The 72089-nt window shown below is 39.9% G+C and overlaps 1 protein-coding gene across 2 annotated transcripts; it reads left to right on the top strand.

Moving 5' to 3' along the window:
* Positions 1-21333: 21333 nt before the first annotated feature.
* On the top strand, positions 21334-31030 carry LOC149182672 (ras-related protein Rab7-like). Of its 2 annotated transcripts, XM_089416924.1 has the most exons (7): positions 21338-21612; positions 21705-21735; positions 23375-23470; positions 23787-23933; positions 29919-29999; positions 30137-30279; positions 30440-31030. In XM_089416924.1, the coding sequence occupies exons 1-7, from the start codon at positions 21560-21562 to the stop codon at positions 30504-30506; spliced, it is 618 nt and encodes a 205-aa protein (XP_089273050.1). In that variant the 5' UTR covers positions 21338-21559; the 3' UTR covers positions 30507-31030. The 2 variants fall into 2 exon arrangements, with proteins under 2 accessions (XP_089273051.1, XP_089273050.1); XM_089416925.1 differs by lacking the exon at positions 29919-29999 and having other exon boundaries at positions 21334-21612.
* Positions 31031-72089: the final 41059 nt, after the last annotated feature.

Here is a 72089-nt window from a genome sequence, read left to right as displayed (position 1 = left end):
GACAGATATTTTGCAGATGAATGGTTTATTTGCAGCGACCTCTTGAACACATAACGACACAACAGATGGCTTGGTGACATTTGACCCAAAGTTAATACCCGGCTGAAGACTTTCAATGTGGTTCAATCAACTATGAGGCAAAGGATTTCCCAACCCAGGTGAATGAAAAGTGTCGTGTTCAAGAGTGGTGATAAGGTTTCTTCTAAGACAAAGGATAACAAATAGGCTCATTTTTCTCTCTTTTCCCCCACCATTTCTGGCAAGTACCTCTTTATTTTTTACAAGCTTGAGGAGGATAACATATGCTTGATTATAAGCTCATCCTTCGGATGAGTCCAACTTAGTTTAGATTCAAACCCTAAGTAGGAGTGGTTCGTTCCTGTTTGTAATCGAACAGGTCCTTTACTGTGAAATTTTAACGAGTCCAGTATAGGAGAAACTCGGCGTTTTTCAATTTTAGAGAGTCTGAAAAACTTAAGAAGACTCCAGGGTTGAACTTTTTCGTAAGTTTGTGTCTCCCAAGCCCGAAAAAGTATAAAATAATACTTGAAAGAACCGCTTGATCTTTTACGACCAAGGAGTACTTTCATGATTAGTGTCTCTGACCTGAAAAGTAAAAAGCGATCAAGGACACGTCGTTTTATTTCCAGTATCGAATTTGAAACGACAAAAATCCGGCAATCTTTTCGTGTTTTTACGGTCAGAAAAGGGCTATAAGAGGACCGTCTTTTAATTCCATTTTAACGAGTGTAAAAGAAACGCTCGGCAATCTTTTCATGTTTTAGGAGTTTGAAAAGGGCTTAAAAGAGAACTCCAAGGTTTCATTTTTTCGTAAGTTTTAACGAGTTTGAAAAAAATGACAAAAATGTACTCATGGTTTTCACTTTTTCATAAGTTTTAATGAGTTCGAAAAAATGATAAAAATGTACTCATATGGCCAACTTTCAATTTAATTTACGAGCAGGAAAAGACGGAAAGAACTCGGCATTTTCATTTGTTTTACGAGAATGAAAGATAGCAAAATAATCTCGAGATTTTCATGAGTTTAACGAGTCTTGAAAATAACTGAAATTGACTCGAGATAGGTTTCATTTTTACAAAAGCTTGAAACAGAGAAAAACTATGCTTCAAAGTAGTTTCATTTTTTCACAAGCTTGAAACAGAGAGAAAACTGTGCTTGATGCCCCCTAAGCATAACTGCTAGAGCGCATGCCCCCCAGCTTCATTTCATTCAATCGGTTGGATGAAATGAAGGTTGAGTTACGAGATCATTTGAAAGACTCGACCTAAAACTGTAAGAAAATTATGCAAAAAACTGAAATAACTAACCTAAATATACAACTTAACATTTATGAGATCTAGTCAATCTCTCGACTCAATTAGGGGAGGATTTGTTTCATTTTTTAACGAGCTTGACACAGGAAAAGAACTATGCTCAGATTCGGTTTCATGTTTACGCAAGCTTGAAACGCAAAACGAGGCTTGTTACAGTTCACATGCCCCCAGCATAATGACGCAAAACGAGGCTTGTTACAGTTCACATGCCCCCAGCATAATGACGCAAAACGAGGTACATGCCCCCCAAGCTTCATTGCATTCAATGAGGTGGATGGAATGAAGCTTTACTTTCAAGATCTTGGAAAGACTTGTGGGAGTTGTTTCATTTTTTAGTGAGGTTGACACAGTAAAAGAACTATCCTCATGGTAGCCTGTTTCATTTTTTAATGAGGTTGATACAGGGAAAAACTATCCTCGTACACACTAATTCATTTTTTAACGAGGTTGACACAGTAAAAGGAACTTTCCTCAAACACACTGATTCATTTTTTAACGAGGTTGACACAGTAAAAGGAACTTTCCTCACACACACTGATTCATTTTTTAACGAGGTTGACACAGTAAAAGGAACTTTCCTCACGCTAGCCTGTTTCATTTTTTAACGAGGTTGATACAGGAAAAAACTATCCTCGTACACACTGATTCATTTTTTAACGAGGTTGACACAGTAAAAGGAACTTTCCTCAAACACACTGATTCATTTTTTAACGAGGTTGACATAGTAAAAGGAACTTTCCTCACACACACTGATTCATTTTTTAACGAGGTTGACACAGTAAAAGGAACTTTCCTCAAACACACTGATTCATTTTTTAATGAGGTTGACATAGTAAAAGGAACTTTCCTCACGCTCACTGATCATGGCTTCCAAATGGAAGAAAGACATGTCAATGGACACACCTTGATCATGGCTTCCAAGAGATCTTCATCAGAAGGAAGAATAGTTCTTTGGAAGGAACATATGTCAAGGGACTCAAAAGGGATAAGAACATCGTGTTCAAGTAATCCCATAGAGTTTTCCATGTCAATTACCGGATCTAAATCAATGGAAGATGAGCAAATAGTGAGAGGCTCACTTACATCGGTAACTGAAAACATGGGACCAGTTGCCACATAATTAACCCGTGGCAGGGTAGATACCACTTTAGAATCAGGAACATTTAGGGGTGTCATATTATTGGTAGTTGAAACAAGACTAGGGAACGAAAGCTGGTCTACAGTCACAATATTTCCATTGTGAGGGAAAGCCATCACGCGAAAGAGTGTCGATACGATAGCTTTCATTGCATAAACATAGTCTCGCCCAAGGAGTAAATTGAAATCCAAGGGACCTCGAACTACCATAAGATCAATACAGACAGTTTTACCTTCCAAGGTAAAGGAAAAATTAGGAAGGATCCCTAAAGGTTCACTAATGGTTCTGTTAAAAGCTTTCAGATTCTGCGTAATAGGCACAAGCTGAGGGGAACCCAAAGCTTTCCAAACAGTTGAGGATAAAATACTAACAGAAGCACCTTCATCTATCTGAGTACGATGTATGTCCCTACCACCAGCCTTGAAAATGATTTGGAAAGGGGTGAAGGAAGGAAGACGAGGTTCTGTCAGTCTATTCCAATCAAAGGAAAAGACCTCAGTACTTGGAGGGGGTTCCATAGAAACAGGTGAAATGCCCCCCGGCATAGAAGAATCTGATGTAACAAGAAGAACCTGAGCGGTATGAAGTTCACTCTCTAAAGGGAAAGTGGGATCGACCGAATGTGAAATTGAATCGACCACTTGATCAACTAATGGATCATCAACCTGAGTGACATGAGTTTCACTCTCCAATGGAAGAGTGTGATCGACTGTACTTGAAATTAGATCAATCACTCTGTCAGTTGACGGTAAGTTGGGAGAAAGTTTACGGTAACCAGTTGGAAATTCTTGCTGTGGAACAGTAAGGTTTTCCAACAATTTTGAGGCTTCATCCATGTGAGGGCAAATGTGAGTTTGATGACTCCCTTTGCATAACTTACAAGGAAACCTAACTTTACCCTTTTTTCCAGGAACCTGACTATCACTGGTTGATGGATCAATGGAAAGTTGATGAGATTTTTCTGACCATACTTCCAGGACCTTTGGAATACCAGGACAATTGATAAGGAAGTGGTCACCCTTACAAAGCCTGTAAGGGTATTTGGGTTTACGATGCATGTCGGAGTTTTCCTCAACACAACTAACACTTACAACCACGTTTGGTTGGTTGACTTCTTTCTTATCTTGCTTCTTCTTCTTCTTCTTCTTCTTCTTCCCTTTCTTCTTCTTCTTAGACACCTGGTTACTAGCATCAAGGCTTTTACCAAGCGAAGAGGAAGAAATGGAGGAAGAAAAATGAGGCGAAGAAGGTAAAGGGTCAACAGAAGGTTGGTGATGTTGAGATGGTGAACTCTGTTGAGGTGAAGCATTCGGTTGAGGTGGAACAATTGGAGTATTTTGGGCCAACGAAGTTGAAAATAACAATATCGGTAAACCTATTGTAAATCCAGGTAATGACAAAGTAGCCATATAAGGAGGACCAACATTTCCAAAGTAAGGAAAAGTACTAGGATTCTCGTTAGGAGGGGTTCCTAGGTTGGTAAATTCCGGAACATTTGCCATTATATCCAACTTCAGTGAATTTTATTAACAATTTAAAACTAAAATTAACAATTCACAATTCACACTTAACAATTAAAATCCACAATTCACACCTATGGTCTCTAAAAGTAAAAACAAACAAATTAACACGCGCTATCAAATCTAGGAGTCAAACCACACACAAACAGTAGCCTTCCGGACCGAAAACACTAGTTGGTGAAGAAATCCAACATTGCAGAATTTAGTACAGAAGTGGCGGGTGGAACAGTTACCCCGGCAACCTGCTTCATGAATAGACTGGACCAAGTTCCTCCACTTTAACCGTCTCGAGTGAAGTGAACCCCCCAGAAAATCCAAGTGAGTCTAGCCGACGTCTGCTCCAGGTACAGTGGGATCTTCCCTCCACCGTCACCTTGGGTAGAATCCTAAAGATTATGGTCACTAAGGTTACCAACAGCAACAAATATACCTGGGGGAACAGTCTACGACCCGATAGCACGCAAGGGCAGAGTAACAAGCTCAATCCCCTTGCCGGCTCCTTGACAATAATCCAAGGTTTACCGACAAGTGACCCTAGGTTCCTCGACAATAATCTGAGGTTTACCGTTTGTAGTACGTGCGTATCTAGCGTCTTTCCCAATGAAGGAGGATTGATCCCCTCACTGGTTCGGACACGGTCTCGTGCTTCTCCTTTAAGAGGAGCTTTCCCAGAGTAGAAATGAAACAGTTGGATTTATCCTACCACAAGATGAGCTACTTGTTTGGTTTTGCTGTCTTGGAGAGTTAATTACTCTCCTACTCCAAGACACTAGCCTGATCTATATTAGTGTTTCAGAGCCCTAGTAAATGTAAAAATTAATAGATGAATTTTAATTAAGCGCTGTGTTATTAAGGCTGTTATTACTCCAATGGGTAAATGGATATGAAACCAATGGTGTTATGACCCGACTCAACTGAATGCAATCGAATATGATAATGTGATCTTTTCAATTCGATGAATCCTAATTAAAGTAAGGAGAGAGTTTCCATTCACTTCCAACAATGCAAAAAATTGATCACTAAGAGAAAATATAACAAATTCTCTAATGCACTAATTTCATTAAGAAAAACTAATGCAAATCAATTCCAAAAGTTTTTTTTTATTTTTATTTTTGTGTAAATTCAAATCAAAGAAAGCTGATCTAAATCTACGATTGATTTTTCAGAATGTAAACTATGCAATTGTAATCTAAGCACAATTCACTTGAAAAGTATGCAAATGTAATATATGCACATTTTTCATTAATATTCTGAAAATGAGAATTCTAATTATGCAAATGTGATCTATGCAAGAGAATTCTCAAACACAAGATGATTCTAATGTAATCTAAGAACCAATCAAGTGCAAGTCGAGAAAATTGGGTGAGAGTTCCAAAGATCAAAAATAAAAACACTCAAAGGCGATTAACACTCATACACAATTTAGCCCCCCCAAAAACACAAGCAAAAAGATGCAAAAACACAAGCAAAAAGATGCAAAATTGTGAAAAGACTAAGAGAAACCTCCAAGTAATGACCAAAGGAAAACAAATCAAGAATTTCTCAAAAAAGAGACTCAAAACACCCAATTGATAAAAGCTGAGAGCAAGAATGCCAATGAAATTAGCCAAGATGAAAGCTTCTGACAGGTGAACAGTGGATCTGGGCAGCAAAAACAAATTATAAACAAAATCTAAGAGGCAAAAAGGAAAAAATTGAAATTTTCTCAACTTTGACAGGGTACGCAGGCAACCTGTTTGCACAGGTGCGTGTATGCTCTGTGTACAAAGCTGCAGTGTGTACAGGTACGCACTGTGCTTAACGCAGAGGCTGCGTACTTCTAGCAAAACCAAGAAAAACTAAAATCTAATTTAACCCTAAGCTAAGCCACCCAAATGCACAGTCAGACAACCAAAAACCAGAAAGAAAAAGACTTTTCTCAGATCAAAGTTTCAGACAAAGGAAAAATCATTCACATCAATGGAGTTCCCCAGTATGGTCGCCATTTTGTCATGCGGAAAGAGTCAATTTTGCGGACAAAACCAACCTCCCTAGAAGCTTAAGGCTTTCTAGTGACAAACAAGACAATTAAGAACAATCCTTCTCTAAATATGCATTTACCATATAAGAAACCAAGTGTTTAGATCCTACCTGTAGTCCAACGTTGTTGTAGTAGTCCAGCCTCGTCGATCCGGATGAGCTCCTCCTTCTCTTCGAAACCTGCATTCACTAACAATCAAACGATTAAATAGCACCTAAATATCTCATAAAATAAAACATATTTAACATACAAACCAAGGAGTATATGAAACAACTCATAAATAACAAATTGTTGAGAAGAATGGACTTATTTGTATTAATAGGAAACAAAAGAAACCATTACAACCTAAGCCTTGGTGTTGTGCAAGTTCCTCCCAGGGTCCAGCAAGAGTTTTCCTTTACTTTGACCAGCTCACCCACTTCCAAATGAAACAAGAAAGGATGACAATCTCTCCTCACAAGCTTCTACAAGGAAGTCCTAATCTCAGCAGCATCTACCCTTAGGAATGTTCAGCTTTCAACCTCCCCTCCCTCTGGCCCAATGCCCATATTTATAGTGCTTTGGAGGAAGTTAATCAGGTCCACCATGAATGGGATAAGCCCCTCTTTCAATGGGATAGCTCCCCTCTTCATGGGATAAGTTCCTCTTTCATTGGGATGCATGAACCATCTGGAGGCGCTCAATCCATGTCAAACCATCTTCTAGAATGCTCTAGAAATGACCACAAGTAACTTTTTTGAAGTGAAACTTGCGCCTTTTGACCTTTACAGGAGTACGCACCCACCCCTTTACAGACAGAGCGTACAAGTACGCAGGTATTGTGAACTTGGGGTGCGTACACGCAGGTGAGGCCAAGAGAAACTGCGTAACCAGATTTAATTGACTTTTTAAGGACTTTCTCTCTTTTTTGGAGTTTGACATGAGGAGCAGAGGTATAAGACTTGCCAAGGAGGATAGTATGACAGTTGATAGAGCCATACTGACTGTAGATAGTCATGGTGACAAATTTTAGTGTAAAAGTTGGCGGACGTCGTCACTCACCTTTGTTTATCTCGGTAGACATCGCTGAAGAAGTGTTTTATTTGCTGTGTGAATAGAACAATCTTTGGGTAACCTGTAAGAGGTAGGCCTCTCCTGATAGAACAAATGTTTTGTCTGCAAATTGAGGGGTAACTTTGAAACTCTATTTTATACCTGGGGGCATGCAAACCTTTTGGCATGCAAGCAAGGGGCGGCTATTTATTTTTTAAATTTTTAGGACCTCTAACCCTTTAAACTCATAGGATTAGTCGTCACCAAACTTGCATAAAGAAAGGATGTGGGGCAAAAATCTAAAAGTTGTCGTTTTTATATGAGACATTCTTATCATATGACTGGATTAATCGAGCAGTTTTAGCACATAGTTCAAGCTCGTTAAAAAATAAACATAAGACAGGAGCAAATGTTTCCACCCGCGTTTAAACTCGTTAAAAAATGAACTATCCCCCGGTAAATAACCACCGTGAATGAAGCATTTCAGCCATTAAAGCCTTGGTCATGTTCGCACCGTCACCTCCACTTTTCCATTGGCCGATCATTCACCTCCATTTGATTGTTTACCCATTTTGAGGAACAGTTGCGAAGAGTGATTTCACTAGCCATCCTTGTGACACTGCCGTGATTGGAAAATTCCAAACCTTACCTGGAATCAGCTGCTACCCATTTTATCACTCGTTCCTCAAAAGACGAGTCTTCTTTAAGCTCTTTTCAACTAACTTGTAAAATATGAAAAGATTGCCGAGTTTTGGCCTTCCAGCTCATTAAAGCGACCGGAAGTGCTATCCCTCCTCTAGATTTTATCTTTTTGGACCTGAGGGATTATTGCACAAAAAGATCGAGCTCTTGTTTTGTTCGGCTCATTAAAACGATCGAAAATCCATCCCTTCTGTATTGTTTTATACTTTTTCGGACTTAAGGGATTAGATGACGAAAAAGGAATTTCGGAGTTACCTTTACGTACCTTTTCAGAGTCTCTAAAAATGAAAAGGACCGAGTTATCTTTGTCGTTAGACTCATTAAAAAGATTAATAGCGACAAACTTGTCTTTAGATGAGAACAAGTTTCACTATCGCTAGGCTCGTTAAAACATAGCGATGGGTTTGCCCGAAGGGAAAATTATAGAACAAGCATATGTTATCCTCCTCAAGCTTGACAAAAATAAAGAGGTATTGGTCAGCAATGACTGGGGAAAAATTGGGAAGAAAACTCAAAGAAACTTTATTGGTAGCAAGTCGCTCTTGAACATGACACTTCCACTCCGTGCCTGAGTCGGGTTGGGTTGTTTCATTCACCGGTCACATCGCCATGGTCTCGCCATACCATCCACAGTTGGGGTAAATGCTACCAATCCATCACATAAGTGTCGCCGACATGTTCAAGAGAAGTCATCCAGAGAAGTCACCTGTGTCCCATCCACTACCATACATCATACTTCATTCTTTCATGACCGCCACCCTGAACCATATATCATTAGATCGTTTTCACCTCCATCAAAATCATTTGCTCCATTCCGTGTCATTGATGTGGGATTCATTAAGGCCCTCCTTTGACGGATCGCTTCTTGTCGACATCAGCTCATTATCCAAGAAGTTGATCTAGGAACACCCCATTCAGTACTTTGAAGCTTGCATGCCTCAATGGTAAGTTTCTCACTTCCGGCGACAGGTATACATCAATGACCTTCGACCGAAAGATTTTACGTGGTGTTCAATGCCAAGTCCTTTATTCACACCACATGAATTGTACTGCAGTACCTTGAGGGTCATTATCATTATCGGTGATTCCTCTTGCGCTTGTTAACAGTTCACATCATTGACTGGTAATCAAGCGATGTCTTTCCATGTTCGACTTCAAAACATTTCTCACATGGATCGACTTGTACTTCGAGTGAAGATCGGACGAGATTGAAGACCCTGGATCTAGTTTCATCCATCCGGGCTGCGATATATATTCAGGAAAATAAAGACATTGAAATGTACAGCATTGCAGCACAGATAATCATCCTACCAAAAGGATGATGGCTCGATCAGAATCATCAGTCTACCATCAGACGATTGTCTATCCTATGTACATGAAAATGAATTTATAAAGCTGAGCATGGGAATGCCCGCCTCAGCTAGATCATGAAAACAGTATGAAGATAATGTATTGTATTGTATCTTATTACAGGTCTCCTCCCAGCATTGAAAGAACTTCGGATCCTCCTAATAAAGCATTTCACCCGATAAACGGCCTCATACTTTAGGGGGCAACTGTTATAGACATTTTTGTGCCTTACAGCTCTAAGCATGAAATGTCCATATACTAAGGGCTCCTAAGTCCCTAAAAGTGTTGTTCTAACTCCTAAAGGAACAAGGTCAACAAATTACAGCTTCTCCCAGAAGTTCTCCACCAGAAACTGCTCAGAACTAGTCAAATCAGGATCATTTCAGCTGCTCCACTGGCTAGCTGCGTTGCATAGCACCCAAATACACTAGCTAGGTGCGTTGCAACGCACCTAAATGCACTACCAGGGTGCGTTGAGCGGGAAATGACAAGTGGCAGAGTCATTCCACGAGGTGGAGAGACAATGGAAGCTTCCAGAATCTTCTCCAATGACACTTGCCTCACTGAATTCGACCAGGGATGAGTAAGAGGCTCTCAGTCTCCAAGTGGAAGCAAGAACTGACAGAGAGAAGCCACTAATCAATTCATGAGCTGACTCATCCTCCTTGCATACATCTATATATGGATCCCTCATCCAAGAGATCCAGAGGCTGGAATATTGCACATTGCAAAGAATTGCTGTTGGTTTTGAGATAGATATCAGAGTATTGGGTGATTTATGCTTTGTTGGAGGTGAAGAGGGGCTTCTCTACTAGGAGGTTGATGCTAGATCAAGAATCATCGGTTGTAACTCCTCCTGGATCTTCTTGTTATATCAATGAAACTATTTGAGTTTCTCCTACATGCTTGTGTATTATTGATGCTTGTTACATTTGTATGTTTAGCTTAAATCTGATCCTAAGCTATTTATGAATATAAATCCATGTCTTTGTGTAGTTTTCTTCTTCTGTGATCTTACAGGAACTTGGTGAAGCTGGGCAAGTAAGGAAGCAGGTAGCTGGAAGTTGTCAAAGAAGAGAGAGATTAGATCAAAGGACTAGCGCAAGACATAGGTTGGTTCATCCTATTTCTCTTTGTTTATAGTTCATAAAGAAGAACACAAAAGTAGTTTTCTCTGTTTGTTTCTAAGGTAACTGTCACACCTTAATGGGATAGAGTCGTTCTGAATAGACACTTATCCCGATAACAGTTATGGCCACTCGTATTACCAAGCAATAGAGCATCATTCAGCAAGCTACTCGAGGCGCTCCCGATCTGTTGCTTCCAATAATGCTCCATCAGGTTCAGTCCCCAGGAGTGCTTCAGAAAATTTGAAATTCACTTCATGCACACTTTGGAGACGCCATTCACATGGATTGTAGATGACATTGGCATAAAGGTCAAGCTGAAATTCAATGGTGACAACACGATAGATCTCAACAAAGATTATTTTATTTATTCGATGGAATGTTTATTTTATTTTAATTGAATTAACAAAGATTAGTTATGGTCATCCAAGGAATTACGAGAAGGTGGAAAATTCTAAATGAGGATTTCACTTGTCAGGCAGTTAATGGATAGTTACTCCTCTCCCTAGAGATAAATATCTCAGTTGGGAAAAGAGAGCCAAGAGGGTAGAGAGGAACCCGAGGCAATCAAGAAAGAGGAGAAAATAACTCATTACCTCAGACATGACACTATTGAGGTAAGGCATGATGTTGCCATAGAGAAATTCTTGAGCTGGTTGGCAAGTGGAATTTCTGTAAATACCTATGAGTTTGTGAAAGTTCTGGGCAAGACCTAGTGAGGTCAGATAAGCCCTGGTAGACCTGACAGGGTCTCTATCCAAGAAATATTTTCTTGAAGGGAAGTTGGCACGGGGGGAGATCTGGTGGGATACCCTACTCGTTGGTTTGAAGGAGGATTCTCCCTTCCCTAGTGATTTCCTATGACAACCTAACTAACCTTGAATAAATATGTATTTTATGTGTATGTTGGTAGAAACTTTCTATAGATAATTTCTTTCTGTAAATTACTTATGGTAACTATTTCTATGAATTTTGTGGCTGGCTAGAAATAGGAACATCTAGGTATTATTGAAACATACTATCTCTGTTAGTTATTTTTTTAAGAATTGAAAGTTGTTGTTTGTTTAAAGGACTGATAACTTTGTTATGTGTCCAAATTTGAACTATGATTAAATTGCTCAAAAATGAAATCTGACTTATGTTAGAAGCATGTTGAAACCAATGTATCTATACGTAAAGTGTGTGTTATTGAATGGAACTGTAACATACCATGCAAAGAATCCAAAGAAATAATAATAATGGTGGTAGACAGATGTTAATAGTAAACGAGATTGGAACAACATCCTGAGAGGAAGTTTGGGTTAGTTCTTAGGCCAAGCCAGGATACCAACAACCTAGGAATAGTCCCTCAACTCCACAGAACTATGAAACTAACTCAAAAAGAAAAACTATGAACAATACTACTACTATAAACCGTATCTACATATATCAATTAAACAAAAAGGAGTACGATTCTTCTCAACAAATAAAAAGAAAGGAGTATCTCTAATGTTATGTGGAATTAAGTAACAAATTTTAAAGAGGAATTGCGAGTAATAAAATTCAAATGAAGAACATACAGTGCGAAGGGTAAACAATAGTTTATAATTTTTTTAAAAGGAACAAAAAGTAAACCATCGAACTAAATTCATTAATAATTCAAGACAACGACCATCCTCAAAACTGTAACTATGGAATATCATAAACTAATGTTGGCAATTATGATAAACTGAGAGTCCAATCAAGACAAAAGAATTCAAAATATATATATATATATATATATATATAGACACCAAACCTTCAATCATCAAACAATAGAACCATTTTATTGAAAGAAATATTAACAACCTGGGCGAGACCCAAAACATTTTAATTACTAGAAATATATTCTTACGATGTTTTGAATAGAAGCAATTTCCAAAATAATTTTATGAAGGGCATTGAACATATATATACAAACTCAGACTGGACAAATACAATAAAACTGTAAATGAAAAACCCAAAAATCGGGAAGACTATTTGTGGCCTAGAATCAATTATAAGTAATAAAAGAAAAACACAATTTCACATTAATAGACAAGGGTTCTTCCCTCAAGAGCGAATTAATAAATAACTATGCCAAAAATATTCAGAATTAAAATGGCCATGATGGCAATAACTGTTGGCTGACAATGTTCCTATGAAGCAACAAGGGTTTGGCCATGGCTCTTTTATATTTAAAAGACATATTGTATTTAGACAGTAATAATAATAATCTTGAAACACTAGCTCACTGTTGAGCCTTACTAAACATAATATCCTCAAAACTCCACAGCTAAGAAAACTCTAGTGGGGCATGCAACCACACTTGGAATTCGATAGAGAAATAATTTGTTAAAGGGGAACCTAAGAGAGGGAGCCATGAATCCACAAATGAGGTGTTGGAGGCATTATTGAAGCATTACATGCAAGAACTAAAGCTAGTAGATGAGACATTAATATAGTGCATCATTACATTAGAGTGAAATGGCAGAAAGACAACCATAAGGGAAAAAAAACCATAAGAGAGTTTACCTAAGCAGTTAATTGCTCTTCAAGGAGTTTCAATGATAACCATAAGAGGAAAACATTAACATTAGAAGACTAAGCTAGAAATGTCAGAGATGAATTTGAAAATAGTAGGATGTCGATTGTAAAATTTACTTGTGCAAGTACCCTTGTCGCAAGTAGACTCCAACAACACCTTTGCAAGCAATCAAGAACTGGAACAACTTTATTATGAGAAAATAAGAAAGAATTCAGTATAATTGCGAGCAAAGAAGAGAGGGTGTAGTTGGGACTCACAAGTAAAAGAACAAACTCAGACACTCCAACAATCCATTGAGTCTCACCAGTACTGCGGTAATTGGTACTAAAAAGGGTAACCTGCAATCCCAAGCATTAAGTTAGAGATCCCATTAGAAGTAGCAACCAAGGAGTTCGACGAAAAGTGATGACGCAAAAACAAAAACAAAACCATTGACATTCAGAGTCTAAGCAATACATGTAGCCAAGTGAACTGACATAGAGATGAATGTGTTAGCAAAAAATCAAAACCCTAGTTTCTCCAAGTTGAAGAGGTGATTACGGCAGGGGGAAAAAAGGAAAATGAGCGGCGTAAGGCGTTAGGGGAGGAGGGTGGTTACCCCCTAACCAACCCTCTTCGAATCCCATAATTGATTGAAACCCAACCATTATGAGCCGTAGATCTGTCCCAAATTCCTAGAGCAAAGACTGCCAGATAGCACACAACAGGACTGGGTTCCAGATAGATCAAAACCTAATGTCTTTCAAATACATCATATCACAGTCTGCCAGGTTAGCCCTTGACCATAAAACAAACAATTCCAAAAAAGATTTTGGGCAAGGGTTTCTAACCCTAGGCCTTTAGCCCTTGTAGCCAAGGAAGGATATACCGAGTTGGAACATGAAATAACCATAAAGGAGTAATAAGACCTAGTACAATGTGTTAGGGTCCAACCCTAACCCCCCTATTTAGGTAATAGGATTGAGTCATAGTTATAGTTAAGTAAAGAGTCAATAAAGCCCATATTAATAATTGTAAGTGGTTGAACTGCATTTAAAGAAGGGACCACAGTTAGTTGCAAATGGACCATGGTATTAGATAGATGGTATTAATAAGAACCATGGTATTGACCCATGGTATTGCATGTATGAATCCTATATAAAGGATAGAGACTCCCCTTGAGGAGCATCGTGTCTTATTTTGTAATTGAGCCCAGTGATATTGGAGGTTGCCCCCTCGAAGAGGCAAGTGAACATTGCTTTCCTTTCTGAATAATAAAATACTTGCTGTTATTTCTTATTGTTCTATGTTCTGGGTATATTTCTTCACATATTTGGTATTTTGGTATCTTCTTGCAGGTCAAGAGCATAACAAGTGGTATCAAAGCACTTTCCAGGGCCGGTGGGATCTCCATTTTTAGCAAAAAAAAAATTGGCTAGAGATGTGTTCCGACATCTTTAAACCACGAGATCTGTCGTTGAGCGCATAAACCTGTAGATTTGGGGAGGAATTCACGCATGAAATACAAGAGGTGGTCACGCTGGTTGGACTCCCTTGTAACCCCTATGGGTACCCCTTCGAGTAGTAGCGCATTAGACAGAAGCCCTCTGGGTATATCGGAAGCCCCCTAGGCTCTCTTGAAACCTCACCTTAGATAAACCGTTAGTCGTCTTGCTGCTACAGTACATCGAGAACAACACTAGGGGATATTACTCGCATACGATAGGGTAGTTGGGTTGTACGGCTAAGGGTACGGCTGATCCTCCTTGGTCAGTGCCTTGAAAGATTGGGTCGAGTACTACTGTCAAACCCTTATGTATATTGTGATCTATAGCACCTGACACTCCTTGAGACTATAGTTCCCAGGTCTCTCTCTAGATCACGCATCATCTTTGCCAAATCAGATCTAGCAGGTGGGGTTCTGTCACAGCCGCAACAATCAATTCTGCCATTCAAATTTATCAGATCCACCAATCAGATTTATCATATCCACCATTTAGATCTAGCAGCAGGGATTCGATCACTGCCACATTCCTACTCATACTCTACAGTTGAGGGAGCCGACAGATCATATTATTTGTGTGGGCCCCTATACTTGGGTGCGATTCTCGCATGACATTGGGCAGAATTGACTTTTATGGGATTCAGCTACTGCCGTATTCCTAAGCGAGGAGTAAAACTCCTTTCGAAGTAAAAAAAAGACCCTCCCAGGACGCTTATAGGAAACTTAGCCCATAAGAATCAGGTCGACGAGCTGAGTAAGGTGGTACCATTCACTTGTTAGTGTCAAAAAATTTCGGGCGGTCCCAAATTTTAAAGTGCACCGGATCGGTGCATGATACAAACTAGAGCTCAAGCTATGGCCAATGAGAAGATCGACACCCTTGAAACAAAGTTGGACGCAGTACCGTCATCGCTTAAGACCTTAGCTGATGCACTCACAAAGGGCAAGAAGGAGGAACACTCGGAGGCATATGCTTTCAATGAAAACATTGAGGGCGAGTCTAGCCATTCTCTTCACCTCTTTGGCAACCACCAACAGTCCCAAACACGACCACCCAAGCTGGACATGTATAAATTTGATGGCTCTCATCAGACCACATGGCTAGCACAAATGGAGCAATATTTCACATTGAATCACATTAGAGATGATGCAACTCAGCTTAGTGTGGATAGCATGTACTTGGACAATGAAACATGGCAATGGTGGCAGTGGCATCAACGTTGCTATGGAAGGCCCATGACTTGGCAGACATTCGCAAAAGCTCTTACGATCACTTTGACCATGAATCTAACCTTTCAGGTCGTCTCACTAAGCTCCGATAGACAGGAATAGTGAACAAATATATTACAGACTTTGAAGCCTTAGCCTTCCGCACAGGAGGTCTACACGATCAGTTCTACTTGGAATGTTTTGTCAGTGGTCTCAAAGAAGCCATACAAGCCCACGTCCGACTGCAACACCCAACCTCATGGCTGGATGCTTGTAAGATAGCTCATGAAGTAGAACGTGCGTTAGCGGCCCAGTCCAATCGCCCAAATTTCATAGCCAAGGGTCACCCCACCCAGGCTCAAAGCACTACCCAAATACTCAAGGTTCAAAAGGTGTCCCCAACGGAAATGGCAGAAAGAAGAAAGCAAGGATTGTGTTACTATTGTGATGAGAAATACTCCCCCGGGCATAAATGCAAGGAGCCCAAATTCTTTCAAATTGATGTTACTGATCACAGTTCATCAGAGGAAGCCCCACCACTTGAGGAACCAGAGGAGGAAGATGAGGACAACCAACTGGACAATGTACCTGAAGAACCAGTTATTTCACTTCATGCTTTGGCAGGGATTTCTTCTCCCCAAACTCTCAAAATCAGAGGTTTTATTAAGCATTGCCCTGTAGTAGTCTTGATTGATAGTGGCAGTACGCATAACTTTATCCATCAAAGAGTCGCAGAAGTAGTGCATTGTTTTGTCAGAGCAGTCTCTAAATTCCAAGTCCAAATTGCTAATGGGGGGACAATGAAATGTGAAGGCCAATGTGAAAATGTCAAACTTCAAATGGGGGATTATCAGTTAAAGACCCACATGTTTGCCATACACATGGGAGGGTGTGATATTGTCTTGGGTGTTGAATGGCTCCGCATACTCGACCCAATCACAATGGATTTCCAAGAGTTATATATGAGCTTTAAGTAGAACAACCACACACATACCCTCCGCGGACTCCAAGCGGGTGATCCCTCTATCATCAGCTCACATAGGATGGAAAAATTGTTAAAAAAGGGCCACCATGGAGTTATAGCCCAATTTAATGCCATCTAGGCCTTCAAACCCACTTCTCTTCATATTCATCCTAAGATGCAACAGATCTTAAACAATCATCTGCCAGTCTTTGACAAGCCTCATGAGCTTCCACCCTCAAGAGGGGAACATGATCATAGCATTACTTTGGTCCCAGGGGCCCAGCCACCAAATGTGCACCCATATAGATATCCATTCGCCCAAAAGAATGAAATTGAAAAAATCATCAAGGAACTCTTGGAAGCAGGCGTCATTTGTCTTAACATTAGTCCTTATTCATCGCCTGTGGTCATGGTGCTCAAGAAAGATGAGGAATGGCATATGTATCTAGACTTTAGGGCCCTCGGTCAAAGATAAATTTCCCATCCCGGTTGTCGATGATTTGTTGGATGAACTAAATGGGGCTCAATTCTTTACTAAGCTCGACCTTCGCTCAGGCTATCACCAAATTCGCATGAAAGAAGTAGACATTCCAAAGACTTCTTTCCGAACTCATGAAGGCCATTATGAGTTCCTGGTCATGCCATTTGGTCTTTGTAATGCCCCATCCACTTTTTAGAGCCTCATGAACCACCTACTCAAACCATATCTCGGAAAATTTGTCCTTGTTTTCTTTGATGACATCCTCATCTACAGCCGCACCTGGGCCACACATCTTCGGCATGTAGATCTGCTCTTGCAACTGCTACAGAAGCATAAATTATTTGTCAAGATGTTCGAGTGATCTTTTGGCATGGAAGAAGTTGAGTATTTGGGCCACATTGTGGGGCATGAAGGTGTCAGGGTGGACCCCAAAAAGATCCAGGCAATGCAGGATTGGCCTCAGCCAAAGACCTTGAAGAGTTTGAGAGGATTTTTGGGTCTCACAGGCTACTATCGCAAATTTGTCCGCAATTATGGTCGCATTGCTAGACCCCTCACTCACCTCCTCAAGAAAAATTCATTTCTCTGGGATGCTGAAGCACAACAAGCATTTATAGCTCTCAAACATGCCATGTGTTCCACTCCCGTATTAACAATACCCTACTTCACCAAATCTTTTGTGATTGAATGTGATGCTTCAAGTACAAGTATTGGGGCGGTCTTAATGCAGGAAGGTCGACCCTTGGCCTTCACTAGCCAACAACTAAGTGGGACAAATCTGGGACAATCTACCTATGAGAAGGAGACGATGGCCATCTTACATGCAATAGATACCTGACGACCATACTTATTGGGACGGTGTTTCCAAATCCGCACAGACCATCAAAGCCTTAAATATTTTTTGGAGCAACGCCTATCCTCGCCACAACAAAATAAATGGCTCGACAAAATGCTGGGATATGATTATGAGATAATTTACAAGAAAGGGCACAAAAATGTTGCAGCAGATGTGTTATCATGCCAATTTGAGGAGGAAAGCACCCTGCTCACAATCTCCCTTCCCATTCTAGAATGGATTGAAGAGGCTCGCAAGGAATGGTTTTTACATCCTTTGCTCTCCCAACTCATTAATAAATTGTAGGTGGATCCAAATTCCACAGCGGGCTACTCTTGGCAGGATGAGATTCTTCGCTACAAGGACAGAGTCGTGATATCACCAACATCCACTCTCAAAAGTCGCATTTTGGCGGAGTTACACTCATCTCCCACTGCATGCCATTCAGGCTTTCAGAAGACTTATGCTCGCACTCGACGTTCATTCTTTTGGACAGGCATGAAAAAGGACATTCTTACTTTTGTAGTTAAGTGCGACGTATGTTAGCGCAACAAAGGAGAAATAGTCAAATCCCCAGGCACATTACAGCCATTGCCCATCCCAGCCTCAATCTGGACGAAGGTTTCTATGGACTTCATTACGGGTCTTCCGAAGTCAGGCAACAAGTCAGTCATCATGGTGGTTATGGACAGACTTTCTAAGTATGCTCATTTTTGCGCCCTACCCCACCCTTTTACATTAGCTTTGGTAGCTCAATCTTTCATAGACCAGATCTTCAAATTGCATGGCATGCCCACTTCCATTGTGTCTGATCGTGACCCGATCTTCACCAGTAACTTTTAACAGGAACTCTTCAGGCTACAAGGTACAACTCAGTACTTCCTATCATCCCCAAACTGATTGTCAAACTGAAGCAGTCAACAAATGTCTGGAGACCTACCTTAGGTGTTTCACTTCAAAAAAGCAACATCTATGGGTACAATGCCAAATGGTTACCTCTAGCCGAATGGTGGTATAACACCAACTATCATGCCACCACCAAAATGACTCCATATGAAGTAGTTTATGGTCAACTCCCTCCTTCACCTACTTCTTATGGATCAACTCCTACAAAACTGCACAACCATGCTGGCCCACCTCAGAGAGAATCTCCATCAAGCTCAAAACTGCATGAAGCAATAGGCAGATCAACATCGTTCAGAATGCCAATTTCAAGAAGGGGATCAGGTATTTTTGAGGCTGCAACCATATAAGCAAACATCACTCAAAGGCAAGGGTTGTCAAAAATTATCTCTAAAATTCTACGGACCATATCAAGTACTTCAGCACATTGGAGAAGTCGCCTACAAGCTAGCTTTGCCACCCACTGCAAAAATCCATCCAGTCTTCCATGTCTCATGCCTCAAGAAAGTGATTGGGAACCATTGCCGAATTCAAACCAATCTACCTGAATTGGATGAAGAAGGGTCAATCTGGCTCCAACCTGAATAGGTTCTTGACACACGAGAACGACACCTACACAGCCGCACGATCAAGGAAGTCCTCGTCAAGTGGAAAGACACCTCTCCGGAAGATGCGACTTGGGAACCAGCCACTGTCCTTCAACAATTTCTGTAGCTTCAGCCTTGAGGACAAGGCTATTCTTATGGGGGTGGGTATGTTAGGGTCCAACCCTAACCCCCTTATTTAGGTAATAGGATCGAGTCATAGTTATGGTTAAGTAAAGAGTCAATAAAGCCCATATTAATAATTGTAAGTGGTTGACCCGCATTTAAAGAAGGGACCACAGTTAGTTGCAAATGGGCCGTGGTATTAGATAGATGGTATTAATAAGAACCATGGTATTGCATGTGTGAATCCTATATAAAGGATAGAGATTCCCCTCGAGGAGCATCGTGTCTTATTTTGTAATTGAGCCCAGCGTTATTGGAGGCTGCCCCCTCGAAGAGGCAAGTGAACGTTGCTTTCCTTTCTGAATAATAAAATACTTGCTCTTATTTCTTATTGTTCTGTGTTCTGGGTATATTTCTTCGCATATTTGGTATTCTGGTATCTTCTTGCAGGTCAAGGCATAACACAATGAATGAAGACTCTAACTTTCACATCGAACTCGTATTGCTACAAGAAGGCCAGAGGCATACATACGAAGAACAAAACCCCAGAAGGACTGGGTTAGCATAAATTCCAAATTAGGTGAGAATAAGTGTTAGGGTTTTACCTGGTAAGAAGGGTTGAATGCCATGATTCTAGAACCCTGCAAACCCCAAGTAAAATGTCATGTTAAATTGAATTCTTTCTGTTGCAAACCCTAAATATAAACAAAATACAAGGATATACTCCAAAATTATTCATAACGACTGAGGAATACTTGTGAGATGAGACTGAAACCCATCACTTCAGTGCCAAGCCCTAAAAGTGGAAAAATAACGTGCAAGCATCGTTAGATGTTGGGGTCATGGGTAAATACAACCTGTGAGCAAAACAACAGTGAGAAAATAACGACATAAATAATGGTTGTAACTAAGCAAGAGCACATAAATACATGTGCATTAAACTGTGCAAAACCCTATACTCGCCAGTGCGTATAGCTGTTACAGAGGTGGAAGGTCGAGATGCCTGGAAAACAGTGACGAAACACTTAAGCCAAAGCGAGGAAGGGTTACAAAGTTCGTTGGTGGCGAGAGAGACAATGCAAAACGAGCACAAATACAACCTGTGAGCAAAACAACAGTGAGAAAATAATGACATAAATTGTGGCTGTAACTAAGCAAGAGCGCATAAATACATGTACATTAAATTGTGCAAAACCCTCTACTTGCTAGTGTGTATACCTGTTACAGAGGTACAAGGATGAGATGGATGGAAAAGGTGACGAAATGCCTAAGCCAAAGCGATGAAGGGTTGCAGAGCTCGCTAGTGGTGAGAGAGACAATGCAAAATGAGCACCGATGGTCAGATGGGGGTAAGGTAGTTTCCATAAGGATGTGGGAAACCCTCGCCGCCGAGACACATAACAAGAATTGTAGTCATGCAACATGACATCTGCGCAAAGGCAAAACAAAAAGTGTTGAACGAGTCACAACCACCATGTGTCAGTGCAATTCAAATCAACGAGTGAGCATAATCCAATCATCTAACAAATGATCGAATGATACAGAGTGATGATAAAAAGGCAAGAGAGGAGTTCTTCTTAAAAAGAACACCTTACCACATAGCTATTAAAAAACCATATTACACTACTAAATAATCAAAATTAAAATAAAAAATTGTGAACATAAAAATGAGGAAAAAATAAAATAAATAAAATTACCCAAAAAAAATAAAAAAATGCCAAAATACTAAATTTATTCACTTAATATATCTATCCAATCCAAAAACATGAAAAATAAACTATCTTCTATATTTAAAACCCTGAGCGAAGCACAAACAAGTAAATCCTCTGCCTTTCACCGAAAGTTGATGAGCTTAGGGTCTCCTCTTTTTCAAAAGGTGTGGGGCCGCCAAGTGTGGCGATTAACTTTCCGTCAACACACGGAAAATAATGAGATTTTACAGTTGAATAATATGTCCGTTAGTGTCTCGAATCAGCAACCCACAAGCTGACGGAACCAGAAGAACATGATTCCCAAGATGTCCCGTCACTGCGCGTTTCCGTTTCTGAAACACTCCCACGAAATACTTCTGCCCGCCTGTCGAGTAACGGACGTGGGCGTCCATGGAAAGAGCAGAAGAAATAATGGCGATTCCGCTTTGATCAGAGAGGTCCCTATTGCTCAAATTTATCCCGCTGCGCCGACCCAATTCTTTGAAAATAAAAAATGTCGTTTCGAAAGCGCGCCCTGTTCAAGGTTATTGTTCTCGGTGACAGCGGGTAAGTTTTCTGTAACTACCAAAAAAAAGTACGTTTTTTTTTCATACCCATGTCTGATGCTCAATATTTATTATTTGCTTTTAGTTTTTCAGGGTTGGAAAAACTTCTTTGGTGACTCAGTATCCTCATTACATTATTTATCAAAATGTTATTGAAAATTGTTATCTTCTTCTGAGACTCTGTTCAGTGAGAGAAAATTGGTTTAGCTTGGATTTTAGGGTTTCGGATTTTGGGTACATTTTCTTGGATACCGAGTTGACTCTGCTGGACGTGAACTCGCGACCACACACCTTTAAAAGTCATTGTCCATAAAATTTAATAAAAATGTTCAACGTGTTGTTTTCAGAAGCTGTGACAAATCCCACAGAATTTTGTGTAGAATGAAGAAAATTCTGTTCATTTTGGACTTCTTAGTCTAGAAGGATACCAAAATAAATATGTAACAAATTTGGTCCGTGTTTGCCACCTTGATTATAAAATGTTCTATTTGTTTTTATTTTTATTGTGTGGTGGTGAAGCTGAGGAATTTAAATGAAAATCCATGTTTTTTATGCACCATACACGTTCTGACCATAGCTTGGGAGGTCTGAAGCAGTATGATATTATCGAAATCACAGTATATCTGTTTATAATTTTGCTTATAGTGGCCCATACGAATCCAATATCTTGGGACACTTTATAGCTTACCCTGCCCAAAAGGAGCCAACAATATTGTTCGGGAAAAGGGAGGTTGAATGTTAAAAACCCATTAGTTTGCCTTTGCATCCATATGACAAGATACATTCATAGTGCTCTGAGTGTTGTATGAATTATTCAGATTGGCCTTCACATAATTCATTTCGTCTGCTAGCTAATGCATTTTTCTTGGTAGCATCAATACGGCAGAAAGCTATTTGTCAAGTGGGGATTAGGCTCACTTGTTACAGGTTTTTTTTTTAGGTTATCTTTTCTGGCAGTTAAATCTATTTTGACTGGAGAGGGTTTGAAACTCATTGTCCAAGTGACTACAGTGACCTGGGGCGCTTATCCTACTCAAAATTATCCCACAATGCTACTTGGGGCTGGTGTAAGTTGAATGTTAAAAGTCCATTAATCTGCCTTTCTATACACAAGGTGAGATCAGGCTGTACTATTTTGAGTATTGTATGTATTCTTCAATGTCTTTGACACAAGTCGTTTTGTCTACCAACTAATGCATTCTGCTTGATAGCACCAATGCTGCATTAAACTATTTGTCAAGGAGACGTTAAGTTCATGTGTTATAGGTTGTTTATTGTTTCCTTTTTTTGGTAGTGAAGTCCATTTTGACCGGAGAGATTATAAAACTCTAACAAGATATGCTTTACAATCATGATGCCTTCAGCCACAAAGCTAAGCTGTGTCTGAGGGGTATATATTTAATCATAATCGCCAGGGACTTGCACCTGACCTAATTGACATACAAGCTTGCATTAGCATGGGAAATGCCTATAACAGAATCTCCCCATTATCAGAGAACCGGTGTTGCCATCTTAAGTCGACCCACACCTCGAAAGAATTTGTTTGACCATATTATCAGAAGGAGTGAACTTGCCGGGTGTTGAACCTTGGTCATCCTCAATGCAAGTGCTCCAATTTGTCACTAAACCACAGCCCGATGGGCAGCTCATTACAAGTTGCTGACAATGTTGACAACACATAGAAAATATTTATGAGTTTCACTGTGGATCAGCTTATTATGTTTTGCTTCTTGTCTTGTTTTACTTGACCACATTGCATATATGTACATAAGAGATTTATTAACCAGTACAAAGCGACTATTGGTGCGGACTTTATGTCAAAGGAACTTCAGGTTGATGACAGACTTGTAACATTGCAGGTATGTGGAACTTCTTGATGCATACAGAAACTGAAAAAATAATTAGCAGTTTGTTATATCATGGACACATTTCTATTCATATGCATTCTTGTAAGATGGAAGCATTTGCTGCCTCCCATTTTTTGTAACGGGTTAACTGTCCTGTTTTTTGTGTTTTCACTTTTAAAGTAACATATGCATAGCAATTTTTAATGCTCTTATTTTTTAATTTTTGTTTCTTAGCATTTTCCTCATGAAAAAAACAGCTTGAGATCTTCAATATTTGCCCCATTCAAAGTTTTTCTAATACCAAGTGTGAATTTGTCTATTGTGGAAGATATGGGACACTGCTGGACAGGAGAGATTCCAGAGCCTGGGTGTTGCTTTCTACAGAGGTGCGGACTGCTGTGTACTTGTGTATGATGTAAATGTGCTCAAGTCATTTGACAACCTGGAAAATTGGCACAAGGAGTTTCTGAATCAGGTATGCTGCTTTGAGGAATGTTGAACCGATTTGTTTATCAACATTATAGGTAGCCATCTTGATAAAATTGCTCACCCATGTGAAAATATTTGGGTTAAGAGATAATAAGTGATGTGCTGCAAGGATGCCCATCTCAAGGGTTGCTTTTCTCCATAACAGTGTCTCTTTATCACACCTAGATTGCTGGTTCCTCGGCTTAAAAAGGATATAGCTTAGGTAAATAAATGCACGTTGATTATTCAGCTCTGTGCAGATTTTGTATTTGTTAAGTTTTACTTTGTCTAGATGGGTCTTTTGCAAATGTTATGTAAGGTGCTTGCCTAAGGAATGAATGTAAGCTATATATTCCAATTCCTAATTTTCCTGGGCTTGTCTCTTGTTTTATTACATTTTTTGCATTAAGTTTTATTATTTCACATCATTCGGTATCTCAGAGCAGTTTGTTCCGGCTTCTGCAACTACCACAAGGGATCCTTTCCCTTCTTCCTTAGGCTTCAATGGCCATTCCAGGGATTCTCTCATTTTATTTTGCAGCAAATGTTTTTCTTCTTCTTTACCGCCCCATACAGCTCTATTCTCACGAATGCACAATCCCATTCTATTATTTCCTAGAGCTGGTTTTGTGGAGGCCCACCCTCCTGCCAACCTTGTTTTGTATTTTCACTCAGGGTAGTGCCCGCAGTGGACAGCTATCAAACTAGGACACACTTGTGTAGGCTTTTTGCCCTCTGACCTGCACTGCTCTGTCCTCCGAGAGATGCATTTCTCTTTTCTACACTCTCTCCTGCAGTTAGAGTGTCACTGCAAAAGCCACTGGAGCACTAAAAGTATTGATATTTTCTCACCACAGAACCCATTTTGATTCATTTTTTTTTATCAACATGCAGCCTCTGCTGTGCTCTTTGGAGACCCTTGATCTGGCATTGAAGCAGCAACTTAAATTGATTTTCTCCTTTCAAAATGAGGCAAAAATCTTGTTCTGCAGTTTCTACCAGATTTTGTAAGGAGCTAAATGGTTTTACTGAAACAAGGTTGACATTAAAGCAAGTTGTTGTCTCACAAGATTATATTCACACCTATGGCCACAACTTTGCCAGCACTTCAGAGTCCAGACCTCCACCACACCACTGAGGTAACCGAAGTATCAACATTGTCTTTAATGCTGCTCCATCACTCTCTCAGCCAACAACAAAGAACCGTTTTCCGTAGATTTTTTCACAGTTTTGTATTAAAAATTGCCTCAGCAACTTCTACAGTCAAGATCTCGCTTCAGACCTCTATTGCCATGACATAGACTCGCTTATATCTTCATCTCAGGGATCATTTTCAAGGCTACCTCAATGATTCTCTCAGCCGACAGCTCAAAACCGTCTGCTATAGCTTTTTTCACAATTTTGTATTAGAGATCGCCTCAGCAACTTCTATTATCTATAGTCAAGCTCTTGCTTCAGGCCTTTATTGCCACAGTGTAGATCTGCCTATATCTTGTTCCAGGAACTATCTTTTATTATTTCTGGGCAGCAACTTTATTATATTGCAATGAGTGACATGTCAATGTCAATTCTGATAGTGACCCTTAGCACTTTCGAGTTTCTCTTAGGGTATCAAATTACTTCTTGGATAGTGCATAGGTATTTGGTGGTAAGTTCAAGGCTTCCTAGGGTGTGGGCACATGCTAGCCTTAACTCTATTCATTCCTGGCTTTTGTAGCCATTTCAAGTTTCAAAGATTTGCTTCCTCACGAAAGTGTTTATTGGCAAGTGATTTAGTTCCTTTGGCCCAAGCCCACATGGATCTCACAATAGTTTCTTGTTCTGGGATTCTAGAATCTAGAGGTCTGCTCTCTCACTTTGTGCATACAATTCTTCCTCGCAGAGAGCCTACCTCCAAAAATGTTGATTTTTTTAAGGAGGAATTGCCCGGACGGTTAAAAGTGGCCGGAATCTGGGCAAAAGATTTCAAAAAATCTTGTAGATGCAGTATTTGAATCATGTTTTTGATGGTGGAAATGGATTCAGCACCATCAAAAACCTCTAGGGCACCTAAATTTATGAAGTTTGACAGCTTTTACTTGGATTTACAAAAATCACTGCCGGATTTTTCAAAATATGACTGGAATTTCCATAACTTTCAGGGCAAAAAAGCATAATCGTTAGACTAAGGCTTTTTTTAATACAACCCAATTTCAAGTTCTGGCACTTTCACTCACTGAAGCCCTATGAAGACAATCTAGGGCATCTACTTCAACACTGCAGCTCAACAGCCCCAGTACGCTACCCAAGTATGGTGGCTAGATGCAAGATGATGTCCTGGATGCTTGGATTCGTAGCTTGCATACCTATTTCAAGACTTGTACAGATATGTCTGATGAGCATAGGCTGTAAATCCCTGAGTATCAATCAGATGGTGTAGCCTTGGCCTAGTGGCAATTCGACGCTGAATCTCTAAAACACTTCATTAAATTCCACACATCAGAGGCAAGAGCTCCATTCTTGTCCATATTTATACCTAGGATGCATTTTATTGGACCCCGCGTAGGTTTTTTTACCCCCCTGAAACCTGCGGAATCTTTTGGGTCATTGGCTACACCTCCAGCAGGCTCCTGCTTAGATCATTCAACAATTTATTGAAGTCTTCACCTGGTTCTGGATTTAGCCTAAAATCTGCGATCTTTAAGAGGTACATATCATCAAAGTTTTTTCTGCGTTGTTACTGTTTTTTAGAAATGGGATGGCTTTGGTTGAGGATACCACTTTTGAACAAGCATTTCTTTGTGCCCTAGCTTTTGAAAGAAAAATTGATATCTGCTATCATTTCCTGCAATCTCATAGCTCTCAAGTGCATCCCACATCAAACCCACCCTCTCCATCCTCAGCTCTACCACTTAGTGCATTGTCCTCACCCCCTCATCCTGGTTGTTTGTGTTCCTATTACAGGACACTGACCTATTCTACTGCTGAGTGTAGAGCTCTCCAATACCAATGCATTGCTAAAATCCTCTTTACTGATAAGTAGCCTAGTCCTACTGTAGACTTCCTTAACTCTCCTCCACAAAATACTGTGCCAGAGGACATTTCGCTGGACAACCCCACTTCTGCGGATCCCTCACTACTACTCATGGCTAGGGATCCATCCTAATCCATTAATGACCACTTTTTGCATAATTGTTAGGTCAAAGATCAGTTGGCTACTCTCATTCTTGATAATAGAAGCCAGAATAACCTCATATTCCATGAGTTCGTCAAATGCCTGCAGCTACCCACCATTCCACAGCCATTCTCTTATCATCTGGGTTGGATCCAGATTCAGAAAGACTGCCCTCACATGCTGGTTCATGAGTGATAGGCTGTTACCTTTGCCATTGGTGCTCTCTCTGACATCAACCATTGTGATGTCTCTCAGGATTGTTTGGACTTATTATTGGACATTACCTAACAGCATGAATGCCAAGCCTTGTATGGTGCTGGGTGCAATACTGAAGTCACCTGCCCTTTTGCTGCCTCCTCTTATCTTTGGGAAGGATGTTGTCAGTCAGGCTGCTTACACAAATGTCTGTCCTTATGCATTATCCTCTACATTAAACCTGAAAATAATACACAGTCCTCTCCAACACTCACCCAACATTAGGGTCTTGTTGTCTCACACTTCCCTTCTGCCCTCTCTCTCCATTGCCACCTCCATATATGTACCCCCTCGTCGGCTTATCCAGCTGGCCTTTCCCCTGCTGGTCTCTCCGGTTGTCACCCTGCAACATTGTCCTCTCCCCCTCATCCTGGTTGTTTGTGTTCCTATTACAGGACACTGACCTATTCTACTGCTGAGTGTAGAGCTCTCCAATACTAATGCATTGCTAAAATCCTCTTTACTGATAAGTAGCCTAGTCCTACTGTAGACTTCCTTGACTCTCCTCCACAAAATACTGTGCCAGAGGACATTTCGCTGGACAATCCTACTTCTGCGGATCCCTCACTACTACTCATGGCTAGGGATCCATCCTAGTCCATTGATGACCTCCTCTTTTTGCATAATTGTTAGGTCAAAGATCAGTTGGCTACCCTCATTCTTGATAATAGAAGCCAGAATAACCTCATATTCCATGAGTTCGTCAAATGCCTGCAGCTACCCACCATTCCACAGCCATTCTCTTGTCATCTGGGTTGGGTCCAGATTCAGAAAGACTGCCCTCACATGCTGGTTCATGAGTGATAGGCTGATACCTTTGCCATTGGTGCTCTCTCTGACATCAACCATTGTGATGTCTCTCAAGATTGTTTGGACTTATTATTGGACATTCCCTAACAGCATGAATGCCAAGCCTTGTATGGTGCTGGCTGAAATACTGAAGTCACCTGCCCTTTTGCTGCCTCCTCTTATCTTTGGGAAGGATGTTGTCAGTCAGGCTGCTTACACAAATGTCTGTCCTTATGCATTATCCTCTCCATTAAACCTGAAAATAATACACAGTCCTCTCCAACACTCACCCAACACTAGGGTCTTGTTGTCTCACACTTCCCTTCTGCCCCCTCTCTTCATTGCCACCTCCATATATGTACCCCCTCGTCAGCTTATCCAGCTGGCCTTTTCCCCTGCTGGTCTCTCTGGTTGTCACCCTGCATTGCTTCCTGGGTCTCCTCTCTCTTCACTCCATCTGACCCTTATTATCTAGCTGCTCCAGCAGTGGTGCCCATGTGTTCAGCACATCACCAAAAATTAGCAGCATACCTCCCAACAACCTCAACATCAATTATCTGGTCAGACTTAGTCCATTTCTGCTGATTTTAGTACACCTCTAAGTCTGTTGGGGAGACTAGAAAATTATCAAGTCAAATCATACAACAGGTGTAGACTTTGCTAGATGTTTCAAAGGGATTGCATTTGTTCAATTCAATTCAGCCAGCACCCAAGCAGTTGCACAAGCGGTTTCACTATAGCACTCTGCACCATACCTCCAACAACCTCAACATCAATTATCTAGCCAGACTTGGTCCATTTCTGCTGACAAGCGGTTTCACTATACAACACTCTACACCTATCTTCAGAATCAGTCTCAAGGCTTTTCCAGCCATTGCACTGTTCCACTGTCTCTTCACATGTCCAGCGATTCTACAGTGAAGATGCCAAGCTGGCCAAAGTTTGCCATCCATGCACTTTTATGCTTGCCCGCATTTTCTTGTACCATGGTCCTTTTGCTCAACCCCACTCAACTGTTATGGATGCACAGGTACTCACTGTTCAGGGTACAACATATTATTTTTGTTTTCTGCTTTGTCCGTTTTGTGAATACTGCTGTTGCTAAACCAGGAGGAAAAAACAGCGATGCTTTCAAGTTAAACTGGGAGGATCTGATGTGCTGAGGATGCTCATCTCAACAGGCACACTTCTCCATAAGTTATAACAGCATCTCTTCATGACACTAGGATCGTTGGTTCGTAGGCTTATTAGATATATAGCATAAGTAAATAAATGCAACTCAATTGAGTTCTGTGCAGATTTTGTATTGGTTAAGTTTGACTTTAGTCCAGATGGATCTTTTATAAATGTTATATAAAGCACTTGCCTAAGGAGTGAAAGTAGGCTATCTATTCCAATTCCTATTGTTTCTGGGTTTCTCTTGTTATGTTACATTTTCTGCATGACGTTTCATTATTTCACATCAACAAGAGATTAACGAAACATCATCATTGAAATTGGAGTGCGTCTAATGAATATCTGAGAATAGTAAAAGGTTTTTATGATTTATCTACGATGTTTTCCTTGTAATATTCATTATATTTTTAAGGCACATTTTTGGGTTTGAAAGTGATTGCTTCTACAGTCCTCTGAAGGTCTTGTTGCAGATGGGGGATTTTTTATTTTCTGTTGTTTTGATTGTTGGACTTTCAATGCCAAGAAAAACCATAAACACGTGCCCTTTGGATAGATATTAGCAAATACTGGTGGTGGTGTTAATTCAATGACTGCTTGAATTGGTGTATCTTTCTGCAGGCCAGCCCAACAGAACCGGACACTTTTCCATTTATGTTGCTGGGCAACAAAATTGATGTTGATGGGGGAAACAGTAGAGTGGTAGTTATTGGAAATTACCATTGCATGTCATCTTGATTTGGCACTATTGCAAATAGTTACTGCTTGCAATGCATTTTAGGAGTTCTTGTTATATATCCAAAGTTTATTTATGCAATATTATTGCAATTGTGGTACAGGTTTCTGAGCTCAAAGCAACAACATGGTGTAAATCGAAAGGTATCCCCTATTTTGAAACATCAGCTAAAGATGATTACCGCATTGATGCAGCATTCTTATCCATAGCCAGATCTGCACTTAAGAATCAACCTGAACAGGACATGTAAGCTAGCGTGACAATTTCCTCCTATAACTTGAATCAGTGTCTTCTAGTTCTTTCAGGTCTATATCTGTCAGATGTTCTACTTGATGAATTTAGCTACATGCCTGAATGCAGTTTTCATTGGGTTTGGTTCTTGGTTGACATTCTTTTCGTTTTGCAGCTATTTTTTAGACCTTCCTGAGGCTCTTCCTGAATCAGAGCCATCACGCAGCTGTTGTCGATGCTAATGTCAGTGCAGGAGTATTGTCTTTTACATTGATAAACAATTTTATAGGCATCTTCTTCTTATTCCCAATGGGAAATTTTTGGGCATTAACGGGTTGGTAGATTGTGTCTCAGTGAATAAGACCACCAAAATCATGACAGGTGGTGATCCAAGGTATCTCGTCATGTCCTTAAGAGCTTGGTTTCTCGTTCTGTCCCAGTTTTTGTTCTTGGCCATTCGGTTTTACATGGCAAATGGCAATTACTAACATTAACACGATGAACTAAGATTTCTGTCTGTCTGTTGTAGTGAGTCAGGCCCAATTTTTAAGGGTCTTCCCACAACATTAGAAAAAAAATTGTGTTTCCAACTCCAGGCACTCCTAGATCTTGTAGCACAGGGTTCAATTTCCCCGTTCTCTTCAAACAAGGGATTGTCATACATAGTGGAGACCGAAGATTTAACTAAACACCTTCAAAAGGAGGATATTTGTTATATTGGAATTTACACATTCATTAATATGATTTTTACCAACGTTAAAGTTAAGAGTTGTTTACATTTGGTCTATTATTTTTCTCAGCGTTTGTTTATCAGGAATAGTTTCATCCTCGTATCTGATGTTTAATTTAGGATATATTGTGACCTGATTCTTTTCAGGGATTGGTTATATTATATACAATATACATTGTGGAAGCTGAAGAATTTAACTAAACAAACACCTTCAAAATGAGGATATTTCTTATATTGAAATTAATTTCTTGATATGAATTTTACAAACGTTAAAATCAGAGTTTTTTACATTTGGACTATTATTACTGTAAGATTCTGTTTGTCAAGGATACTTTCATCTCATATCTGATGGGGCTATGATTAACCTAGAATACATTGTGACCCGATTTTTTAACAAAAATAACAGGCAACAAGTCCATCACGGCCTTTAGTTTTTACAATTTTTTTGTCTTGACCCTTGCGTAGGAAATTTACTCTCGTATTAGGTAGTCACAATTTTATCTGTGACATCCACTTCAAGAATTTCCTAACACATTCTAAGGATATGAAAGAGGAATTTACATAATGTATGGTTAGGACAATGTTTCTGTCCATATTGGTTCACTGTATCGTTTGATATTCAAGAGTTATCCTATAGAGTCATCTATCTTTGCAATACTATTTTTTAACCCAATTTCTTTGCACCCAATCATTCATGAATGTACAAAATGGTGCAAAACGAAGAATCAATCTTTCTTCTTAATCACAGACTGCATCTTCATCTAGGTCAAATAATACTCTTAAGTGGAGCTTCTGGAATAGTGTCCAACTGAACTTGGTTCTATCTTTGCTCAGTTGCATCTCTTCCATTATCACAAGATGAATGCCAGAGAAATTTTGGACTCACTTGTAAATTCGTTTTAATTAGCTTAAGAGGAAGATAAGAAGTTCTTTCCGTTGAATGCTCACAAACTCCTTAGTATATTGGTGAGAGCTTCTATAGTGTTACTAAGTGTGTAGTAGTTGTTCAGGTAACTAAAACTTAAAGAGATGAAGAATATGCGATTAATGCAACGATGTTTTGGAATATAAACTCCTTAGTCTATTGGCGAGAGCTTCTATAGTATTACTAAGTGGGTAGTAGTTCAAGTAACGAAAAAAGATGAAGAATATGTGATTAATGCAACGATGTTTTGGAATATAAATGTAAGCATCCACATAGGTTTCAAAGATCAAATCATAAAGCTAGGTCCTCACGTTCAAACAAAAGACATTTTAGCTGTAATATCTCAATTTAGAACCTTCCCCAATGTTACTCTCATGCTAAGTGACTTATTTGGAGCCTGTGACTTATTTGGAGCCTATATGTGCAATATGATCAATTACAATGCAATTATGCGCGTTAAAAGATGTTGGTTATGGTTGTAAACATTAAAAAGTAAATTTATTTTATTAAGTGATAAATATATTTCTTTGATTATTTTATTAAGTGATAAATATATTTCTTTGATACATTATTACGGTTTAATATCGCAGGCTTGAAAAATTGGCAATTATGATGCAGATTATGTTGTATTATTAATGATGGAGAAAGTCTGTATTATACTATTGTTACTCTTTTGTAAAAATTCAAAATACAAGTTGATTTTATCCATAGTTTCTTGCATGGACATCTAGCTAGGACTTTGAAAGAAATTCCTACTAGTAAGTCTATTAAATTTATATTGTAGTCTATTAAATTTATATTGTAGTGTAGGGATTGTAAAACATGATAAAAATAAAATAAAGCAACAACAAAAAAACAGTCATATTTAGATGGGACCAAAAGATTTAAAACTATCAACAATCATGTCAATTCATATCCTCCATTGAAGTCTATGCATGTTGGGTAGTGGGTAGGATTTGCAGTACATGACAATTGTGCTTACAATGAAGCACTTGTAAGCATTTTTATCACATTGAGGGAGGGAAAGGAGGTCAATGTGCTAACAAATCACAAACAATTGGTGTATTTACAACCTCATAAAATTGAAAGAGATTCAACATCTAAAGTAGGTACCTTAGGTTAACCTATTCCAAACATAAGAAAATGGAGCATATAATCAAGTAGCTAATTTTTAATCATAACAATGATGAAGGCTTTAAGCACTTTAATTAATGTATGATTGATTGTCTTAAAAAGTTTAACAATCAACAAACATATCACTTTGAATTGTTTTTGTTCAAGTGGAACATGAAACACATATTTATCACTTCAAGAGGGTTATTATATAAGCTGAACACTCTCTATGTCCCACATTTTCTATAATGATAGTTTATGAGTGCAACTTCCAAAATAGATGGTTAAATTGAAATGAGAACAAAAGTAAATTTACAAAGGTGTATTACTAGTGTAAAATTAATCAATATATAACAAAGTACATTCAAGGATGTGTGCCATGCAACATATTGACTTTGTTTTGTGATTTATGATTGGGTTTTGGAATTTGATTTCAGTAGACTTTTTGGGGGCTTATCAACCACCTTGAAATAGAGAGATCATATGCTTTTCATAGTCGACAAGTTTAACAAATGATAAGTTTAATCACATGTAAGTGGAACATAAAAAGCACCATAGACATATCTGTTAAACATGTCTAGATTAAATTTTAGTGAACAACAATGATATATCATTTATGCAAAGTCAAATTCTAAATGGCCTATGATCTCTTTTATAATGCATTGCAATCACTCATGGATGACATCTTTAAGCAAAGCGCAGAATGCGATTTAAAAAATGCATTATGCCAAGTTTAAGAGAAGCATTGAATGCCACTCTATTGGAAAGGTAATTTGAAGTAGTTTATTGGGAATTGTAGTTATCGACCTCTGAAGTAATGACATGAGTGACTTCTCTATTTTTAGCATCGCTACAATTGAGCAACTACCCCATAGTTTTATTAGTAAAGCATAATCATAGGAAAAAAGGGATTTCCAACCCCACACATTTGACTAAAAAATTGACAAGAAAAATATTTTTTGGTAGGTTAATAGGTTCTTCAACCACATCCATTAAAGCAATGTGTCAAGAGTATAAGAAAATTACAAAATAGATTGAAGAAATGAAACAAGAATAGAGTCAACAACAAATTCAAAATCAAAGAGAAATTTAGTTTAACTTGTCAAAAAAGGGGGTTAAGAATGCATAACTTAAAGTAAAGCCAATTTAGTCTTAATTAGGTCAAGTGTGAAATAATGAGGTGGGGTTGGCAGAATTATACTTGCCATATTAAACATTGTTGTAAAATATGATAACTTTGTGAATCACAAATAAATTTATTAAATTTAAAAAATGTCAAAAAAGGGAAAATAATGAATTTTAGTGAAAACTAATTAAAATATATAACTATGAAAAATAAAAAAATGATTTGTCATATTTAAAAAAAATTAAAATATAAATAAATAAATATTTTACAAAGCATGAATGAAGCTAGTTAAAATAAAGTATTTTATTTTGTACCAAATGTGGATTTTTGGATTTTTAAGATAACTTTTTTTTTTTTCAATCTAAATATAATAAAATGATTAATAAATAAATATATAAATTCAAATGTAGACATAAATTGAGAAACATTTTTTTTTATAATATATAGAATAATTTGTTTTTTTCAAGGGAAATCATTCTCTCTTAGCTCGAGGGCGTGATTGAGGATCAATACAACAATATTCATATGTACACAACCATTACAACAATATTCTTCATTATCATGTCTGTCATACCCCCAATTCTTTTTTCACGAATTGGTCTACGTGTGACACCAGCCAAATGCCTAAACATTTTGTTTTCTAAGTCATTTCCCATACTACGTCTAACACATTCATCTTTCGACATTTTCATTTATTTAGTTTGCGGAATAAACATAAATCTTTCACCAATATTAAGATGGCAAGAGACACATCATATATGTAAATAACTGTAATAATATTGAATTTTTGTTTTACAATTCTCAAGAGTTATACTCAATCAAGTTATAAAAACGATACACAAGGCAATATCGTGTAGCTTGGTCGGTCGGCCTGCACGACCCGGCCGCTGCACTGTTCAACCCTTCCCACGGCTACCCGAATTGTCACACCGCTGCCACAACCATAACTCGCACTCACAACCGTGTTCAGTCTGCTTATTGTGTCACTGCACAAACACGTTGCAGCCGTGCCTACCCAACCACGACTCACTTTACCTGATACACAAGCTTGACTGTCTATCCATTGTTTCTCTCGCTCCACTGCTCTACAACCATGGGAAACTCCGCCCAAGTCTGCGACCCGTTCGCTGTTCCGACCTACGGTCTCCCCAACCTCCGTAAACCTGCACCTTCACCCAGTTACTTCGCCCGTCTATGTGGGCTTATCTCCAAGCTGCGGCTCGTATACCTTCGCTCACCCAAGAATGCGAATGGTAACTTGCTTCTTCGCTTGGTTGTGATGATGCCTTCTCACTTCTCCACCGTGCGTATATATATGCTAGCTAAGTCGTATGGATGGGTTGTGGTGTTACCTAGCCGACCCAACAAATCTTACAGTTCACATATTTTTACTCCGTTGGCCCAAGTGTGGGGGCGCCCAGTTTGTCGCTCCCCTATAACCAAGTCGACATGTGCACTTCCAACACTTAGCCAAATTTTTCCATCTCAGTTTTTTGACCCTCATGTTGGTGCACTCCTCAACTCGTCAGTTAAACACACCCGTCGCGACTCGTCAGTTATGTGCAATTTCTCAACTCATCAGTTAAACACGCCCAATGACTCGTCCACCAACTCGTTGGTTAAACGTGCCCAATGACTCATCCACCAACTCGTCGGTTAAACATGCCCATCGTGTGCATTCGACATGCCCAAGTGCAATGATGACTCCGGGTCATGACATCCTCCCCCACTAGAGGTCATTGTCATCCTCGACAATCCAACTACCCTTCTCAACTTCTCGTCATACTCTCCAATCTCCTTCCTGCATATCCACAGTGAATCCTCCATCTCCTAGCTACTCTCCTCCGGTGCATCCTTCCATTTAATGAAGAATTCCCGTCGCATGTTACTCCCAAGACTTGTCATTTGAAGATCCATGATTTTCTCCAAAAAAAGGTTCGATCTATCAACAATCAGGTTGGTCCCCTCTGTGGCTTTGTCCTATCTAGATGGTGTGCATCAAGTCGACACCTCTTCAACTGACTCATATGGAAAACAGGATGTTTCGAACGCATGTGGTTCGGAAGCTCCAACTCATATGCAACTTCTCCCACTCGCTTCTTCACCTGGAATGGCCCCTCATACTTCCTCGTCAAAGATCTCGCAGTCCCTTTTGGTGGTTGAAACTGATCCCCAGTAATCCTGAGAAAAACCATATCTCCAACACTGAAGTGTGCGTCCCGTCTATCCTTATCTGCCCATTTCTTCATCCTCCTTGTAGCTTCATGCAAGTGCAACTATGCTAACTCCAAGGTCTCCTCCCATGCTGTCATAAATCTCTTCGCATGTGGACTCCTCAAGAAACCTCTCAATAATACGATGTGTGGAGCAACTGGCATCTGTCCATTTACCAACTCAAATGGACTATACCCGGTTGCGAAACTCTTCTGCATGTTGTAGCTAAACTGAGCCACATCCAAGAGTCCAGGCCAATTCTTCTGATCAACCGTCACATAATGTCTCAAGTAGTCCTCCAGTAGTGCATTAATCCGTTCAGTCTACCCATCGGTCTATGGATGGTAACTCGAACTCATCAGCAACTCTGTCCCAACCAACTTGAACAAAGTGGTCCAAAATCTGCCTGTAAATCGTGGATCTCAATCCGATACAATACTCAATGGCATTCCCCAATACTTCACAATGTTCTTGAAGAACAACTCAATAGTCTTCTCGGCCCCACAAGGTATCTTTGTTGGAATGAAGATGACATACTTGGAAAAACGATCGACCACGACCATAATCCCATTATACCCCTGAACCTGCAGTAACTGAGTAATGAAATCCATTGAAACACTCATCCATGGTCTCTTTGGAATCGACAAAGGCTGCAAAAATCCTCCCTGTCTCTGGTTATCCGATTTGTCCTGCTGACAAATAATGCATGTATGTACATACTCCTCTACATCCTCCCGCATCTTCTCCCAAAAGAACCCTCTCTCCAACAATGCCAAAGAACGACACTACCCTAGGTGGCCAGCCCATGGAGAATCATGGCACTCCTTCAAAAGGTGTCTCCTAAGCCCTGATGACTTCGGAATGTAAAGTCGGTTCCCAAAGAACAAGATTCCATCTCGTAGAAAGAACCTCCGTGTCTTTCCCTCCTTCACCTACTTCACAATGCTCTATGCTTGAGTATCAGTCTCAATGCTTGCTCGAAGCTTATTTTGCATCTCATCGGTCATCTGTACCTGACTCCTACTTTGTGCTGCCCAGTCTTCTTCCTCCTCAATTGCGACTAACTATCCCTTCCTGCTGAGGGCATCTGCAACTGCATTGAGTCCACCCAGTTTGTACTCAATAGTCATATTGAACTCTGCCAAGAAGTCTTGCCAATGAGTTTTCTTCGTTGAAAACTTCGGTTGTGATGCAAAATAACTCACCGCAATGTTGTCAGTATTGACAAAAAAAGGCTTCCCAATCAAGTAATGCCTTCATACCTGTAAATAGTGGATGATCGCAATCATCTCCTTCTCATGAACCAGATACCTCTGTTCCCTCTCTTACAACTTCCGAATCTCAAACGCCACCGGATGCCCATCCTGCATAAGAACTCCTCCTATCGCAAAATATGAGGCATCTGTGTGTACCTCAAACAGTTTCTCGAAGTCAGGGAACTTCAGTATCGGTGATGTAACCATCCTCCTCTTCAAATTTTCAAATGCTGTACGACACTTCTCCGTCCAATTCCATCACTTGTCCTTCTTCAAAAGGTTTGTCAGTGACGATGTCACTTTGGAGTACCCCTCTACAAATTTCCGTTGGTAGTTGGTCATCCCCAAAAACACCCTCATATCATGGACATTCTTCGGTTCGGCCCATTCCTCTATCGCCTTTACTCTGCTCGGCTCCATCCATATATGCCCTTGGCCTACAATGTGTCCAAGGAATAGAATCTCGGTCTGGGCAAACATACACTTCGACCTTTTTAAGTACAACTGATTCTTATTCTGTGCCCCAAACACCAAAGCCCAGTGTTTCTTATTATCCTCCATGTTATCATTGTATATCACAATATTGTCCAATTATACTACTACGAATGAATCCAAATATGGACATAGTACATTGTTCATCAAAGTGAAAAATGTGGCAGGAGCATTGCACAACCAGAATGGCATAACAAAGAATTCAAAACTTCCATACCTTGTCACGATCACAGTTTTCCTCTCGCCTCCTTTTGTTGTCCGCAACTGATAATAACCCATGCCTCAAGTATAGCTTGGAAAATACTCATGCCTTCATAAGCTTGTCGAAGTAATCTGCAGCTAATGGCAAAGGATACTTGTTGTTTATCGTTTGTTTGTTAAGAGCACGATAATCGCAACACATCCGTAGTTCATTCATATCTTTTTTTCTGCTGGAACAACACTGGAGCTCCATATGGGGACGTTGAAGGTCTTATGAAACCTGCATTAGTTAAGTCCTTCAACTGTCGTTTCAATTCCTCCAAATCTGGTCCTGAAAATCGATAAGGAGCTTTTGCCAGAGGTTGCTTCCCTGGCTCTAGCTCAATGCTATGGTCCACTACACGTCTTGGTGGAAGTTCCTTTGGTAGCTCATCGGGCATCAAATTTTCATATTTGTCCAATACATCGGAAATCTCAGCTAGAATAGGCGTCCCCACTCCATCATCAATTACAACCTCCCCGATGACTGTCGCATATGTCTCCACATCTGACTCCCGCATAACTTTATCCAAGCTTAGTGTAGAAACATGCTGTACCTGAACTTCCTTCCTTTGCTTATGAGTAGGAAAAATCCAAGTTTATGAGCCTCCAATCAACATAATTTCATCGCAAAAGGGGGCAATAATTGCCTTATTTCCATTTAGAAAATCTTGCCCCATTACCATATCAAAGTCGTTCATCTCCATCACCCTGAAGTCCAATTGACCCTGCCATTCTCCAATTTGAATTCGCACTTCATCTGCCAATCTTGACACCTTATCCTTCGAATTCACTGCCTTGACTTCCACATTAGATGGAATAATCTGCAGCCCAAATTCTCTTGCTAAACATGTTGTCATGAAGTTATGTGTGGTACTCATGTCCACCAATGCTTGGATAGTTTTTCCATGAACTTCCAAGTCCAGAAACCCCAAACTATGAATCCAAGATTTCTTTTCCAAAACTTCAAATTGCATACATACTTGGCTTTGCATCTTGCTGTTTCGCCTTTGATACCATTTGTCACACCCCCAATTCTTTTTTCACGAATTGGTCTATGTGGAGCACTAACCAAATGCCTAAACATTTCATTTTCGAAGTCATTTCCCGGACTACACCTAACACATTCATCTTTCGACATTTTCATTTATTTAGTTTGTGGAATAAACATAAATCTTTCACCAATATTAAGATTGCAAGAGACACATCATATATGTAAATAATAGTAATAATATTAAATTTCTGTTTTACAATTCTCGGGATTTATACTCAATCGACTCGTTATAAAAATGATACACAAGGCAATATCTTGCAGCTCGGCCAGTCGGCCTGCATGACCTGGTCGCTACACAGTTCAACCTTGCCTACAGCTACCCGAACTATCACACCGTTGCTGCAACCATAACTCGCACCCGCAACCGTGTTCTGTCTGCCTACCGTGTTGCTGCACAAACGCGCTGCGGTCGTGTTGGCCTGCCTAACCATGACCTGTGCTACTCGATGCACAAGCTCGACTGTCCGTCCTTCGTTTCGCTCACCCGACTGCTCTACAATCATGGGCAACTCCACGCAAGTCTACAACCCGTTCGTTGTTTCGACTTGTGGTCTCACCAACCTCCGTAAACCTGCACATTCACTTGATTACTCTGCCCATCTATGTGGGCTCATCTCGAAGCTGCAGCTCGTATACCTTTGCTCACCCAAGAATGCAAATGGTAACTTTCTTCTTCCATTGGTTGTGATGATGCCTTCTCACTTCTCCACCGTGCGTATATATATGCTAGCTAAGTCGTATGGATGGGTTGTGGTGTTACCCATCCGACCCATCAAATCTTACACTTAGCATATTTTTACCCTGTCGACCCAAGTGTGGGGCACCCAGCTTGTTGCTCCCTTATAACCAAGTCGACATGCGCACTTCCAAAACTTAACCAAATTTTTCCATTTAGGTTTTTTGACCCTTGTCTTGGTGCGCTCCTCAACTCATCAGTTAAACGCGCCCGTCGTGACTCATCGGTTATGTGCGACCACCCAACTTGTCAGTGACATGTGACCAACCAACTCGTCAGTTAAACGTGCCCAACGACTAGTCCGCCAACTCGTCGGTTAAATGCGCCCATCGTGCGTGCCCAACTTGCCCAAGTGCGATGATGACTCGATGTCAGGACAATGTCACTAACAAGGAATTGAAACTGGGTGGGGGATATAAAAACCATTCTTCCCAACCACTCGAGGTAACCCCAATTGGCATAGAATAATTTTTTTGTTTTGTTTTGTTTTTGGTAACCAGAGGAATCAACACCCTGGTCAGTCTTGTAATTGTGTGGCACAAGGTCAATTTCGACTACTGCCACTATACCTTTGGTGCCTACGACCTATCCTCCTCTCTGTAGACTAGGCTAATCAGGGGGTTTTGAACCTTAGGTCTCTTTGTTTACATAATACTTCATATAACAACAATCACCAATTGAGTTGCATCCTAGGGACAACATAGAACAATTTGAATTTGAAATGTTTACATTAAAATTTAATTGCACAACATAATATTTGCTCTTAAATTTAAAAGGTCGTTCAAGACAATTCAAAAGCTAACATTATAAGCATGTTGTTGTTTACATAGAGAATTTCTTATATTAAATATTTTATTAACTTAATTATCAAAATTAATGATCCAGGTGGATGTTGGTGGCCACCCACCTATCCCATTTGGACCCTCACAACTGTCTCTTTCAGCTTTTCAGTTTCCTTATTTGCAGCACAACTTACTATTTTTAGTAGTTTTTGGGGTCCTAAACTTCTGGAGCCATTTTGAGGCTATAAACAATGTTTTTTGGGAAATCTGGGGGCAACATCGGTCCATGGACTGATGTTTCCCTTCCCAAAGTGGTAGTGCTCGGATAGATCTTTCTAACGAGCTATTGTATGCGTCAAACGGAGATCGTATGCCAAAGTTATGACCCTGGGAAGTTGATGTACCAATTTACCCAAACGAGACCCACAATTTGGCATTTCATCTTCGAGGGTTAGGTTTTGGAATGTTAAGGGTTTTCCATTGTTTCTCAACAATAAATAGGCCTTTGAGCCTCATTGTAACACAGTTCAGAGGCATGTAGCCACCACATCTCTTCTCAGAGATAAGCTACCATCGCCCTAGCTGGTTTGTTTCCATTACTGTTTGTAAGCATATTTCAGTATTTTACATTAATGAAATGAAGTATTATTGCCGCTGCATATCTGTGTTTATGGTTATTTCTATAATTTGTTGCATTCCTGTTTAAGTTCGGATTAGTGGTATCAGAGTGGTCTGCTTTTTCTTTGTTTTTCTTTGCATGTCCCCAACGAGGTCGTGATATAAGGAGTTAGGGCTTGAACTGGTCAAACCTTTGCAAGACCAGCGTCGCAAATCCCGACGGCCTCCCATGGCGGATGAGAAGAAAGACGAGGTGGTAGGAGATCCTATCAAAATCTTGCTCGAAGAAGCCCTTGAGTGGCAAAGGAATGCGATGATGGATAGCTTTGCGCAAATCCTTCAGAGGCTACCCAAAAGCGATGCATCGGCTTCCAGCAGCTACTCTGGAAACGCCACGCGTTTTAATGTACAAGTTAATTTTGAAATCCCCATATTCGAGGGTCAGATAGACGCAGTGTTGGAAATAATACTGAGAGGGGGGGTGAATCAGTATTATCAAATTCTTTTCAATATGCCTTCCAGATTTATACTTTAATTTATTCTTCAGATATTGATCATTAATTTGTATGTCAGTACCATATAATAATGAACAAGAACCAGAAAAATAGATAAGCACACCAAAGAACACCAGATATAAGGTGGAAACCCAATGTGGGTGAAAACCACCTGCTGCAATATGTCTCTATCTTCTTTCAATTTAGAAACTTCTTTTACAAGGATTTTGTACTGGTGCAGTCCTTTACCAGTACGCAGGCTACAACCTGCAGAGAGCTACAACTCTCTCTCGTTTTCCAGTCTCTCTTGGAAGGGAGCTACAACCCCCTTTGCTCTTCTACTTCTTTAAGGACCACGTTTCATTAATTTTCAAACTGGATCCAAGAAGATCAAATAATCATCAAGTACATGCAAATCACCCAATCTCCTTATACAACCAATGAATCACTCAACTACTCAGAATGCTGTAAACAGAAAAGTAATACCAGAAATCTAAACCCAGAACTCTACAACAATAGATAAAAGACAGCCAATAATTTTTTCAAGACAGGTCCGCAACTTCACTAATATAAACCTGCTGGTAGCCGCAACCTTTCTCTGCCTGAACTGCGCAGATCTGCACTGTATCCTTATGCTGCTCTGCGTACCACCGCAACTTCCCCTTCTGCTGAACTGCGTACCTCAACTCAGATACGCACTGCACTGTGTGTCAGACCGCGTACCTCCGCACTGTTCCTTCTGTGCCTCTACGTATCTCCGCACTTTGCTTTCTTCTGCGCTGCGTACCTCGCACTGCGCCTTCTGATGCGCTGCGTACCCCCGCACTGCGTCTTCTCCTGAACTGCGTACCCCCGCACCTACGCCATGGATCGCCTGCGAACCTCTGATTAGGGCCAAAGTAATAGTCCTCCAATGTACCACAGTCAGTCAGATCCACAGATCTGATCATGTGGAGCACTAACCAAATGCCTAAACATTTCATTTTCAAAGTCATTTCCCGGACTACACCTAACACATTCATCTTTCGACATTTTCATTTATTTAGTTTGTGGAATAAACATAAATCTTTCACCAATATTAAGATTGCAAGAGACACATCATATATGTAAATAATAGTAATAATATTAAATTTCTGTTTTACAATTCTCGGGATTTATACTCAACCGACTCGTTATAAAAATGATACACAAGGCAATATCTTGCAGCTCGGCCAGTCGGCCTGCATGACCTGGTCGCTAAACAGTTCAACCTTGCCTACAGCTACCCGAACTATCACACCGTTGCTGCAACCATAACTCGCACCCGCAACCGTGTTCTGTCTGCCTACCGTGTTGCTGCACAAACGCGCTGCGGTCGTGTTGGCCTGCCTAACCATGACCTGTGCTACTCGATGCACAAGCTCGACTGTCCGTCCTTCGTTTCGCTCACCCGACTGCTCTACAATCATGGGCAACTCCACGCAAGTCTACAACCCGTTCGTTGTTTCGACTTGCGGTCTCACCAACCTCCGTAAACCTGCACATTCACTTGATTACTCTGCCCATCTATGCGGGCTCATCTCGAAGCTGCAGCTCGTATACCTTTGCTCACCCAAGAATGCAAATGGTAACTTTCTTCTTCCATTGGTTGTGATGATGCCTTCTCACTTCTCCACCGTGCGTATATATATGCTAGCTAAGTCGTATGGATGGGTTGTGGTGTTACCCATCCGACCCATCAAATCTTACACTTAGCATATTTTTACCCTGTTGACCCAAGTGTGGGGTACCCAGCTTGTTGCTCCCTTATAACCAAGTCGACATGCGCACTTCCAAAACTTAACCAAATTTTTCCATTTAGGTTTTTTGACCCTTGTGTTGGTGCGCTCCTCAACTCATCAGTTAAACGCGCCCGTCGTGACTCATCGGTTATGTGCGACCACCCAACTTGTCAGTGACATGTGACCAACCAACTCATCAGTTAAACGTGCCCAATGACTATCCGCCAACTCGTCAGTTAAATGCGCCCATCGTGCGTGCCCAACTTGCCCAAGTGCGATGATGACTCGATGTCAGGACAATGTCACTCACAAGGAATTGAAACTGGGTGGGGGATATAAAAACCATTCTTCCCAACCACTCGAGGTAACCCCAATTGGCATAGAATAATTTTTTTGTTTTGTTTTGTTTTTGGTAACCAGAGGAATCAACACCCTGGTCAGTCTTGTAATTGTGTGGCACAAGGTCAATTTCGACTACTTCCACTATACCTTTGGTGCCTACGACCTATCCTCCTCTCTGTAGACTAGGCTAATCAGGGGGTTTTAAACCTTAGGTCTCTTTGTTTACATAATACTTCATATAACAACAATCACCAATTGAGTTGCATCCTAGGGACAACATAGAACAATTTGAATTTGAAATGTTTACATTAAAATTTAATTGCACAACATAATATTTGCTCTTAAATTTAAAAGGTCGTTCAAGACAATTCAAAAGCTAACATTATAAGCATGTTGTTGTTTACATAGAGAATTTCTTATATTAAATATTTTATTAACTTAATTATCAAAATTAATGATCCAGGTGGATGTTGGTGGCCACCCACCTATCCCATTTGGACCCTCACAACTGTCTCTTTCAGCTTTTCAGTTTCCTTATTTGCAGCACAACTTACTATTTTTAGTAGTTTTTGGGGTCCTAAACTTCTGGAGCCATTTTGAGGCTATAAACAATGTTTTTTGGGAAATCTGGGGGCAACATCGGTCCATGGACGAATGTTTCCCTTCCCAAAGTGGTAGTGCTCGGATAGATCTTTCTAACGAGCTATTGTATGCGTCAAACGGAGATCGTATGCCAAAGTTATGACCCTGGGAAGTTGATGTACCAATTTACCCAAACGAGACCCACAATTTGGCATTTCATCTTCTAGGGTTAGGTTTTGGAATGTTAAGGGTTTTCCATTGTTTCTCAACAATAAATAGGCCTTTGAGCCTCATTGTAACACAGTTCAGAGGCATGTAGCCACCACATCTCTTCTCAGAGATAAGCTACCATCGCCCTAGCTGGTTTGTTTCCATTACTGTTTGTAAGCATATTTCAGTATTTTACATTAATGAAATGAAGTATTATTGCCGCTGCATATCTGTGTTTATGGTTATTTCTATAATTTGTTGCATTCCTGTTTAAGTCCGTATTAGTGGTATCAGAGTGGTCTGCTTTTTCTTTGTTTTTCTTTGCATGTCCCCAACGAGGTCGTGATATAAGGAGTTAGGGCTTGAACTGGTCAAACCTTTGCAAGACCAGCGTCGCAAATCCCGACGGCCTCCCATGGCGGATGAGAAGAAAGACGAGGTGGTAGGAGATCCTATCAAAATCTTGCTCGAAGAAGCCCTTGAGTGGCAAAGGAATGCGATGATGGATAGCTTTGCGCAAATCCTTCAGAGGCTACCCAAAAGCGATGCATCGGCTTCCAGCAGCTACTCTAGAAACGCCACGCGTTTTAATGTACAAGTTAATTTTGAAATCCCCATATTCGAGGGTCAGATAGACGCAGTGTTGGAAATAATACTGAGAGGGGGGGTGAATCAGTGTTATCAAATTCTTTTCAATATGCCTTCCAGATTTATACTTTAATTTATTCTTGAGATATTGATCATTAATTTGTATGTCAGTACCATATAATAATGAACAAGAACCAGAAAAATAGATAAGCACACCAAAGAACACCAGATATAAGGTGGAAACCCAATGTGGATGAAAACCACCTGCTGCAATATGTCTCTATCTTCTTTCAATTTAGAAACTTCTTTTACAAGGATTTTGTACTAGTGCAGTCCTTTACCAGTACGCAGGCTACAACCTGCAGAGAGCTACAACTCTCTCTCGTTTTCCAGTCTCTCCTGGAAGGGAGCTACAACCCCCTTTGCTCTTCTACTTCTTTAAGGACCACGTTTCATTAATTTTCAAACTGGATCCAAGAAGATCAAATAATCATCAAGTACATGCAAATCACCCAATCTCCTTATACAACCAATGAATCACCCAACTACTCAGAATGCTGTAAACAGAAAAGTAATACCAGAAATCTAAACCCAGAACTCTACAACAATAGATAAAAGACAGCCAATAAATTTTTCAAGACAGGTCCGCAACTTCACTAATATAAACCTGCTGGTATCCGCAACCTTTCTGTGCCTGAACTGCGCAGATCTGCACTGTATCCTTCTGCTGCTCTGCGTACCACCGCAACTTCCCCTTCTGCTGAACTGCGTACCTCAACTCAGATACGCACTGCACTGTGTGTCAGACCGCGTACCTCCGCACTGTTCCTTCTGTGCCTCTGCGTATCTCCGCACTTTGCTTTCTTCTGCGCTGCGTACCTCGCACTGCGCCTTCTGATGCGCTGCGTACCCCCGCACTGCGTCTTCTCCTGCACTGCGTACCCCCGCACCTACGCCGTGGATCGCCTGCGAACCTCTGATTAGGGCCAAATTAACAGTCCTCCAATGTGCCACAGTCAGTCAGATCCACAGATCTGATCATGCGCCCGAGAGTTCACGACTTATCAATAGATTCGCCTTAAGATTTCTCCTTGATTTAGATCTTAGCTTTGTAAAACCAAACACCCAAAATTTCAGATCTTAAGATATTCAATTTTTCACAAGTGACTAGCCAAGTGATCTCCTTCCCCTTTTTATAGTCAAACCCTTATCCACACCATGGGACAAAACCATCAAAAACCAATACAAGGGATCCAAACCGGGGTTCAATAAATTAGATCCTATACCACGGGCCAAAACCATAGGATCGTAAAAGATGGGCTAAATACCAAGGGCCAAACATAGGATACCCCATGTGAGTGCGCTTCTCTGCATTGGAGTGAGTGAACTGGGGGACCGCACCTTATGAACGATGAACTTGCGGGTATGTCCGCACTCCCTGGATGGCGAACCTGCGGGTCCGCACCTTTTGAACGATGCACCTGTGAACCTCTTATTTTCCATCATTTTAAGAGCCTGAAAAGAGTTTTGCCACTTGAGTGAGTTGCCATCAAGTACAACACCTGTACCATAGAGCCAAACCAGAATCATAATGCCAACACGTAGATGCCGTAGATAAATGGTTAAATTTGCTAGAGGGTTATTTTTCTGTTCATGAATTTTCGAGTCGGGAAAAGATTGTTTTTGATCTTCTCAAAGAAGCCCCCCATGTTAAGGACTGGTGGGAAACATACCATGAGCAGAAGGATGAGAGTACAAGCTCACTGTTTTCAGTCGCACCCACTTGGAATGACTTTCGGGACGCCATTAAGGAGCAGTACTACCCTGTCAAAAGCTATGAGGACAAATACATCAAATGGACCACACTGCGGCAGGGACGAGACCAAGATGTGTTGGAGCTCACAGACATTTTTCATACCCTTCGCACACAGTTGGGTATCAAATATTCTGAGCTACATCTGGTACTCAAATACTGCAGCTGCCTACACAGATACATCTAGGAAGAGATGGAGTTCTTGAACATCTCCTCACTCGGCACAACATACCGATACGTTGCAAAATCAAGCAAAAGTTCAAACAGAAGAAGCAAGACTTTGGATTTGAAAATCCGAAGCCCAAAGGACAAAGCCTAGGTAGGGTGACCCAAGAGAACCCCTCGAAGCCGAAGAAAAGAACAACACCACGAAGCCGAAGAAGGACATAGGAAAGTGGTGTGAGTTCCACAAGAGTCCCACTCATAACACAAGTGAGTGTCGGACCAAGCAGTCGCTGCTGGCTGAGTTGAAGGCTTTCGAATCAAATGCATGTTCCGACCCTGAGCCAGAACCCGATAAGGGGAATGGCAAAGGGAAGCAGATCATTGATGCAGATCCCAATGCCACTGTTGCCACTGCCAAGATCCAAAAAAATGAGCCCGAAGATCTAGAGGAGGGGGAACGTCTTTTCCACTCACAGATGTGGGTGAAGGGTTCGTTGCTGCAATTTATTGTTGATAGTGGCAGCCAAAAGAACCTCGTTTCAGTAGATGTCGTGAAGCGGCTGGGCCTGCCGACTACACCACACCTGCAACCGTACAGTATTGGGTGGCTTCGTGAAGGACAAGATCTCAAAGTTCGCTAGCAGTGCCGCCTTCCCTACAACATCAAGCCCTTCACAGACGAGGTATTGTGTGATGTTACACCTCTGGATGTTTGTGATGTACTATTAGGCTAGCCATACTTGTGGAGGTGACATGCTGTGTATGAGTCAAGGCCTCGCGCTATCATTATTTCTTTTAATAATTCATTATACGGGATACTAGAGGTAGCCCCACCTACTGCCACTTCTTTGATCACTGCTAAGAAAGGCAACAAGCTCATCTCACAGACTAGGAAATTTATTTTCTATTTGGTTCGCTTCGAAAGCAAGGGGAAGATCATTGCTACATGCATGACCCCCACAAAGGGTTCCTCCATGCAGCAGCAGCAGCAAAGGGATACAGTCATGACAGAACACAGGAACAACTTCTCCTCATCCATAGGGGTACCACACAAGCGTCAGGTGGGCAACAAATTCTGGTTACATCTACAGAAAGAACGCCTTACAAGAGCCCATCAAAAGCTCCGACCATGCCGACATGGTCCTTACACCAGTACCAAGGCTACGGGAAACAATGATTTGAAGCACAACATTCCTCCATTCCTTCGCTTGCACTGAGTGTTCAATGTGGACCATCGTCGACCATGCTTCCCACCATTTCTAGACACATTAGAGATTGTAGAACTCACCAGAGACCCAGATCAGCAAAAGCTTCCTCATCTCAGGGAGGAACTCAATGCAATGGGGACCATTGCTTCCTAAGGGGGGAGGAATGATCCAAGTGGATGTTGGTGGCCACCCACCTATCCCATTTGGACCCTCGCAACTGTCTCTTTCAGCTTTTCAGTTTCCTTATTTGCAACACAACTTACTATTTTTAGCAGTTTTTCGGATCCTGAACTTCCGGAGCCATTTTGAGGCCCTAAACTACATTTTTTTGGGAAATATGGGGGCAACGTGGGTCCATGGACCAATTCCATTCCCAAAGTGGTAGTGCTCGGATAGATCTTTCTAACGAGCTATTGTACACGGCAAACGAAGATCGTATGCCAAAGTTACGACCCCGGGAAGTTGATGTACCAATTTACCCAAACGAGGCCCACAATTTGGCATTTCATCTTCTAGGGTTAGGTTTTGGAATGTTAAGGGTTTTCCATTGTTTCTCAACAATAAATAGGCCTTCGAGCCTCATTGTAACACAGTTCAGAGGCATGTAGCCACCACATCTCTTCTCAGAGATAAGCTACCATCGCCCTAGCTGGTTTGTTTCCATCACTGTTTGTAAGCATATTTCAGTATTTTACATTAATGAAATGAAGTATTATTGCTGCTACATATCTGTGTTTATGGTTCTCTGTAATTTGTTGTGTTCCTGTTTAAGTCCGGATCAATTAATATCTTAAATTTAGATTCATATTAAAACATGCCTTTGTTCACATCACTAGAACTAAAATACATGTCATTGCATTGCAATGATAATGAACATTTTGTTAGATGATGATTAAATTACTTAATAAATTTAGGAAATATTCTTCTAGATACCTTTTAGGTAATTGGACCAAAGATGCTTGGCCTTATCTATGGAGGAGGGCCTCCATCTCTGCTTTTTCATTCTCTAGCAACATTTACATTATGGATTAACTCCCACCTAATGTATCACTTCCTTTTTTATAATGCCCCCGCCTAGGGGCACCAGGTGATAAATGCAGCACTTGTGTAAGACCCCAACAATGTCAATAGGCTAGTCCTCATATTAGCATATGGAACCGTGACTAGATGATATCTTTAGATCACAACGAGTTCTCCCTTCCATGAAACAACATAGTGCTATTCAATTTTAAGTACAAGCACAAGATCTATTGTGTAAAAAATACTACACTAACAATTGCATAACAAGAAAGAAGAGATAATGAAATTGCATTGAAAAAAAACAAAGTAGTTAAAGAAACAAATTAGAATTACTCATAACTATTGTGTGTGTTATTCATTCATAGGAATACAATTAAATAACCTTCCTTGAGAGGGAATCAATACACACTAGGTTGGGGTTCCATAATGCATGCACACTAGAAAATAGAAAAACACTTCCCTCGATTAGTTAGAAGCCTAAAATCATAGTATAAAACCTTTTAAGTAGAGTGAGAGTCTACAATATGGTTGAATAAATATAAGTAGAGTAAGAAATAAGTTAGAACTGAAGTGATAAATCTGTTATGCAATTGCTAACTTAGAAGTAGCAAGAAACCTCTAAAAATAAGGCTGAAAGTCAAAGGATAGGTGATAATGTAAGTGGATAAGGTTGTGGATAAGAAAATCTCCCAAATAAGAGAGGAAGTGCACATTAGTGATTAGAGACCATATGGATAAAGTAATGTGCACTAGTGGATAGGAAATAGCCATGTCACTACCTAGTCAGTGTCAAATGTCATCCCAAGTGGCAACTATTGTTAAAATACAAAAATTCTAAAAAAAGAAGATGATCCCAAATAATAGGAAATGTTTATTAGATGAATAAAAGTGGTCATATCTAGTCCTAATTGTGTATATGAGGCCTTAAGCATGCATTTACCCCAGTACCCCCTAAAACAAAACTGGTGAGTGTGCTTTGTGAATGTGTATCGATAATTTTCAGCGATGTTAGGTACTCATGTACACAAAAATATGTAGAAGTGAGGTAAAGAGGGAAAACTGAATGGGAAAAGACCCCCCTTCGCCCCTCAAAATAAGAATGCCACTGCTAGCAAGACGAAATACTATGCAACTATGTATTTCTCTCCTAAGAGCTCTCACAAAATTGTGAATCACTAGTCAATGAAAATAGTAACAAGGATGTTTTTAATTTGTTTAGAAGAAGGGAAGCACTGCATATCAATGAATCCATAATGAATCTGTCATATGATAAAGTGTATGTGAACCTCAATGTGCTTAATCCCTTGCCTCTGTACTAGGTCTCTATAGAACTTGAGTGTACTCTGATTACCACACCAAATACCTACTAAACGATGAAACTAAATACCCAACTTTGTAAGAAAGTGTTGCAACCACATGGCTTGAGAAGTAGTGTTCATTGTACCCCTGTACTCTATATTTTCTAATGATAAAGAAATAGTTGACTAATTTTTTCTTAACTAACTTATTAGATAAGGTCCAAGGTAGAGAACATATCTTGAAGTGGACTTGTGATCTATGCCATTGTTAGCCCAATTTGAATTTTTGTATTGAATAAGATCTAAGGAAGACCTTGCTACATAGAGTAAACCAAAGCTAGTAATCCCCTTGACATATTTGAGAATCCATTTTGCTATCTTCCACTGTAGCTCATGCAGCTCCTTCATGTACCTTGAAATTTCTCTAATTGTGTAGAAGATGTCAAGTCGAGCACAAGGTACAAAATACTCTCAAGCAACAGTTGATACTTGGTAAAAGAAAAACCAAAGCTATAATAATGTCATCTTCTAGCTTAAACTCGAAAAGGGAGGAGGATGGAGCTATCTTGTAATTTGTCATTTGAAATTTGTGAATGATGTTTTTGGCATATTTGGATTGAGTCAACTTGATCCCTATATCTTGGCTAATGTCAAGATCAAGGAAATAATGCAATAGTCCCATATTTATCATAAAAAAGCTATCATGCAATGTGGACTTCATTACATCAATGGAGGAGGATGGATTCCATATAATGAGTAAGTTACTAGTAGGAGTTGTTGACAAGGTTAATCCTCTCTGTGGACAAAGGCGATCCCTCTAGCCCAATGAGTGGGTCTAGCAACTGAAGTGACAATCAAATAGACATCTTCCTAGATTATAATTGAAAACTAGAACAAGAGAGATGGCCTACCTTGCTCTGATGCTATTCCGATTTCCTTTGTTGAGATCCTCTAATCACTCGTGTCATGTACTTGTTCCTGCTTCTTTCAGCGCTTATGTACCTGCACAAGTGATCAAGAGACAACAAAGCATGCCAAAACTAATAACAAATCCAACAATCACCTACTTAGTTGATCAAGGAATGCCAAGCCAATACATACATGAACATATATATTTTGGGAAGATGAACCAGTAGTTGTATTATTATTTAAAGAATAAAGGGAAGATTAAAACCATAGCCTTGATGTTGAAAGGCTCTCCTTGAGTGCTAATCCAAGTCCAAGCCAAGAAAATCTCCAAAAATGCCTTCTCCAAGTCTAATGAATAACCTCTAAGCACAAGCTCAACATAGGGGTGAAAATGGACACAAGCCAACCATTTGGGAATGGGAGAGGAGGAATTTATAGGCTGGGAGAGGGAGTTAGGACTTATCCAAAGTTAGGATTAGGCCCAAATATCAAGGAGGTAGCTCATAGGGATGAGACCAAGAGGTCAAATTAGGAGGATTCGACCTCATCTATGCGAAACCACCTCCATCTCACCGCTCTAGAAGCTTCTAGATCATGAAGCTTCTCATCCTCTTTGAGAAAACTTCCATTTTGAGACCATCACGGTATGAGAGAGAACAAAGCGATGCCATCGCTGGATTAACACGGTGCAATAGGCAATCATCCTGGTTTTGAGCTTCATAAAGGTAATGACCCTCATTTTAGGGTTTCAAGAGCCATTTCTTCAAGGAAAATTCCAGAGATTTTCCAAGCAAAGTTAAAGGAGGGATCTGAGCTGTATACATGGATGAGTATACTGTATAATGATCATGTTTCAGGCACTTCAGGGTATGTCATAGGGAAGTGCAGGAGATGTGACAAAATACTATGTAATAGATTCCCCCTAAAGCATGAAGGCAAAATGAGGAGTGATGGCTGAGATGCTTTACGAGATTTTGGCAAGGAAGAAGACACGCATTGTCAGGAGACCTGAAAATCAAGGATGCATATACATATACATATCTGAGATAAAAACATGAATCCACTACATGGACACAACCATCCGGATGATGAAGACTAGATAAAAGATCCATGGTATGGGCTCAACCATCCAAATAACAAGGATCATCATAAATATAAAGTCTTGCAGTATGGTCATAGCCATTTGTATAGTAGAAACATGTGTACACTCATGAATGGCATATAACTCCATGCAACTTGAGTCATAACAGACAAGAATTAGGGTGTTATGAAACCAGCTCACAAAAAGATAGAAAAGAAAGATAAACACCTTAGAATTTAGCCTCTTCGAGAGGGAAACCTCCTTTACATTACACATTGGATGAACAATTCTTGGATGATACAAATGACAAGACCTCCTTGCTGTATATAGGAGTCTACGGGGTCATAATATAATCAGAGCCGACATAACAATAATAATGTAAGGGCACAATAATAACAATATGGGGACTACATGGGCACAAAAATATAATAAGGGGGTTGTACTAATAACAATAAGGGGTTGCACTAGTAGTATAGGGACCTAACATGCCCCTCTCCTTAAAAAAGTGTGGTCCTCAACACTTCAGTAGTTCTTGATGCTTCTGTATAAAATTCTTGTCCTCCCATGTGGAATTTTTAGCAGGTAAGTTCTTCCACTTGATGAGATTCTCTGAAATTGATCGATTTCGTAGTTGTTAGGTTCTTGTTTGTGTGATTGCTCTAGGCTTCAATATGATTTTTCCTTCCTTGTCAAGTTCTGGCAATATTGTTTGAACTGGGATCTTTTGAAACTTTTGAATGAGCGGCCACACTTCTTCGTCCTTCTTCCATTCATCCCTTGCTTTGTTTATCCAATCTGGTTGGATAATAGAAATAGCACAAAACAATGCTTCCACATTCTCATCCTTTCTTGAGAGTGCATCTGCAACAACATTTTGCTTCCCCTTTTTGTAGATGATTTCAAAGTCATAACCCAACATATTTTTGACCCATTTTTCTCTTCTTCTAAAGATAATCTTTGTTCTAAAAAGTATTTAAGACAATCATGATCCATTTTTACCTTGAAGTGTCTTCCCATTAGGTAAGGTTACCATTTCTTAAGTGCATGTAGTATTGCCAACATTTCCTTCTCATAAATAGCTTGCTTGAGATGTAGCTGTAAAAATACCCAGTCACCTACATCAAAACTTCTTTCACTATGATGTTGATTTGCTTGTTGTTTCATTCGATTCTACACCAAAGTGGCGTTATCCATTAAAAGTTGGAGAACTTGTTGTTGATGCTCGATGTGATCTTTCACTGCTTGAATATTTTTCTTCTTGATATGTCCTTCTATCTTGAGAGTTTGAGGAGTGGTAATTTCTTCCAATGCATTTCAAGATATGGTCGGATTCATTTCTTGATGCTCGATGTGATCTTTCACTTCTTGAACATTTTTATTCTTGATATGTCCTTCTATCTTGATAGTTTGATGAGTGGTAATTCCGGCCAATGCGTTACAATATATAGTTGGATTAATTTCTTCTTTTTTGATGTGATATTTCACTTGTTTAACCTTTTTCTTCTTGATATGTCCTTCTATCTCGAGAGTTTGAGGAGTGGTAATTCTTGCCAATTCTTTACAAGATATGGTCGGATTCATTTCTTCTTTCTCTGGGGTTGGTTTCTGGCGTATATCCTCTTCTTTTGATGTTTCTTGATCCTTTTCTTCCTCCTCTTCATTATCAATGTAAACTAATTTCTTCTCAGCACACTTATGACCTTTAATGTATTTGTTATCACAATTGTAACAAAGCCCTTTTTCTCTTTTTTCTTCCAATTATTGTGGTGTCACCCATGTAGGTTGTGGAAGTCTAGGAGAAACAACACTTCCATATTTGTAGTTGTGAGGGGTAGACTTCCTTATTTCCATAATTTTGCTTTCCACTGTTCTTGCCAACCTGAATTCCCTCTCCAATGAATCAGGATCCCAAAGACGAACCTCATGTTGAATGTTATCCTTTAAAGTCCCTATGGAGACATCAATCCTCTGCTTCTTTGGAATATCATTTTCCTTTATATTAAATTTTTGAAAATCCTCAATGTGCTCTGCCATTGAACACTTTTGTTTGAGATTTATCAATTGGCTAAAGAATGTGTTTCTCTTTGTATCCTCATAATGTGCTATCATTTCCTCCGTGAAAATTGACCATGTAACAAGTAGTTTACAAGAACAAATCCCTTTATACCATAAAAATTGATCCGGTTCTAAATATGAAGTTGCAATATGTAGCTTTTGTAATAGTTGCACCTCATGTAGATCAAAATATTTCTCCATCTGTAGTATCCAATTTAATGGATCCTTGCCATCAAACTTCCTCATATTGCCTTTTCTTGATTTTAGGAGCTCAATCTTGAAACAATTGTACCTTTGTACTTTCAGATCTCCAAGTTTTGAAATTTCTTCCTATAATAGCCCTCTGAGCCCTCTTTCTAACCCCGCAAGTCTGATCAAGATTGGATTCTACAAAGAAGAGTTATATCAAATCTCCCATGATGACCTTATTATAGACTAGTTCAATAGAGTGAACTTGTACGAAGTACCACGTATGACTATTTCAACCTTAGGTTTTGGAAGTTATACCCAAACAAAATACATTCCATCCTTTTTCTGTAACTTCTTATTAAATTTCAATTGGATGCTTAGAGAGAAAGTTATGATGATTTTCCCAAGTTCACCTGTTTAGGATGTAATTCGGGAGTTTTCAAAAACCCTAACTTCCTCAGATCATATATCCAAAAATATAGCGAGACAAGATCTGAGATTTGGACCCACGGTTCAGACCGATTTCTGCTCAAATGGGTTTATTTATTTATTTTGTTTTATTATTATTATTTTTTTATCTTCTAAAAATTTGTAACGAAAACGTTACATCGACGATTCCACGATGACATGTTTTAGATGAAATTCTAGAGCTTGCACAAACGCTAAATTCCTCAGATCATATCTCCGAACATATAGTGAGACAAGAACTAAAATTCGGACCCAAGGTTAAACGAGATTTCATCTCAAATGGGTTTTGTTTTTAGTATTTGAAATGTCACAAAAACAAAGTTATAGCGAAAATGCCACGAGGACATGTTTGGAGTAGCAAAACCATATAATCCAAAGCTTTGATACCAAATGTTATGAAACTGGCTCACAAAAAGATAGAAAAGAAAGATAAAAACCTTAGATTCAACCTCTTCGAGGGGGAAACCTCCTTTACATTACACAAATGAACAATTATTGGATGATACAAATGACAAGACTTCCTTTCTATATATAGGATTCTAAGGGGTCATAGTATAATCAGAGCTGACATAACAATAATAATGTAAGGGCACAATAATAATAATAGTGGGCTTCTATGGGGCACAATAATAACAATATGGGGACTACATGGGCACAAAAATATAATAAGGGGGTTGTACTAATAATAATACGGGGTTGCACTAGTAGTATAAAGACCTTATACAGGGTCTTGCGCTCCATTTCGACATAATCAATGTACGAATTCTAACATGCGAATAAAAATATTGAAGTCGAACATGCTAGAAAGCCACCTGATTACCAGCCAATGATGTGGACCGTTAACAGGTATGGGAGAAACCACCAATAATGACAATGGATCTCAAGGTACAATAGTACAATCCGTGAATGTGATAATGAAGCTGAGGTCGAACACTCGTGGAATAACCTGATCGAAAGCCAATAAAGAAGACCTATCGTCGGATGCGAAGAACTGGCGATTAGGGCATGCCAACTCTAAGGTACTGAAGGGAGTTCCTAAGTCATCTTCCTGGATAATGAGCTGAATTCAAAAGGAAGTGACCCATCGAAGGAGGGCAATGATGAATCCCCCATCATCAACATGAAATGAGGAATAAAGTGGAATAATCCTCACGATTGTAGCAATGACTCAAACAATGTATAGGTAAATAACTACAGATTGGATTTATATTTGAACATATTGGCGACACGACTCTAGAGTGTGGCAATAGCTGACTTAACATAGGACTAAAGGTCATGATGACTATATGGAATAGTCAAATGAGAGGCAAAATGGATCACCCAAACCTGGGAGGACAAGTGACTGAGAGAGGAAATCCCAAACCCGACACGAGAGCAGAAGAGTGAGATGTTCAAGAGCGACATGCTACCTATATAAAGGATGTCTCATCTTCATTTCCCCCCTGCTATTTCTAACGAGTACCCCAGTTATTTTTATCACAAGCTTGAAGGGGATAGCATATGCTTGTCATGTAAGTTCATTATTCGAATGAATCCATATTAGTAAATTGTACGAGCCCTAGGAAGGAGAAGCTCGGTCTCATCATGGTGACGAGTCTTTTGTCACAAAGTTTTAACGAGCTTGATGTAAGAATGGCTCAGTATCTTTTTCATATTTATAGAGTTTGAAAAAGAAACGAAAAAGAAAACTCCGTCATGTCCCTTTTGGCAATTTGTTCCTCGAACTCGAAAAGGTAGAAAACAATATCCAGGGGAACCTCTTGATCATGTCGACTAAGGTGTACCTTTTTCGTAAATAGTCAATCTCAGCCCGAAAAAGGGGTAAACATATACTAAGGTGATGTCGATTCATTTACTTTAAAGAGTTCAAAATGACAAGTACTTGACAATCTTTTCAATTTTTGAGAGTCAAAAAAGAGCTCAAAGATGACCCTAGGGGGATTCCTTTTTTGTTTATTTAAGGAGTCTGAAAAAGAGATAAAATAAAACTCCCAGAATTGGTCAATAATAATCACTGTTCACTTTGAAGGCAGCTGCAACTGCACAAGAAACACACCCATCACCAACATTGAGAGAAAATATTAAAATATTATGAAAATATTTGACAAAATGACTTTCAAAAGTTATAAATAGGTAAAAGTGATTTCATTTTTTTACCATTTTACCAAACTGAGCTCTGTAATTATTTTTGTGCCCTAATTCTCTTGATTTTCTAGTGGCTGCTATGGGAGATCCAGGGTACCATTTCACGATCCGTCTGTGATAGGTAAGAGCCTCATCCCTGCTCTTGCATTTCATTTCCTTTTTATGTAATTTAAATGATAAATTTTATGCTAGAAAGGAGGATTTTAAAATTTTAGGTTGTCGATGACCATCGTGGGTATGGTCATTGGACCCGCAATGGTCGCACTCGAGCCTAAAGGCTCACGCGATGCCATCGCACTGTTTATAAAAATAGGCGTGATGGTGCCGAGAGAGATTTTTTGAGATTAAAAACTCTCTTTTAAGCAAAAAATGTTGATTTTGATCCATGTAAAAAACATTAATAAGTGTTTCAATGTTGTTTTGCAGGAGAAAATGGTCTTGGCAGGCCATGAGGCCGAAGAATTCCAAGCATCTCAGGATCTAGCACACATAAATGCTCTGAGGGATTATGGACTGCTAAAATTCTTCAGGACCACAAGGTTGAGAGCTCAGGTGGAATTACTACCTTATCTGAATAGCCTTTGGGAGGTAGATCGAGAGATACATCAAAGGGAAATAACGGGAACTTGAGGAGATGGGCATCTATTTCATCACGGGATTATCCCATCGAGGAGAAGAAGTTCAACTCTTTGGATCTCGCCAAGGAGGTGAGAGTACCAGGAATCTAGTCTAGAGATACTGTCCTCGTGCCGAGATAACCAACGAAGGTAAGGTGAAGATAACAACAATCACCAATAACCTCATTTTGAGAACAATTTTGTTCACCATGGAGCGTGTATCCGGCACGCAAGCCTTGCATGAGGCTTCAAAGTCTCAGTTCCAATATGCTATCGCATGCTTGACCCACACCATCTTCAATTGGTGTGGAGGCCTCTTAGCAAACATGAAGCGAAAACTGACCAAGGGTAAACACGGACATATGAAGAAATTCGGGTTCAGTTCCATACTGGTGACCTTATTTCTATAACGAGTTCCCCTCATCTGGTATCAATGGGCAGATGTACCACATCCTTCCCCTCGAGATCCAAGACTCGTGAGATGGAGCCAACTCATGCCTCGAGGAGGTACGGGTCAACACATGTATTATCCACCACAGTTCTTCGCTTGGATAGAATGCCAACTACTCGTGGTAGCTGATTATGCTTATGCTGGAACATATTTCAGGTAGGACCCAAATCTACCTCTACCACGAGGCAAACAATGGACTGATCTAGGTAAAAACTTGTTTTTTTGATTTTTCCAAGTTTTATAATTTTTATAAAAGTGTAAACTGAGACTCAACTTATGATAAATGTGTAGATGTGGGACTAGAGAGACCACCAGGCATGTCGCCAATAGCGCAATGAGTAGTGGGTATGGACTATGAGGAAGGGGCTAACCCCTTAGCTGAGATGGAGCGCAATCTGGAGGTAATCACTCGAGGGGTTCCAGATTATGCCATTATCAATGATGTTCGACTGCATTGGCAGAGACATATTATGGGAGTCTCTGTGAGACTACGTCGGTTGCTAGGCTGAGTGATCAGGGTAGTGGCATGCTATCATGAGCACCGTGCAGTTTGACAGTTTATCTAATCTCTTACAAATTTTGTAGGCTCTGAAACCCAAGTGTCTCAGAACACTCTATTTCATAACATGATTTAGTTTTATAAATGACACAAATGTCTATAAAGAATAAGATTTTCCAATGCATCTAATAATGTATTAAAATTACGTTGAATATGTTGATATGTGATGTAATCAAAATTTCTTTCCAGCAATCTAACATGTAGATACATACACAATATTTGTGGATTTCTCACTAAATAATAATTGTTTAATTATAACACAACGAGCTACGAATCCAACTTGAAAACTAAATCCCTAATGCCAAGAGCAACTGCTTCTGATAAGAGTTCAATAACTGCACTATATTCGGCAATATTATTGGTTGTTCGACCAAGGTAAATACCTTGTAAGTTAATCAGCCCGCCATTAGGGTCATAGAGTACCCATGCTGTGGATGATAAATGTGCAGATGTGGGACCAGAGAGACCACCAGGCACGTCGCCAATAGCATGACGAGCTGCCCATCTGATAGTGGGTGTGAACTATGAGGAAGGGGCTGACCCTTTAGTTGAGATGGAGTGCAATCTGGAGGAAATCACTCGAGGGGTTCTAGATTATGCCACTATCGATGATGTTCCACTGCATTGGTAGAGACATACTATGGGAGTCTCTGTGAGACTGCATCAGTTGCTAGGCCGAGTGATTAGGGCAATGGCATGCTATCATGGGCATCGTGCAGTTTGACAATTTATCTAATATTTTACACATTTTGTAGGCTTTGAAAGCCAAGTGTCCTAGAACACTCTATTTTTTGACATTTTGATGTAAACACTCCGACAGATGCGATATATATATATATATATATATATATATATATATATATATATATATATATATATATATATATCTATATATATATATATATCTATATCTATATCTATATATATATATATATATATATATATATATATATATATATATATATATATATATATATACATATACATATACACATATATATACATATACACATATATATACATATACACATATATATACATATACACATATACATATACATATATATATATATGCATTTTTTATTTCTACTTATGTGTTCATAACATGATTCAGTTTTATAAATGACGCAAATGTCTATCAAGAACAAGATTTGCCAATGCATCTGAGAATGTATTAAAATTACGTGGAATATGTTGATATTTGATGTAATCAAAATTTCTTTCAATAAATCTAACACATAGATATCTACACAATATTTGTGGATTTCTCAATGAATAATGATTGTTTAATTGTAACACAATGAGCTGCGGATCCAACTTGACAACTAAATCCCTAATGCCAAGAGCAACTGCTTCTGACAAGAGTTCAATAATTGCACTATATTTAACAATATTATTGGTTGTTCGACCAAGGCAGATACCTTGTAAGTTAATAAGCTCGCCATTAGGGTCATAGAGTACCCATGTTGTGGAAGATAGATTTCATGTGCTACGACAAGCACCATCAGCAAAACCAACGTAATGACCTGATGACATCTACAAACCGAGTGGAACACAGGGTAAGTAGAAAAAGATATATCTGCAAATCAAACAAACACACAAAAAATAAAAAATTCACACTAATGAATTAACACACTAATGTACAAAAGTTAGTACATGGATTTCACGCATAATAATTTTTAAGATACAACCCATTACGGGGCTGTGACAATGCATTTCCCTCATAATCACATAGCTCATAGGCACCTTTCTGTAAGACACACTTTACAATGTAGGGCCCATGCCACATGGGTTTGAACTTACCTGCCCCCAATTTATTGTTGGCTTGATCATAAAGAAGGACAAAGTTGCCTTCAGCAAAAGTGTGAGGAGATACGATTTGGTCAAAATGAGCTTTGACTCGCTCCTTTTGAGCTTCGATGACCATCGCAATAATGCGATGAGTTTCATCAAGTCTATCAAGATATAGTAGCCACTCCTCTTGAGGTGAGGTATTCAAAAGAAGTTCGATAGCTAGCTTAAGCGAAGGGATTTCACATTCGATTGGAAGAGTTGCCTCTGAACTGTACACCAGCTGGAACAGAGTGAATCTAGTGGCCATCTTAGAATAAGGTTTTTAAGCCCAAAGGAATGAGAATAACATTAAATGTTAATCCTTTATATTCTTCCCAATGGCACGCTGAAGCATAGTAATCAAAACCTTATTGACTGCTTCAACTTTGCCATTGGCTTGTAGATAATAAGGAGTTGAGATATCATGTCGAAGGCCCAACTTATCAGTTAGCTCTACCATCATGTGCTGACGAAAATGTGATCCATGGTCAGTCACAATAGCTTTAGGGACACCAAAACGTGCTATGACATGGTTAAAAGGGAATTGAGCACCAATAATACCATCAGCATTGCATGTAAGCATCGCCTTGGCCCATTTCGTAAAATAGTCAAAGTTGATGATGATATAACCATGCCCCCCGACTGAGCAAGGGTTACATGTCATGAAATCAATGCCCCATTTGGAAAATGGGCCAATGGTAATTACTAGGTGTATGGTGCGGGTGGGGTGTGCTGCTTGTAGTTGAAAATCTAGAATTCATGGCATTTTTGGACAGCTAGAATGCAGTCTTTGAAAATAGACGCCCATAAATAACTGGCAAGGAGGATTTTCTGAGTAGTGGCATATCTAGACATATGACCACCACATGCACTAGAGTGGAATTCATTTAAGACTCGCTCAGCCTCTTCCAGGGTGAGACATCTACAAAGGATAGAGTCCACATCAACCCGATAAAATATATCACCGAGGATCTAATAGGGTTGGGACTGATGCTGGGTGTGGCATTGGTTAGATCGGGACAACTCAAATTGGAAAGTATGGGTTTAGAGATAAACAATAATGTCTCCATACTAGGGGTCAAAAGTGTTGATCAGAAATAGAGTTTCATTGGGTATCTGCTCAATAAAATCAGTTGGAATGCTTTCAGATGGAAGAGCACATATTAACTCAGCAAAGACGAGCGATTTCTTGGATTTGGCAGCAGTAAATTCCAAATCAAACTCCTGTAGGATCAAGATCCATTTGGAGTATTTTCCCCTCAGTAACTGACGAGTTAGTATATATGTCACAGGGTTACAATTAGAAATCACGGTGGTTTTCCGTAAAAGGATATAGTGTCGAAATATTTAGATGACATGACCATCACCAAAGAAAGCTTCTCAACATGAGCTTAGCAAGTCTCAGTATTAAGAAGATTCCATATCAGATAATAAACCACGTGCTCATTGCTGTCATCGTCGTCCTTAACTAACACCATAACAATAGTGGTATCAGTTTCAAACAAATATAGGAAGTAATCGTGATAGTAATCGGGAGGATGTAGTAAAGGAGCACTAATCAGTGTCTTTTAAAGCATCGAAGGGTTTAAGGGCAAATTCATCCCAAATAAAAGGGATCCCCTTCTTAAGTAAGCGAGTAAAACCTTTGGCAAGTTCGACATAATTAGGGACAAATCGATGGAGAAAATTAGCTTTTCCATGCAAGCTCTGCAATTACAGTAATGGTGAAAGAGGGGGTAGATTGACTATGGCCTCAACTTTCAAAGGATCAATCCTGATACCTTCACGAGACACCACAAAACCCAAGAGCCAACCAGAATCGATGCAAAACACACACTTGTTTGGATTGAGATGGATATTGTAATGCTAACATCGTAAAAAGATGGCTCTTAAGTGGTCCGGATGGTCACAACGTTTAGCCGAATGAGATGGTAGATCGTCGAGGTATGGATGAACAATGTGCCGAATTTCATGAAATGCATAAGACATTCCTCGTTGGAAGGTAGTGCCAACATTCTTCAAACTGGAAGGAAGCTTCTTGTAAACGAAAGTGCCCCAGGGACAGGTAAAGGCCATTTTATGTTGATCATCAGGTGAAATGTTAATCTAGTTATAGCCAGAAAAACCGTCCATGAACGAAAAAATCTCACTCCAAACGCATTCGTCAATGATTTGGTCGATAAAGGGAGTAGGATAATTTTCCTTAGGACACGTGCGATTGTTATCGTGGTAATCAACACGAACACGTATCGTGCCCTAGTTTTTGGCAACAGGGACAATAATGGATGCCTAGTCCATTAATGGATATGATAAATGAAACACGCTTTCAAAAGCTTCTCTACTTTTGCTTTGATAGCAGCAGCCTTTCGAGGGTACACGAGGCGAAGCCATTGCTGAACATGTTTAGCACCAGGATAAGTTGGAATCTCATGCACTACAACGGCTGGATTGATACAAGGAATTTCCTCATATGACTAGGTGGAAACGTCTCTGAATTCTTTAAAAATCTGAGTATAAATCCTGATCTCATCTGGAGAACAAGAAACCCCAATATGGATGTTCTCGACAATTCCTGGTTTAATGGAAATGTCAATAGACATCGTAGCAGTGATGTTTCCCATGTTACCCTCCGACAAGACTTCATGTACCAAGACGAGTGTCTAAAGTGGAGGTGTAGGAGAATGAGAAACATACGCTTCAAGATAGGAGGAACCTCACCAAGGCTAGGAAGAAAAGAGGAATGATGATGTAGACCATTCCATGGAATTTCATCCAGAGACATGACCTCCATGATACTCTCATCAGTGGAGAACTTCTCATTCAAAGGATCCATAGAACCCAAAGAACCAAGCCAGGGAGATGATATGTAAGTGTCCAGGTTCATACTAAACACAGTATGACTTTATGAAGCGACCATTGAAGCTAAGACAATTTCTTCATAATTTATCTCCAGTGGACTTAAAGGCATAGCATCACCATATGAATCAATTTGATCCAGAGTAGGGATAATCTAAGGATCCGTAGAGTCTGAAATCATATTGATTGAATGAACATCCAGAGGTGGAGAGTAAAAGTACCCATTATTAAGGCTGAGTCTTTGAAGAGACCTACCCCCACACTCTTGTAAGGAATCTCAGTATTTCCCACATAAGGAATGCTTCCGTTCAATGAACCAGAAGAAAATAAGGATAGTTGATTAGCCGTGACAATTTTTCCTTCAGGAGGAAAACGAAGTATGTAGAACAAAGAAGACACCACACAAAACTTGGCGTGAGTCTAGCTTTGCCCGAGAAGAAGGTTGTAGTTGAGATTGGCATCTACAAATTCTACTTCTAATTCAATAGTCTTTATGTAATCGACAAGTTCGTGAGAATACCGTGTGGTCATGAACCTCTGTTGTTAAAGGCTTCCAGACTATTCATAGACTAGTTAAGAGAAGGAGAGCTAATGGATTTCCAACACAAAAATGACATGATGTAGGTAGAGGCATGTTCATCAATGACTGTTTGATGAATCGTCTTTCCTTTGATAAGGACCTAGATCAGAAATGCAATTTGATGAGGAAGATGAGGCACATGATTCTCTAGATCGAAAGTAATCAGACTCGAATCAGAAGGATCAATAGCACCTATAGCAGACAATAGTGACTTCCACTATGTTGGATAATATTGAAGAACCTCCAAGGCAGACATCGGCGAAGGTGCCTGAGCTAAATCCTCAACAATAATATAATGTTGCGAAACTCTAACATTCAGATTAAAATATGACATTCGAAGAACACCTTTGGGAGGTGGTCAGATGATGGACTCACTGTTAGGGCGCTTGATATGGAGAGGACTAGAACTAGATGGAGTAGAAGTAGAAGCAGTATCAATAGCTTAATTATCCATCGTCTTCTTAGATGTAGCTTGATAGTCTTTAGTTAGAGTAGCAATTGAGATTGGTGATGAACCTTGCATCATGAACACTTGGGAACCTGAGGAAGCAGAAGACTGAGGTTGGTTTACCAACTGGGTTTGCTGCGATGGAAAGAGTTCTTTTAAGACAACCAAAGTCCCTTTCAGCAAGTGACTAACTTCAGATCATCGAGGAAAATCTTTAGTGTAATGATCCTCCTCATAGATGAGGCAAGGATATTTTGGCTTTCTTTGAGAAGCATAACCAGAAGAAGATTTAGGAGGGTCCTGTTTTGGGGCATCAGCTTTAGCCTTACCTTTTCCCTTATTTTTACCTTTAGAGGATTTATCTACATTGGTAGACTGGACAACATGTACCTCAGAGGTTTTACCACATCTGGGTGAAATTTTGGAGGAATTATTGGAACCAGTGTTCGAGACAGATTTCTGCTTCGAAGAAGATTTCATGGAAGTCTGAGACATGGAACTAGTCACACTATCAGCAGGTGGTGTATTCGGAGACTTCGATGCTATCAGATCTGATGATCGTCTCGGAGCATCAGGTAACATATCATACAACGTACCAGATTTCAAATAGACCAAGTATAAATACTGGGCACGGGTGATAGCTTGCTCTTCAGTAACACATCCACCCATATCTATGTCCTTAGAAATTTTGTTGATGAACAATTTTGTGAACCACTCTGTCAATAACTCAGATTAAGCAATATCAAAATTTATGAGGCGACGTTGACATCTCCATTCATAGATATAATCGAAAATGTGGGTCGTGGTGTCTAGCTTAAGGGATGTAAGCAAATGAGTGCCAGTTTCATACCGAACCGACAATTGGGAATAAGTGAGGAAAGCCATAGTGAGAGAGTTGAAATCAGTGTAGGTACCTCGAGGCAATTCAATGTACCACTTAGTGGCAACACTTGTGAGAGTTATTTGAAAGGGTCTAAGATGGATAGAATCATCGACATACGAATTGGAGTGTTATAGACATTTTTGGGCACTGCAACCCCAATCATAAATGTCCATAAACCAAGGGCTCCTAAGTCCCTAAAGGTGTTGTTCCAACCCCTAAAAGAACAAGGTCAACTAATTACAGCATATCCCAGAAGTTCTCCATGAAAAACTACTCAGAACTGGTCAAAACTGGACCATTCCAACTGCTCCATGGTCAAAGTGCATTTCATCCCACCTGCATACACACAGTAGGTGCGATGCATGTTGAAAATCCCTTCTATGGGGTGCGATGGATGAGAGTGGACAAATGGCAGGGTTAATCCGCAAGGTGGAGGTTCATGGAATCTTCCAGAAACTTCTCCTGTGACACTTGCCTCTCTGCATTCACCCAGGGATGAGTAAGAGATCATCAATCTCCAAGTGGAATCAAGAACTATCAGAGAGAGGACACTAATCAAATCTCAAAAGTTGACTCACCCCCCTTGCAAACATCTATATATGGATCCCTCATCCCAGAGATCCGGAGGCTGGAATTTGGTATCTTGTAAGGAAGTGCTATTGGTTTCTTGGTGCAATATCATAGTGTTGGGTGATCTAAGCTTTTCATGAGGTGAAGAAGGGCTTTCTTGCTGAGAGGATGATGCTGGGTCAGAACAATTGGTTGTAATCCTCTTTGCTCTTTCTTGATTATCAATAAATCTATTCTAGTTTTCCTCCACGTTCTTGTATGATTGATGTTATAAGCATTTGTGTGGTCAATATATATCTGGTCCTATATTGTTTATGATAATAGATCTATGTTCCTAGATAGTGTTATGCTACTTTGATTCTATAGGTGCTCTTGAAGCTGGGTAGATGAGGAAGGGAGTGGCGAAGACTTATCAGAAGGGAGAGGAATAGAGCAAGGAACCAAGCACAAGACAGAGGTTGGTCTCCTTATTCCCCGCTTATCTATTTATCGTAAAGGAAAACGAAAGTAGTTTTAGTTTGTTTGTTTCTAAGGTAGCTACCAGCCTTTGTGGGACTAGCAGCTCTGCATAGACACTAGTTTTCCCAATAACAAAATGGCGACTCCACTGGGGAGTGAATAGGTTGTTTGTTTATATACATTTTTTTACTTTATAAACTTATAGATAAAGCCTGAAGTCAAGCCAACTAGCCTTCGAATTGCATTTGCTATGCAAGTGAAAAGTACATCAATGCTACTTTAGTCTATCTCCGGGTTTTGTTTATGAATTAAACAATTGATTTACAAGCTCTCTAATTTCCCTTGTGGTGGCTCTAGTAACCTCCTTAGATCTATCCCTATGATTAATTTACTGATTGCCACTTGCTCGGCCTAAATCCCTGAACTGAGCTGCAAACTATGACCCGGAACCCAACTAAAGTCTCGTCCATGGTCCATCACACTATCTCTTCTTTGAAACCTGAATGCATCACACTTCCCGAGTGTAGTAGGTGCGTTGCATTTCAGTTTCCCTATGCTACAGGTGCGCTGATCAGACCTCTTCTGCTCTTAGATTTTGGTTTCTGTGTTCACTCTTTTCAGCTCTATTCAGGAGTTTTGCTGTCTGTAGTCAGTACACCTCTGTTGGAAACCCCCTTCCTTGCCATTATTTCACCTCCATTGTGCAAAGAACTGTAAATGTTTTTATGTATTTTGAGCCATTTTCAGTTCTCTTTTACAAAGAAGTAGCGTAATTGTACTGTCGTTTCTTGATTTGAAAGTGTCACAAGTGTCGTTTTCAGTCATAGAAGAGAATCCGATTGTTCTTGATAGTCGATTACACTGTTACTCTTGTATTTGATTTGAATTAGTAGTTTTTCAAGTGTTGAAAGCAAGTTTTCAATTCCAAATAACAAAGCGTCATCATTGTCTTCATTTTGTTTTGAAAAGAAGCTTGTTAGTAATTGTTGCTTTGAAAAATAATTTAGATTTGCGATGAGCTTTATTTTTATCATTCACACATTAAGAAGGCTGAAAAAAAATACATGCACATGCATTTGCATTTAGACTGTTTGTTGGTTTGATTTAGGACAGTGCATATAGTGTGTGCTCTCTGCTCTTTGTTGAAAGAACGCCATCTCTCTTTCCTTAGTAGCTAGGATTTTCATTGCAAAAAGAAGATTAAACGACTGTTTATAATCTTAGATTGCATTTTAGGAATTGTACATCTACATCACGCGGTGAACCTGAAAGGTAAATTTCTTAAGCAAGATCAGCTGTAAAATAAATTTAATGAATCTAAAAACGCTTTGGAACCTAACGCACAACATCTAGAAGTCTAGGCTAGAGACGTATTCTGGTGTTGTAAAGATTGGTAACTGTTGTTTTCACTGTTGGTTGGGTGATTCCTCCACTTTGAGATGACAAGTGCCAGTACGGACTTGTCCTCCCACGTACCGTCGAGTATATTTTTGGAGACCACAATAGGCTATATCCTTTATCCATAGGAAGCCATGTCTGCCGCCCTATCGATCGCAATGCACTGAACACAGCATTCGGGAAGATTGACTGCCGTACCGTAAAGAGTATTCTGCGGTTTTGCGATTGGTTTGGTAATCCCTCTGTCTAGATTTCCAGAGCAGTCTCTTTCATTCCTTTTTAGATTCCTTAAAGGAAAAGGTCCATCTGAGCACTTGTCACTTCAGGCTCATTAAAAATTGAAGGCGACTAGAGTCATCTTTTGTTTTTTATCGACTCTTAAAAATTGAAAAAACAAGTTGTGTCAAAGCGTCTAAAATTTATTTTAATCGGAATAAACATCACCTTTCCTACGTTGGTCTTAGGTTGAGAAAAATAGAGTCCACCAACCAAGGGGTTCCCCTTGGAGGAAATCCTAGTCCCTTCTCCTCTTGGGGAGATGTTGGTGCACCCCATATGACCACATTGTCTCTTCCAGGATTGACAATTGGCTTGCCCGTATGGCTCTTCTCAACTTCTATTGTTCAGAACACCGTGATTCCTGAACAATCAAGTCAGCAAGTAAGCGATACCAGAGCTACCTCCCAACCCTCTACTTCGTCCAATTCTTCCTCTCCTCCTTCCTCTTTGCTTGATGAAGCTGGTAAAGCCAAAAATCAAGTAACTGAGAAGAAGAAGGAGAAGAAGAAGAAAGAGAAGAAGAAGAAGGAGCCAAAGGCGAAAAGGGGTGACCAGTCATCGTCTAGAAAAAATCCACACACTACACCATCCAGGCCTAAATTGCCATGTGTCATTTGCAAAGGAGACCACTATCATCGAGATTGTCCTTGCATCCCCCGGATCTTAAGGGATTGGTCTCCTCATTTGCACAATCCAGTGTCATCAACCTCTGACGATCATGTTGAGCATACACCGTCAACTAGTGAAAGTGAAGCCCCTAGACAAAAAGGAAGATGTAAATTTCCTTGTAAACTGTGTGAAGGCAATCATGCCGTCCACCGTTGTCCCTTCTTAGACGAAGCTAAAAGAGTTTTGGATGACTGTCTGGTTTCACCGTTACGGCTTCCCCCTGGATATAAGAAACTCTTGCCAAGTCCGTCGCTAGTTGAAAATATGGTTTACATGCCCTTGTGGTCAGCCGAAGCATCTATCATTGAAGATAAACCATCTGAATCCACACCAGACGAAAGTCAAAAGGTCGAGGCGGTAGTTGACCCGGTCGTGCCTCCAGAGGATCCGTCTTCAGATGATATAGTCATCGAAGAGAAAAAGGATGACACCGTCCAAATTCTCTTCGTAAGCACAGACTCTGATGAACATGGGGGCAGTCTACCCATTCCTTTACCGTAGGAAGGAAGTTCGTCAGAGTCATATCCGATCGTCTATTTTGTCCCACCTCCAAGCAACCTGGTTGTTTCCTTCGACTGGAATCTACTAGGCAGACCCCGTTTACTGGCTAGCGTACCATTTCGAATCATTGCTCAAATATATAGAATGGTCATGGCCGATACCATCATAGATGAAGGGGCTTCTGTGAGTATCCTTTCCTCAACTACTTGGAAAGCGCTTGGTTCGCCATCGCTTTTACCTGAGATGAGAAATCTAACAGGCTTTGACAAAAAAACCAGTCGACTGTTAGGGATCCTTCCCAATATGCCGATAACATTGAGAGGGAAAACCGTTCACATGAAAGTTATGGTAGTCCAAGGACCCATGGATTATAATCTACTCCTTGGACGAGACTATATTTATTGCATGGGAGCCATTGTGTCCTCACTCTTTAGAGTAATGTGTTTTCTGCATGAAGGAAGAGTGGTCAAGCTCGTAGACCAGCTTTCATTCCCCGGTTCACACATAGAAAATAGTCATATACCAACCCTGAATGGTCTTTTCATGCAAGGAATGTCTCATCAAACCCCAGTCTGTCCTCCTGATGAGCGCGAGTGATTCGGAGGATATGACTGAAACCCAGGGGGCATGCACCCTGGCCTGTTTCGACAGGAAAACCTTGGGTATAGGGTGGGTTTCCGCGGAGAGTATATGACTGGCTTGACACACTTGTCCATTTTGGAAAATTGGATTAGACTGGAATAAGATACCTCTGTTAAGGTAGGCATTTCCCGATAAAACAAATGTTTTGTCTGTAAATTGAGGGGTAACCTGAAAAGGTAGGCCTTTCCCGATAAAACAAATGTTTTGTTTGAAAATTGAGGGGTAACCTGGAAACTATACTTCGCTATACCTGGGGGCATGCAAACCTTTTGGTGTGCAAGCAAAGAGCGACCATTTATTTTTTAAATTTATAGGTCCTCTAACCCTTTAAACTCGTAGGATTGGTTGTTTCCTAACTTGCATAAAGAAAGGATGCGAGGCAAAGCTTTGAAATAATGCCATTTTTATATATGAGACATCCTTATTATACGATTGGATTTATTGAGCAGTTTTAACGTGGAATTCAAGATCGTTAAAAAATAAACATAAGTAATGAGAAAATGTTCCTCCAGGGTTTAAGCTCATTAAAAAATGAACCAATTTCCGGTAAATAACCATGGTGAATGTATTACCATCAACCTTTGAAGCCTTGGTTGTGTTTTCATCATCACCTCCACTCTGTATTGGCCGATCATTCACCCCCATTTGATTGTTTACCCTTTTTGAGGAACAACTGCGAAGAGTGATCTTGTTAGCCATCCTTGTGACATTGCCGTGATTTGAAATTCCAAACCTTACCTGGAATCAGCTGCTACCCGAATCTATCACTCATTCCTCAAAAAACAAGTCTCCTTTAAGCTCTTTTCAACTGACTCGTAAAATATGAAAAGATTTCCAAGCCATTGGCCTCTCCAGCTTGTTAAAGTGACAGGAAGTGCTATCCCTCCTTTATATTTTAATCTTTTTTGGGCTTGAGGGATTATTACACAAAAAGATCGAGCGCTTGTTTTGTTCGGCTCGTTAAAAGTATCGAAAATTCATCCCTTTTGTATTGTTTTATACTTTTTTGGACTCAAGTGATCATGTGACGAAAAAGGATTTTTGGAGTTTTATTTACATCCCTTTTCAAACTCTCTAAAATTGAAAAGGACCGAGTTATCTTTGTCGTTAAACTCGTTAAAACAAAATAGCGACAAACTTGTCCATAACAGACAAGAATGAGTTTCACTATCGCTAGGCTTGTTAAAACATAGCGATGGGTTTGCCCAAAGGGAAAATTATAGAAAAAGCATATGTTATCCTCCTCAAGCTTGACAAAAATAAAGAGGTACTGGTCAGCAATGACTGGGGAAAAATTGGGAAGAAAACTTGAAGAAACTTTGTTGGTAGCAAGTCGCTCTTGAACATGAAACTTTCACTCCGCATCTGAGTCGGGTTGGGTTGTTCCATTCACTGGTCACATCACCATGGTTCTGTCACACCATCCATATTTGGGGTTAATGCTACCAATCCATCATGTCAGTGTCG

Source organism: Pinus tabuliformis, chromosome 3_2, assembly GCF_031772625.1.
Source record: "Pinus tabuliformis cultivar Carrire ecotype Pingquan chromosome 3_2, CPIR1, whole genome shotgun sequence".
NCBI lineage: Eukaryota > Viridiplantae > Streptophyta > Pinopsida > Pinales > Pinaceae > Pinus > Pinus tabuliformis.
The sequence above is the reverse complement of the archived record's forward strand: the minus strand, read 5'-3'. Positions and strand labels throughout refer to the sequence as shown.

What these genes read in the sequence shown, in the direction of transcription:
- LOC149182672 (XM_089416924.1), top strand. Translation starts at nt 21,560, where the DNA reads ATGTCGTTTCGAAAGCGCGCCCTGTTCAAGGTTATTGTTCTCGGTGAC. An exon ending in ACAGACTTGTAACATTGCAG is followed by an intron (nt 23,471 to 23,786) that starts GTATGTGGAACT and finishes CTATTGTGGAAG; the next exon opens with ATATGGGACACTGCTGGACA. An exon ending in ATGGGGGAAACAGTAGAGTG is followed by an intron (nt 30,000 to 30,136) that starts GTAGTTATTGGA and finishes ATTGTGGTACAG; the next exon opens with GTTTCTGAGCTCAAAGCAAC.